This window comes from Helianthus annuus, chromosome 16 (genome assembly GCF_002127325.2).
Source record: "Helianthus annuus cultivar XRQ/B chromosome 16, HanXRQr2.0-SUNRISE, whole genome shotgun sequence".
Classification (NCBI taxonomy): domain Eukaryota; kingdom Viridiplantae; phylum Streptophyta; class Magnoliopsida; order Asterales; family Asteraceae; genus Helianthus; species Helianthus annuus.
Genome location: NC_035448.2, coordinates 53,478,307 through 53,550,395, shown reverse-complemented (window position 1 = coordinate 53,550,395; position 72,089 = coordinate 53,478,307). Strand labels below are relative to the sequence as shown.

Below are 72,089 nucleotides of genomic sequence, written 5' to 3'. Positions count from 1 at the left end.
GTCTTCATAGAGTCTTCGCACATGTCTATCTACAATCTTCATCAGTCGACAAACTGCCTCTGAAATATCTGTCGCTTCAAGAATCCTCATTCTCTATCTTCATCATCAATAAACTCTTCTCTCTTGAATGTTGACACGGTGTCTTCAGACTCCCCCTTTCAAACAGCTGGGATCGTAGTCTGGAATTCAAACTTTCACTGGTTCTAAGATCGTTAACAGGCTCCCATCAGGTTCCAAATCGATACCTGACTCCATTCTCTCTCAGAATCGATATCTGGCTCAAGTCCTGCACAAACTCTACCGAACCATAAGTTTCTACAAAGATTAAAACTTTTCGATAATTTAGAAACTATGTTGAACCAAAACAGTAATGATTTTGCATTCAAGAATTTATTACTGGTTATTCTCAAAACAACTTTACCATCTACACACAAACACTCCCCAAACCAGTTCTTCAAGTTTAGCACTTTGAATTTCGAAAATCAGCATCTCAACACCAGTTGACGAAAATCTTTTTGTAGTTTTCAAAATTTATGCTAAAACACACCAAAAATCTTTTTGGATTTTCTGAATGAAAGTAAATGCAGAAATTGAAATATTTACAGACAATATTTTTGTGAGTTTGTGCAAGAGGATCATATCAGTTATGAAACATATCACTAACACCGTTAAGCTTGATTACATATTAAGTTCTAAACAATTTACCTAGATTGTCAGTATGTTTGTCCACTTAAATTTTCACACAAATTTCAACTGATTCGAGATACGATATTAATGTTTTAAAGACTTAAACTTAATTGTGTATCACTCCACTTGAATATACTCCCGTATCCAGATCCCAAATATTCAGTCTTACAGGTGAGTATACCACAGATGATATCTGTAAAGGGGTAAATGCGAAACCGTGAGAGCTCAGGTCAGAACTTCCGTTCAGCAGAGAGATGACGGCTCGACTTTTGGTGGGTCCCCTTTAGAGGATCTTTTATTACAACAGCAAAGATTACCAATTTTATTGTTTAATCAGTTTGCTGAGGGCGAGCTTATGTTTCAAAGCTTTTAGCAGAAAGTATTATTCGGGGACTAGGTCAGTATTTCCATACAGCAGAAGTCCCGGAATAATACCCCAGATATCACTGAGCATAAAGACCTAGTATCTCAGAATACGGGACCTTTCAAACAAGATTTCAGGGGTTACCCATATATTCAAGAATAGTTACCCACGAATTAAGTAAGTTTGATTTAGGTTTATATCTCGTTTCACTTTACTAAATGTGCGAAAATCTACTCACACATCCGCAGTAAGATTGTTTATCACATTTTGGCTTTCCAATTCTTTAGCGTGCTGTGATAGTCCACTGATGTACTATCATTTCCTCTATTATGCAACAAAACTCATTTTTTGTTTTATCATGTTTTTGGCTTTTACAAATTTTCTGATGTTTTTGGATTTTCTTAAAAATTCTTACTCCCCCTAAAATTCAAATACATCTAATGAAAATTAAAAACAAACTATACAGAACATGACAACTGATATCGAAACACTTCAATTCTCCATCCGTTTGGCTTAAACAATTAGAACTCCCCCTCACAACAAACTATTTTCCCATAATGATTTCAAAACACTTAAGTTTGTTTTAATCAGTATGGTTTTTCCGGAAAATAAGTTTAGTTGCTTTTACCTTTTGTAAAAATGGGGCAAAATCATCACATTGTTTACCAATTTCATGAATGATAATTAAATCAAGTTCAATTGAATGACCTTGATTTGACCACTTATAACATCCACAAACATACAACCACTTGTAGATTTAGCAATAAAACATTTCAAACCTGTTTTTCAACCAATTACCATCTTTTGGTTGGATTTTCAAGATGCCGATTCCTACTCCTTGCTTACAAACCTGGGAGTTCCGGCAAGTCCTGCAAAACCTCAAACACAGATTAAGAAGGATGCCGATTCATGATCCACGATACCAACCTGGGATCTCCGGCAAGTCAGGTTTTTATTCTTGAAAAAATATATCCACCCAAACCTGACCTTCCTTGGGTGTAACCTCATTGTTTTCATCTTTCCTTTCAACCGACTTGTAAACCCATCCTTTGGAAGCATAAAAATCCTTAATGCTTTGGGCCTTACCACTGACCATTTTTCCAAAGATGCGTTTTACATTTCCGTTGAAAGTTTTTTCAACATCAATTTTCTTTTTGTCAGAATAAAATTGATTTGAAATTTCAACTTTTCCAATTTTAGATTTGTAATTTTTAGCATTCAGTGGCGGAAAATTCACATCGTCCACTTTCAGAACTTTCTTTTCAACCTTTTTCTCAACACTTGGCTCCTCTGATTTTATGGAATCAGATTCATCACCAGAACAATTACCTGAACCTTTTACAACCCATTTCTGATTTGGCACATTTTCTTTCCTTTTTGAAGCACTCTTTGAACATTCTCCTTTTTCAAAAATTGAATTTTCAAAGCCTGTGAACTTTCGGGTTGACAGTTCAGTCTTCTCAACAATTTTTTCTTTCATTTTTCTTGAGACTTCTTGTTTTGGTCGAAATGTCTTTGGACAATCTTTCGCAACATGACCCACAGCTTTACACTGAAAACCAGATCTCTTTTCAATCTTCTTTGGAACTTCCTTCTTCTTCATGTCCTCTTGCTTCTTAGCAAGGAATTCCTGATTTGTCTGATTTCTGAATGATTTTTTCTTTTTCAGCTTCTGTAGTTTTTCCTGCAACAAACATTGTTTTTGGTTTATACACTTTTTCATTTTTATAGTTTTTCGGTGGAACAAAACCAAGACCTTTCTTTTTGTAATTACGATTATGGTTTGGTTTCTGTTGAAAACTGTAACCACAATTGTAACCCATTTTCTTGTTGATTCTCTGTTGATCTCTTGAAGTGTATTGTTTAGGTTTTCCATTAAGATTAAAATCTTTTATTTCAGAAATATTAATTTCTGTTATTTTGAAAACCTTTTGAATCATTTCAAGTCTGACACTTCTTATTGGAAAACTCTCGTCAGAATATAATTTGTCAGAACCTTTCAAAGTATATGCCACTTTGAATGGTTCATCATTCAAATTAGACTTTGAAAGTAAAAATTCTTTATTATAAATCCGTTTGTCCTTTTTGACTGTTGGCTTTGACGCACTGGACCCAGACTTTGACTCGGGTTTTGACTTCAGTTTTGACTCCTCATTGTCATCGCTGTCTAACACCTGATCGACCATACTTTTTATCAACTTTGACTCATGATCAGTGTCTGATGACGTATATGTGACATCAATACTTTCTGGTAAATTATCTGACGACCCAGACTCCCATTTCAAATTGATCGCTTTATTGACTCTTTCTGAATTTGGTTTTCGAGGTGAATATCCATTTTCGACCGGGGGCGGACATCTATTGTAGGATACACTCGGTTTCTTACCAGAAGCTTTCAACTTTTCTTCAACATTTGTCACACACTTTTCTTCACCCGATGTCTGCTCTTCTTTGAATGTCTTCAAATCTTTCACCACCGGATAAATCCTGTCAACCACAAAAGTAGAACATGAGTAACTATCTAATAATTTCTTAATTTTCTCAGTTTCTATCTTTTGTGTTGCCAATTCCAGTTCGATATCTGCACATTTCTTTATGTTATAGTTCGCCGTATCAAGCTGTCTCAGATAAGCTATCTTCAAAGTATTCATAGCTTCAACTTGTTCACCATCAGAATCTGTATATTTGTTGATTTCTCTGTTCATAGTATCATACGATTCTTTCAACTTATGAATATTGTGCAGCAGCTCATTGTTCTGCTTAATCAGTGGATCACAGTTTAAGCACTTTTCAGAAACTTCAACTCGTTCTGCATCAATCTTCACTTCATATTCTGGAATTTCTTTGACATTTCTGCTCGGTTGTAAAAACTCAGCTCTTCTTCTTTCTCAGCTTTTGCTTCTTCCTTCAATCTCTCTTCCTCTTCTGTCTCTTCTTTGTTCCTTCTTCGTTTTTCTTCAGCAGCTTCCATGACTTTTCTGCACCTTTCTGCACATTTCAAATCATAAGCATTAGCAAAGAAAGCATGAGAAGTATTTTTAGACATCTCTTTGGCCATAAGATTTTGATCTGGACAAAAATCATCCCAAGTAAAGCCTTCTGCCAGCTTCTCATCATCTTGTTCAGCTAAGCACACTTTGCTGTCTTTCGGAAGATACTTTTCCCAGGTAAAATTATCATATTTTCCCTGACTAACAACACATGCTCTTTTCGAATTATCCATCACATCTCTCCCATGAGCTGTTTGTGCCTGCTGCTGTGCTGGTGGTGTGATTTGATGGTAAATGGCCTTCTTGTGATAATCATTGTTTCCGAAAGGATTCTGGGCACCGGTAGCTTCACGGTTTTTGCACTCCCTCTTGAAATGCCCCTTCTCTCTACAACGAAAACACGTAACTTTAGATTTATCAAAACCTAAAGTTGAAACATTTGCATCACGAAAATCATCACGGCCAGTAATTTGTTTAAACTTTTCAGCACGTCTCATCACACTCGCCATACACCATTTAATATCCATCAATTCATTTCCTCAGCATCGATTTGATCGTAATCCTCTTTTGTGAGCATTGGATTACCGATCTTTCCTGCAACAAAACAACTATAAGACTCTAAAATCATCCCTAACAAAGACATTTGATTTTTAGCAATCTCTTCAGTGTAGTCTTGATCATTTTCAAGGCTTAATACAATGTTACACTGAAGTTTTCTACCATTCTTTGTTACAGAGTTGTTAGGATCGAAAGATGAAAATCTTGTGCTGTTGCTTGATCCTTGAGATGCCGTCTTCTCAGGAGAATCTTTAACACTGTAAGCAGTTTCGATCTTAGGAGAAAACTTTGTTGAATCAGTAGCACCATGCTTGTAGTACCGACTGATATCCTGTTCTCCATCATAGTTCTTCATCCTAGGGATCTTTCTCTGCTCCATCTCTTGAGCTTCCAGATGCTTTATGAAGTCTCCTAGCTTCATCTTTTTATATTCTGCTTTGTTGGACTTCAGCATTATCAAAAATGTTCCCCATGTTTCATATGGAAGCGCATCTGCAAGTTTTTCAATTAATTCATCAGTATCTTTCTTAATACCAAGTTTCGTCATATTCCTAACCAAGTTACAATATCTATCAATAATTTGCTTGGTGTTTTCATTTTTCAATCCTCGAAACAAATCAAATTCTTTCTTCATGAGAGACATTTTGTTCTTTAACATATCATCACTTCCCGTAAACTTTGCTTCCAATTCTGTCCACATTGAATATGCAGTTCCGTCATGTTGAAGCAGTATCAAAATATCTTCTTTTATCGCTTGCTGAAGTAAACTCACCATCAATTTCTCATCTCGATATTTCTTTTTATCAGCTGTACTCATCTCTCTAAGTGTTAGCGGAATACCATTCACAACATCGTTCTTTGTGGGTTTAACATATGGTTCTTCGGTGTGTTCCCACGCATCAAGATGATAAGCTTCGACCCAATTGCCAAAACGTTCAGACCACACGTTATAATCGTCAATATCCATGAGTTTCGGTGGTTTCTGAGACGTTCCGGTTTCATTCTCAATCAAAGCACTCTGAGTAATCGAGGTCGGGGTAGCAAAAGCGTTATAAAATTCAGTATCCATCGTTTACAAATTGTTCACAAATTCACAACAATTTCCTAACTTTAACAAACTTGTTCAAATAAGTGAACTGTTCCAAAAGTGAACCAAACAGTGTCTTAAAAAGCGGACCAGAGGAAATGTCCAGATAAGCGACCAAACAAATAACCCTTCGAGCGAACTGCCTTTCGAGGGAACCGATGAACTGACTAAAGAGCGGACCAGTCAGATTGTACAAATGAGCGAACCAGAAACTGTCACTAAAAGCGGTCCAAGCTGAAATTTCGAGCGAACCTAACCCAAAAATGTTCCTTGGAGCGAACCAGACAGGTAATTTGGAGCGGTCCTGATTGATGACGTCACTTTTGTGCGAGTACGTAAAAGCGAACCTCCTAAAAAACAGCTTTCTAAGTCGATTTTTGATCTGAAAACTTCAAGGGTTTGTTAGTTCATGATTCTGAGCGTACTGTGCGATTTTGAGCCGGTTTTTCCGTGAAAAAATTTGAAAACGTGAAGAAAGTGTAGAAAATCAGAAGAAATGCAGCTAAAATGGCAAGAACTCCTCCTCCTGAGCTCTGATACCAATTGTAGGATCGTTCTCAGACCTGTTTGAGTCGTTCAGAGAAGTTCGTATCCGAATTAAGAGGCGGAAACTAATAATTCGGTGCTATTGAAGCTGTATTCACTTTAAACTTGCTGTATTATTGATCTTCAATTCGATTACAAGATTTGACAGCACTTCGGCAGCATACCGGAACACACACCTTCAACTATGTGTTTTAGGATCGCTCCTACGGACCTATTTATAGACATGCTGGTCCGCTTATACGTACATGTACGTATAAGCGGTCCTACAACGTGACACATAAGCGGTTCCAACATCATGACACATGAGCGAACCTGATCTAGAATGACACAAAAGCGAACCTAGCCTAGAGACAAATAAGCGGACCTATACAAATCACTATTTCTAAGTATCCGTGCCATGTCTGATCTGTTCGACTTCAAGACTCGATGTAAGACGTAGTCAGCAGACGTAAGTGCACCAACAGTGGTCTCTATAGATTAGAACTGGAAGATAACTTTTCCAAATCATTGTTGTCATATAACATTAATGAATCACTCACAAAGATGGAAGAGAAACGAGACTTAGAGACTTCATCCATGTTGTGGCATCAGCGTTTAGGCCACATTTCAAGAGAACGATTAAATCGTCTCGTAAAGGATGAAGTCTTACCTCCTCTCGATTTCTCTGATTTTAGAACATGTGTCAAATGTCTTAAAGGTAAAATGACATTAACGAATAAGAAAGGTGCCACTAGGAGTTCTAATTTATTAGAACTCATTCACACTGATATTAGTGGTCCCTACCAAATCGCTGGCATAACAGGACATACTTCATTTATCACTTTCATTGACGATTATTCTCGTTACATGTACTTGTATCTTATTAAGGAGAAATCTGAATCTCTTGCAACTTTTAAAGATTATAAGGCTAAAGTTGAAAAGCAATTAGATAGTCAGATTAAAGTTGTGAGATCAGATAGAGGCGGTGAGTATTATGGAAGACATACTGATGTGGGTCAAGCTCCTGGTCCATTTTATGAGTTTTGTAAGGGCCAGGGGATTGTGAACCAATACACCATGCCTGGTACACCTCAGCAGAACGGAGTCGCTGAAAGAAGAAACCGTACCCTTATGAACATGGTGCGCAGTATGTTAGCCAACACTAATTTACCATTATTCCTCTAGACTGAAGCGTTAAAAGCAGCTGTTCATATACTTAATAGAGTTCCTTCTAAGTCTGTCCCTAAAACTCTTTATGAACTTTGGACAGGAAGGAAACCGAGTCTTAAATATATGAAAGTATGGGGCTGCATTGCTGAAGCAAAACTTTACAATCCTTTCCTAAGGAAACTTGACCCTAAAACAGTTACCTGTTTCTTTATCGGGTATCCTGAGAACTCAAAGGGTTATCGTTGCTATTGTCCTTCCCATGTCACCCGTATTGTTGAAACCAAGCGTGCCGCGTTCCTGGAGGATTTCAAGGTCAGTGGGAGCAGTACCAACCCTTACGAAGAATTACAAGAAGTACAAGACGCGGGGGGGAGAGATTCGTCGCTTACCATTACTTCGATTACTACTCTTGTACCCAGTGCAACTACTACACCTGAAGCTACTGCACCAACTCCAAATTCACCTCTACAATCAGAACCCATTATACCTCATGACGAAGGCACATCAAACGCTCATAACCAAGACAACGCTGTACCCGATAATCCACTCAGGAGGTCATCTAGGCAAAGAAGGCCTACTAATTGGGATGATTATGTTACCTACCTGACTGAAATGGATCCCGGAAAGCTCAATGATCCTATCTCTTACAATGAAGCCATTAGCAATGATCAGTCTTCTGAATGGAATAAAGCAATGATTGATGAGCTTGAATCCATGAAGAAAAATGACGTTTGGGATTTGGTAGAATTACCCAACAGAGTCAAACCCGTAGGATGAAAATGGGTGTTCAAAACAAAACTGGATCTGAATGGGAACGTTGAACACTACAAAGCGATATTGGTTGCAAAGGGCTACACTCAGAAAGAGGGAATTGATTATCAAGAGACGTTTTCACCTGTCTCTCGTAAAGATTCATTAAGGATTGTCATGGCCCTAGTAGCTCATTTCGATTTAGAGCTGCATCAGATGGACGTTAAAACCGCTTTCCTTAACGGAGATTTGGACGAAGATGTTTACATGAAACAACCTGAAGGCTTTAAACCTGAGGGTCAGGAGCATCTAGTCTGTAAGTTGAAGAAATCCATTTACAGGTTAAAACAAGCATCACGTCAGTGGTACCTCAAGTTTGATGAAGTCATGAAGAAGCAAGGTTTTATGAAGAATCAAGTGGATCAATGCACCTACCTCAAGATGAGTGGGAGTAACTTTACTATACTTGTCCTTTACGTAGATGATATTCTATTGGCAAGTAATAGTTTAGACATGTTGCATGAGTCGAAGCGGTTACTTTCGCATAACTTCGACATGAAGGATCTCGGAGATGCTTTTTACGTCATTGGCATCGAAATTCAGCGAGATAGACACAAAGGGATCTTAGGATTGTCCCAAAAGGCTTACATAGATCGTGTCCTTACACGTTACAACATGCAACAGTGCAAACCCTTCGTCGCTCCAGTAGTTAAAGGAGATGTTTTCGGTTCATTCCAGTGTCCGACAACAGAGGTTGAGAAGGAGCAAATGAGCCAGATACCTTACGCGTCAGTAGTCGGGAGCTTGATGTATGCTCAAGTCTGTACTCGCCCAGATATCGCTTATATTGCTGGAATGCTAGGCCGTTATCAGACTAATCCTGGCTTAGATCACTGGAAAGCAGCTAAGAAGGTACTTCGATATCTGCAAGGGACGAAAGACTATAAACTGACTTATAGAAGAAGTCATCATTTAGAAGTGGTGGGCTATTCTGATTCTGACTTTGCCAAATGCAAAGATGACAAGAAATCCACTTCGGGCTATATCTTTATGTTAGCAGGCGGCCCTGTCTCATGGAAGAGTCATAAACAACAGTTGACCACAACTTCCACAATGATGGCAGAGTACATTGCTGTTTATAACGCAACCTGTCATAGAATGTTGCTTAGAAATCTGGTCACTGGACTCAAAATCGTTAATTCCATTTCTAAACCATTGAAGCTTTACTGTGATAATTCAGTTGTCGTTAGTTTCTCGAACAGTAACAGTTCGACTGGAGCTGGTTTATATCTCGATACAAAATATCTATTTGTACGTGAACGAGTTGAGGAAAATAATCTTTGTATCGAGTATATTAGTACTAAGGATATGCTTGCGGATCCGATGACTAAAGGTCTCCCTCCTAAGGTTTATGAAGAACATGTTCGGAATATGGGATTTAGTAAAGACCTTATTTAAGCATATTGTACTAGCTTATGTTTTATGATTAATGAAATTTCCTCAGTTTGATTTTGTATGTCTGTTAGAATATGTTCAACCGGTATAATGGCATATAGACAAATAAAGTTACAAATCAAACAAAGGGCTTACGCGTATTTTGATCACGACGATTAGGTTTTAAATTAAGGCTATAGTATGATTAATGGGGGTCCTGAGTCGCATAATGATTCAACGGCTGTATTTTTCTGCTATAGTACTTGTTTAAGGCTAAAATGAGTGTTAACTCCTGATCAGGCTTATCTAATACTCATAGTAAATGATTACTCGGCTAAGTTGGAGAATGTAAGATTAAATATATTATGTATTAATATTTAATCTTTAGCCATTATAATCATTTACATTATAGAGATCAAAATATATTACAACCTATTAAATAATTAGTTGGTAATTATTGATGGGCCATATTACCCTTATTAACTAATTAGGTTTCCTCCTGGGTGCTTATATAAGGAGAATTATGTGGAGGTTAAGAGGTTACTCAGTTACACAATTACACACACCCTATTAGCCATAACATCATAATCTCGACCTCCTCTCCTAGCCGATATCCCTTTTCGGTTTTCTAAGTCCCCATCATTAGTCAGCACCCTAAGGAGGAACCAGATCACAATGACAAGCATGTCGAACTCCATTACTGGATTCTCCAACGCACTGTCTGCTATAACATGTATATTTTAATGTTTTCCTTCATGTATAAACAGAACTGAACCAACATAGGAATGTAATAGAGAAGATAAATGAAAGCAGTGGGGGTGAAGGATTGTTAGTGGCAATGTTGTCCAATGAAGTAGAAAAGAAGGTGAAACTGAGTGAACCTCAAATAGCTGATAATGTAATTAATTCTTCAATGACGGTAGAGCACACAAATCACACTTGGCAACTTCTCAAATTAATTTTTCGAAATTCTTTTTTACTCAGTTTTTATTGTAACCAGTAATGGTATTGCATATAGAAATTGAGTTACTACATTATTCATCATTTCGTAGGTTTTATTTCTTCTTTCCAGGTTGAAATGTATTATTAAGCGTCCTTTTACTAGCAGCAGGGGCGGACCCACATGGTCCGGGTCGGGGTCCACGGACCCCAATCTTTTTTTAGAAAATAGTAGAACCGGTATGTTAAATTTTTGAAGGACCCTATAAAATAAATTAATTGGACCCTATAGTATTAAAAACAAAGATGGTGTGTTGGTAAATCTCCTTGTGTTCCAACAAATAGATCCCAAGTTCAAATCTTATATGTCTTGATTTTTAGTTTATTTTTTTCCATCAAAATTAAATTAGTGTTTTAAAATAGCACAACCAACCAATGACCCTCTGATTTGGTTCTTTAAAATGATAAATTGAATGTCGATTTTATTTAACACTTAATTACCAAATAAAACTTCCAACATATAATGTAGTGGTTTCATGTTCACTAAATGCTTCTACATTATTTCCTAGCGCCGACCCGACTACAATTACCGACCCGAAAATTTTAAAGTTTGGTTGTGAAAATCTTTACACAAAAAATGGACCCCAATAAAAAAAATTGGGGTCCGCCACTGACTAGCAGCGATCTCAATGACCTCTTATGTAGCAGTGATCGGCGGAATGATCCTGTACAAGCAACAGTATTCGTAAGTTGATGAAGTTTGAACAGATGAACCTTCTTTTATTCATCATCCTTGCTTGTATTTTAAAACGAAGTTGAATTTTGATTTTGTATATGAAGTATGTGTTTTTCGTATGCAGGTTCCGTATGGTTTATGCTGCAATCTAATAACAATAAACTACTTGTAGTAATTATTGATAAGTTCAGTGATTTATGTGTCTTTTCTTTCTCAAAATTACTTAAAGTTAATTGGGTTGGGGGTAGTCCTCTAACGGACCTTTTTCCTGATTTATTATGTTTGGAGAAACTGAAAAGTGTGTTTGCAGTTGTTCGGCTAATAGGTTGGGATTGGAAAAGAGCCCTGGTCATTAACGTGGCGTTTGGAAATGGTACGTGTCTGGTTTGTGGGGTAGGAGTGTGAATTTCTGACACAACCCGAAAACACGACACGAACCTAACACAAAATTTGCGGGTTTGGGTTTAGTCTAAACGGGTTCGCGGGTTGACGGGTTGACCCGTTTAACCATTCTATTATATTCTATTTCTTTACAATGTGTTTTATGTCATAAATTAAATTAGGTGTGTATTTTATGATATAGTTGTAACTTAAAAAGGAGAATTGACATAAGATTTTATGATTTTAATGCAACTTTATTATATAAATTTGTGTTTTTTAGTAGATGTTAATTTTCATATATTAATTTGCTGGAAAAAATAAAATTTCGGGTTGAACGGGTCGGGTTCGGGTCAGCCTGCGAATTTGGGGGTCGGGTTTGGGTTAATATGTATAACACGATTTTCGGGTTCGTCTAAAATTTTCGGGTTCGGGTCTAGTTGAACCCGTTAACCCGCAAACACGACCCATTTAACATCGTGCAAAACAAATCAGCTGGCCACCTTCTTGCTACCTGCATATTCGCAAAATCGGTTTGGTGGTTCATCTGTGTTTGGGTTAGAGTGTAGGTCCCACCGACGTTTATCTCGGTATTGCATATGCTATCTTATTGCTTGTCGTTGGACGTGGAATGGAAAAAGCGGATGGTTTACACGATACTCCTGCTTACCTGCTGGAAGATCTGGACCAAACTTAGCTTGTCTAATGTGGTTCTGCCTTCTAATCGCAATTTGGATAAGACGTTATCGTGATCTTCAACGTACACAATAAAAAAAATGATTACCGGTTCAGTATAACAACCAAAAAAGATACGCCCAAGATGATATCAACATGTGTTTTACACTATACGAAGCATGGATGTTAAATTGCGCCAACTAAATTACAAAATTTGAGTTAACATCGTGTTTTTTGTTTTGATTATTGTGTTTTTCAATTGCGTTCTGGTCATTGTGTTTAGTCTGTCATCCATTGTCTTTTAGTTTGTTGTCCACTGTATTTTTGTTCCGTTGTCCATTATGCTTTAATCTGTTGTTCATTGTGTTTTTTATTGTTGTTCGTTGTGTTTTTAAAAACTATTGTCCATTGTATATTAGTATGTTATTCATTGTGTTTTTAGTTAATTGTCCATTGTGTTTTAGTCTGTTGTTCATTGTGTCATTTATATATTGTCATCAATTTTGTGTTTACTGTACTTTCCATTGCATTTTAATTTTAAGGTTATTGGATTTTATCACCCCCTAACTATTGGCTATTGGCCGCGGTCACCCCCAACTATCACTTTGACGCCCGTGATCCCCAACTTAACACTTAGTATGCTCTGTCATAACGTCGTTAACTGATCACTAACTTTTGATCCTGGTACGATACTTTTGGGGGTGTCACAGGGATCTTAGGAAGGTTTTAGGGATCTTAGGACACCCCAAAAGTATAGTAACAATATCAAAAGTTAGTGATTAGTTAACAATGTGGTTATAGAAAACACACTAAGTGTTAAGTTGGGGGTGACGAGCGTCAAAGTGATAGTTGAGGGTGGCAGCGGCCAATAGCCAATAGTTGGGGGTGATAAAATCCAATAACCCTTAAGTTTAATACTCAATGTCTTTTATGTTATGTCCATTATGTTTTAGCCTACGGTCCATTGTGTCTTTTAACTGTTCTCATTGATTGTGTTTTTAGTTTTTTTACATTGTGTTTTTAGTTGGATACTTATTGTGTTTTACGTTACGTCTATTGTGTTTTTGCCTGCTCTTCATGGTGTCTTTTATCTACTGTTATCGATTGTGTTTTTAGTTTACTTTCTATTGTGTTTCTAAGTTTGATATTCATTGTATTTTACGTAATGTCTATTGCGTTTTACGCAATTGAGTTTTTGATTTTTTTTTTAAAGTATAACAATATGGTACATGTATTAAAGATCATAAGACGCTTGATTTTATGGTATATTTAAAAAAACAAATGACATATAGAAAAAGTTACAAGCATTTAAAAAATGGCCGGGAAAGAAATAACATGTGAGTTACATATGCATGATTCTTAGCATGTGAGAAGCATATGCATGTACACAGATCCGGTTCAAGAGGAAAAAGTCCATTCAGGTGGAGAGTTAACTCAAAGTAGTACTGCAGCTTGTGCTAAGCAATATGGGAAAACAATTTTTACCACGTACATGTTCATAAGCATTGGGTATAACTCACGTACCCAGAACTTAATGGTCAGATTGGGAGCAGGTAGAAGTTCACAAACGCCGAGTATCTTTCATATTGCAGCAAACTTAATTGGAAGCAAAAAAGGGTACACATTGCACACTCTTTTTTCATGCATTTGTAATTATAATTTGTTATTACACCTTTGAAGCTATTTCGTTATTGTTTGCTTTCTTTAACGGATATTTACAGCGAAGCAAAGATGATAAAATGCTCCAGCTAAAAAACATTATTTAAGTTTGCTATACGGGAATTAACCACCTTCCGTGTCTACTAATCGTAGCTTGGATAAGACGTTATCGTGATTTTTAATGTACACATAGTTTGAATGTTATAAATTTTATGAACCCGTCCCAGCGGACAGGTATACTGTTAGTTATATATATTAAAAACATACAAAAATGATAGTTAAGTATATTGCCCACACAATGATTATTAAACATATATCAAAATGATAGTTAATTATATTGCTCATACAATGATCAATCGAATATATTTGTATAGATTTTGTTGAAATATTATATTGCCCATACAATGATCAATCGGATATATTTGTATAGATTTTGTTGAAATGTCTTTTATATATAGCGACAGTAGATATGACAATTGTCATCGGGCCATAATCAATCATATATAGGTATTTCCAAATTTGAATGATGTGGATGTTATGGGTCATGTACAAACAATGGCAGAAAAATATCTTTTCTACGTGGAAGAAAACGTCGCTCATTCTATGCTTAAATGATTGCCAGAATTATAATGTTCTGTGCTTAAACTTGAAGTACATATTATCGATACTCACTAGAGCATCGGAAAATGTCTTCTGTGTTCGGGTTGGGAGAGATAACAACGTCCGATGAATATCTTCATGAAATCGCTGGTTTTATAAGAGTACACAAAGATGGCCGCTGTGAAAGATTCCTGGGAAATGAGAAGTTACCAGCCGGAATCGATTCGTCAACCGGAGTTCTATCCAACGACGTCATCATCTCATCCGAAACAAACCTGTCTGCAAGAATTTACATTCCCAAAACCGCCACCTCAGATCGGAAACTTCCTGTTCTGATCTACTTTCACGGCGGTGGTTTCGTAGTCGAGTCCCCCACGAGTCCTAACTACCACCCTACACTCAACCATCTTACAGCGGAGTCAAACGTGATCGCGGTTTCCGTTGACTACCGGCTGGCGCCAGAGTATCCGCTTCCAGTCGGGTACAATGACTGTTGGGAAGCGGCCCAGTGGGTTGCTTCCCATGGGTCAGGACATGGTCCTGACCCATGGTTAAATAAATTTGCGGATTTTAGTAAGGTGTTTTTCGCGGGGGATAGCGCTGGGGCGAATATCGCCCACAACTTGGCAATCCGGTTCGGGTCAGACCGGATTGCTGGAATAAACCTAGAGGGTATTATTCTTATCCACCCGTATTTCGGAGGAAGTGACCCGATTGGATCGGAACTTGGGAAAAATAAGCAGTTGAAAGCGTTTACGGATCAGTTCTGGAAAGTGGCGAATCCGTCAGGGAGTGGGCTGGATGACCCAATGTTTAACCCGGAAAAGGACCCGAATCTTTCGGGTTTGGGGTGCTCCAAGATCCTTGTAGCTGTTGCGGAGAAAGATTGTTTGAGAGACAGGGGTTTGCATTACATAGAATTGATGGAGAAAAGTGGATGGGCTGGAAAAGTGGAGATGTTGGAGTCGAAAGATAAGGATCATGTCTTCTTTTGGTTCGATCATGTTTCCGAAAATGCTTGTACCTTTTTCGATACAATCTCTACCTTTATCAACCACAATAGTTGATTATGGATGACCAGCCTCATGTTTGATCCAAGTCTTTGTATTCAACATACATGTGTGTAAGTGTATATTAGTTAATGCATTTGTAATATAATTAAGGACTGTTTTAAAAAGACAACAATTGATACAAGATCAAACTCTGTTTATGCCATTCTTTCTTTTGAATTCGCATCCATATTTCAACCTATCCAATTATGTTATAAGTTTACAACAACATCAAGATTTTGATGTTTTAAGTATTTGTGTGACAACTGTTGGATTATACAAACATAAATCTCCCAAGGACGACTCATTAATATTCACTTTCCTGTCCTTGAAATAGTGGGACTATTGTGACAATAATAAACCGATTTTTCTTTTCAATCATATCTATTAAAAGATTACAGTTTGATAATTGTTCATATGCAATTTTTAAAATTGTCCACAAATGATCAATAACCTATGTTATGAATTGACCCACAACTAACACCTCAAATGGGCTAAATCAGGAAATGGATAATGGGCCAGGGAATATTCGTAGAAGCTGCGGACCCCAACGTTACCACACCGTTTGAGAGACAAAAGAATGCCAGGTCAGCAAGGGAAATAACAAAGACCCCCCCCCCCCCCCTCACCCCCAATGGATGGGATTAGGGTACATATTGATTGGTGTTCAAATAATTATGCATTTCATAAGGCCTGCCATGTTAGTTAGACCCAATGGGTTATACCCCACCGAGGTTAGTGGGTTTAGTGTCATATCTCTTCAATAAGTATTTGTATATGTTTATTCAAATGTCATTATTGTAGTGAGTTAGTGACAAAGTCATCAGAACATAATCATCTATAGATATTAACAAAAGTAAAGTGTGAGGTTTATCACTTTTGACACTTTAGTCTAAAATTCAAACTTTTTAAATATGGGTTCCTGTGTTTTCAATTTTGTTGCCATTTTCATCCAAAACCAAAATCTAGTCGGATTTTTCAGTTAACATCCATTTTTTTTTGTCTTTTTCCTCCCTTTTAATGAAGGGCAAAATGGTCAGATTTTTTTAATTTGTTATAATAAAATGTTATTCATTAAAAGGGAGGAAAAAGGCAAAAAGGTTGGATATTAACTGAAAAATGACAACAAAATTGAAACCACAAAGACTCAGATTCAAAAAATTTGAGTTTTGGACTAAAGTGTAAAAAGTGACCAAAACTCAGATACTATTTTGACAGTTTACTCTATTAACAAAATTATATATTGTATATGAATTCAATTCAATATGAATGTTTAGTGGGTTACATACAAACGACAAAAAAGAAACAAATTTTGGGGTTTTACTATTTTAGTAAACAAAAGGGTGCGGCAATAGTGCCTTCTTTTATATTTTGACTTGATAAGAAAAACACGTTCGTTATATAGTCAAATATCAGCAAGCTAATATCATATTAACTACCAACATCTAAGAAAAATGTCTTCTGTGTTCGGGTCGGGAGAGATATCAACATCCGATGAATATCTTCACGAAATCATTGGTTTCATAAGAGTGCACAAAGATGGCCGCTGCGAAAGATTAATTGGAAACAACAAGTTGCCTGCTGGAATCGATTCTTCAACCGGAGTCGAGTCAAAAGACGTCGTCATCTCACCCGAAACCAACCTGTCCGCAAGAATTTACATTCCCAAAACCGCCACCCCAAACCAGAAACTCCCGGTTCTGATTTACTTCCACGGAGGTGGTTTTGTAGTCGAATCCACCACGAGTCCTAACTACCACCCTACACTCAACCATCTGACGGCGAAGTCAAACGTGATTGCCGTTTCCGTTGACTACAGGCTGGCACCGGAGTATCCTCTTCCAGTCGGGTACAACGACTGTTGGAAAGCGGTCCAGTGGGTCGCTTCCCATGGGTCAGGACATGGTCCTGACTCGTGGTTGAATAAATTTGCTGATTTTAGCAAGGTGTTTTTTGCGGGAGATAGTGCTGGGGCGAATATCGCCCATAACTTGGCAATCCGGTTCGGGTTAGACCCGATTGGTGGAATAAACCTAGAGGGTATTATTCTACTCCACCCGCATTTCGGAGGAAGTGACCCGATTGGATCGGAACTTGGGAAAAATAAGAAGTTGAAAGCGTTTACGGATCAATTCTGGAAAGTGGCGACGTCAGGGAGTGGGCTGGATGACCCGAGGTTTAACCCGGAAAAGGACCCGAATCTTTCGGGTTTGGGGTGTTCCAAGATCCTTGTTGTTGTTGCGGAGAAAGATTGTTTGAGGGACAGGGGTTTGCATTACAAAGAGTTGATGGAGAAAAGTGGATGGGCTGGAAAAGTGGAGATGTTGGAATCAAAAGATGAGGACCATGTTTTCTTTTGGTTCGATCATGTTTCTGAAAATGCTTGTACCTTTTTCAATACAATCTCTACCTTCATCAACCACGGTAATTGATTACGGGTGATCTGCCTACATTCAGCATTTCAGCCTCGTGGTTGATCCATGTCTTTTGTATTCAACATATGTGATTTGTAGTTTTATTTGTCAGTGACATCTAAAATAAAACCGAGTTTAAGATACTTAATCTAATCTACATGATTGCTGGGGTTTGTAGATGTTGTGTTAATATTATTTATAAAGGAAACATGAAATATACATTGAGTTAATAGTATTTTAAATCAATCACTAATGATTTAAATGCATTGAACTTAAGAAACTAAAGAATACAAAGACTATACCATTGAAGAAGGGAGTTTTCCTTAAGTGAAAGACGAAAGAACCAATATAGCTTCTTTTTACTGGTATTTATAGAGTTGAGCGGAGAGTTGAGAGTACTCGGCCTAGGCGGAGCGTACTCGGACATGCTAAATTACAAAGAACTTAGTTTTTGAAAATTAAATATATGTCAAATAAAATAAATTTACAAATAATTATAACAAAATACGTGAAAATGATACTTATTCTCTAATATGATAGGCATAGAAATTATGTTCTATTTTTTTTTAACTCAAACTTGGCCTGAGTTGACCTATTAGATCCGATTCTGGCCAAGGTTGACCTCGTTTCATCGATTTCGAGTAATTAGCCGGAGTTGAAGAAAGTCGCCTCGACAACCTGCCTTGGAGCGATTACTCGGAGAGTACTCGGATTTGGAAACCTTGTTTTACAACCATGAATAAAAGGGTACCTTAAATCATTTTTTTTAACTGAGGACACATGTCATTAAACTGTTTGATTCTTACAGTTTGTATAAAGATACATTTTTGTATATCATCCTATACCATTTTAACAATACCATTCTTTCTTCCGATAGTTAAACTCCGAAAAATCTAGTAACCTGATGGAACAAAGTCTCTAATTCAACTTTAACTATACGTTTAAACCCAATTTATGTGGACACAAACAGCATCACTCCGTTGAAAAAATGAGTGGACAACATGCAATTAGGGGGTGTTTGGCCTAGTTTTTATTTTTTGGCTTATGCTTATATTTTAAAGTAGCTTATAGCTTATTTTCTATCATTTGATAAGCTCTTTTTAATGTGTTTGGATTAGCTTATAGCTTATTTATATCATTTGCCCTTACACAAAGAAGGCTTCTACAAATAAGCTAAAAAACCATCATCAAATAAGCTTATTCAAATTAGCTTATATAAGCTAAGGGTGAAGGGAGTGGAAGTGGTAAACTCACTTTACCACTTGGCAAACCAATGCCATCAATTTTGCCGAACACCATTTGCCGAAAATGAGGCCAAAATCGGTGTAGGTATACCGATTCGGGAAGAGGGAGGAGAGGGGAGAGAGTGGGGTTTTGTGGTGGGGTCCTCTCAACCAATCACACATTTTTCCTTTTTTTTAAAAAAATAGTTTACCACTTCACCAAGTGTCTAAACCATTGCCAACATTTTGAGCATAGTTTACCACTTTGACATGGCACACTCTCATTGGTTGATTTTTTAGTTTGCCACTCAAAGTGTTTAACCACTCCCTTCACCCTAATAAACATAAGCTTAAAAAGCTAAACCAAACATCAAATTAAGCTTATTTTGTAAAAAAAACTAAAAAAAGCTATAAGCTTTGTTAAAAAAGCTAGGCCAAACAGCCCCTTAGTGTCAAACTCAATACTTAATTTTTGTTTGATCCAAAATATTCCTTCTCTAATATTGATAACCACCAAAGTCCAAGTACAACTCCAAAAAGTCCACATGTCTTAAATATGACAAGTTGGAAAAATTGAAGTTTGCATAAGGAAAATATCAGTTTTGTGAAAAATAAATTATATCATAAAATCAAGTATTTTTTTTCTATCTTTTAAAAGAAAAGTATTTTTTATCTTTAATATGATTCTATATTGCTATACTTTTTCTTATTAATAAAAATCAAGTATTTTTTTATCTTTAAAAAAATTAAAAAAATGTGTTTTATAATTGTGCTAGTTATGTAGTTATAATGTGCTAATATGAAAAATGTATTGTGTTGATTTTAAATCTATACGTAAGTTCTTATTTTGTTGTGTAGTTCTTATGTGTTGCTATTTTTTACTTTTTGTATTGTTATTGAGAGTCTATTTGAAATAAACTTGTTTTCTACTAGTTATGTAGTAGTATGTGTTATTTACAAAATTAAAACAAAACATGAAATTGTGCTAGTATGTAACAATATGTGTTGTTTATAAAAAAAAATTAAAATTGTGCTACTTATGTAATAGTATCTGTTGTTTACCAAATTAAAAAAAAAACATGAAATTGTGCTGATTACGGTGTTGATTACAGTGTTATGCTGATTACGGGATGTGCTGACAGTGGTGGTGTGGGATGTTACCGTCGGATGTGCTTACGGTGGTGTTACCGTGCTGATTGATGTGCTGATGTTAACGAGCAAATTGAGTGATCTCAGGCTAAGGGGGAGTTTGTATTCATGCATACGTGAATCATTGTAATTTCAATCATTCAATTTAAAGTATTCATGATGAAAGCAAATCTCTCATTGTTTGTGATTTAAAGTTTATCTTCATTCCACTGCAATTATTTCCATCTTTGTTATCATCTTACATCTTTCATCTTAAACATTCATAAACAATTCAAACTCAGATCCTAACACACCCTAAAGTATCCTATTGCTTTATTCCTGACCATTCTTCTTCAGTGACTTTATTTTTTTAAAACAAAAGTGGCGCGTCAGCTCAAAACATGGCATGTCCACACAACAACTTCAGACTAGAATCACTTGGGCATGGATTTTTCTTTCAAAAGACATCTAACCATATTCAATAATGTTTCATTTCTTCGTTTTGCCACCCCATTCTGTTGGGGAGTGAACGCAGTGGTTAATTGTCTTTTGATACCATGTGTTCTACAAAATTCCATGAACTCATTTGAAGTAAATTCACCACCCCCTATCACTTCTTAATCCCTTAATCAACACCCCATATTCCTTTTCAACTAATGCTTTGAATTTTTTAAATGTTTCAAACCTTTCATTTTTATTTGATAAAGGATATACCCAGCCTTTTCGAGATAAATCATCAATTAGTACCATGATGTACCGTTTACCACTCGGAGACATGGGTGAAATAGGACTACACAAGTCCATATAAACTGAAGTTTCTCTGTAGCATGCCACAAACTCTTCTTGGGAATAACTTCCCTTTACTGCTTTCCCACATTACAAACTTTGCATACTTTAGTTTGCTCAGCCACCCGTGGTAACCCTAACACTAATCCCATGTATTGCATTGTTCGAATAAATTTGTGATGAGTCTATCCAAGTCTTTTGTGCCACAATTGTGAATTTTGTTCACATCCATCTTCATTCAATGACTTAAGAAGGAACATCCGATTTCAAGTCATACTAGAAACCATAATAAGCCCACATTGTGGGTGATATATCTTGCACATACCTTGTTTGATGACTACAGTAAGTCCCTTCTCTTGGAGTTGTCCTAAGCTCAATAGATTTGAAGTAAGTTCGAGCACATAATACACTTTAGTAACAACCTGTGTCATTCCTCCTACTTCAAATTGTATGTTACCTATTCCCTTCACCAGCAACCTTAAGATCGTTGCCCAACTTGAATGTGTGTGTAAAGTTTTCATCTAAATTAACAAACTACTCTCGCATACCGGTCATATGTTTTGAGAAAGCCGAGTCTAAGAACCAGATCCCTTTTACTTCTTCTTTCTTTTCTTCTGTATATACCATTAATAGTATATCTTTATCCTCATTAAACTCAGCATAGTTCACTGATTTTTCTATCTTAGGACATTCATATTGAAAGTGTCCCATTTGGTGACACTTGTAGCATTCAACAGTTGATTTACCACAGTCTAAACGAGTTCTTCCTCTGCCTCATCCATGTCCTCGACCCATAGGAACTCGTCCCCTTCCTCTACCTCGTCCACTTGCGACATCATACTCTAACTTCAATACTTGATCATAATTGACCTTTTTCTTCGGTTTTTGTTCATGAACAAGAAGGGGACTTTGTAGTTCGTCCACTGTTAAGGAATCTATGTCGTTTGATTCCTCAGTAGTACAAACCACAAAGTTAAAATTTTCAGTGAGAGAACGAAGTATCTTTTCAACAATCTTGACATTAGTCATGTCATCTCCATACGTCCTCATGTCATTTGTCATGTTCATAACTCGGCCAAAGTACTCATTCATTCCTTCTCCTTCCTTCATCTCTAACAACTCAAAATCTCTTCTTAAACGCTGGAGTTGTACTCGTTTCACCCGAAGATTACCTTGGTACTTGATCTTCGTTGCCTCCCATATCTTCTTAGCAGTTTCTTTTTGCGTGATTGTCTTCAAAATATGTTAATCAATTGATTAAAACAGATAGTTTTAGTTGGAGTTAATTGCTTTCCTGGTTTGGGTTTTGTGAACCCTGGATCAATCACCACCCAATAATCTTTTGACCGCAACGGCGTCTCCAAAACCATACGCCAATGTTCAAAATCACCATCAAACTTTGGTACGCTTGGGACTTGGTAACCTGATCCTTCTTCTGCCATCGATTTCTTTCGAACTTTGTAAGTGAACTCCCAAGAATTATGCTCTGATACCACTTGAAAGAGCTCTAGTATTATCAAGAACACAAAGAAAAATTGATCACTCGTTAACTTTTATTCATCTCATCAACTGATTAAATACAAAAGAGACCAACGGCTAAAAACATAAAAATAGAAAGACTCAACTCACATACGACTAGCTAACAACCTTTTTACCAATAATAGTGAAAACCCTAGACTTAGTAAATAAACAAATAACGTAAACATTGAGCATGGGTTGGAAGCCAAACATGCAGACACAAATACTTGGGCTGAAAATCTATTATTGAGCAGGTGACCCATTTACGAACCCAACAGGATTGTTGTTACTAATAATATAAGTTGGTTTTTCTTTTCATCATATCTTTTAAATGATTGTTGTATGACAATTATTTAATACAATTTTTTTGGATCCCCACACAATGATCACTAACTTTTTGTTTATGTGTCGGTATGTACACTAGATATACATGACTATATTTGTACAAATTTTATTCAAATGTCCTTATTATATAGTCACAATATATGGGCATGAAAATAGTCATCCGGCCATGATCAATTATCTTTAGATATTGATAAATTCAGATATTGTATATAAAAATTGATAGGGATGTTAAGTGGGTCACATATAAATAACGGTTTTATTAATTCATCCTATGGGCCATGGGGTGTGGGGGGGGGGTTGTGAGGGGCATGGGTTGAAACATTATTTTCACATGAAATATAAAGAATTGGATTATGAGAGTCATGACTACATCCTCCCTACGTAGTATATGCAATATAGGATTTTGCCTAAGTAGCCTAAGAAGAATTGTGATGATGACATGTGACACTCCTAAAAAGTAGGAATGGGGGGCATTTTAGTCCTTATAAATAGGAGTAAAAATGACATGTTGCACCCCTTTTGTTTTTAAAAAATACAACAAAAAAATCTAGTACAAAAAAATCTAGCACAAAAAATCTAATACAAAAAAAGTTATAGCACAAAAAATGTAATACAAAAAAATATAGCATAAAAAATCTAATATAAAAAAATATAGCACGAAAAAGTTCAGCAAAGAAATGTAGTACAAAAAAATCCAACACAAAAAATTGAGGAAAAAAAATTAAGACAAAAACATTCAGCACAAAAAATTTAGCACAAAAATATAGTACAAAATCCAGCACAAAAAATGTTATACAACATAGAAATACAACATATTTTAGGGGTTTTTTTAGTCTTTATATTTTATATAGCAATATGGTACTCAAATTAAAGATAAAAAGACGCTCGATTTTTAGGTGAAATTTTTATGAAAAAATAATATCTTATGAACGTTTAAAAAAATGGAGGTGAAATACTGAAATATGCATGTGCCTTACATGTGGAGAGAGAAAGTCCATAAATGGGATTTTCCCAAGATACCCTTGCACTCCTCATTTCTCTTACACTTTCATCTTAACCATTGATTTGAAAAATGAATGATTAAGATTCTTTCTCATCCTACTTCGGTAAAATAAACTTTTTATTTCATTTTACCCCTGCAATATAGAGAGTTGGATCTTATACAAGAGAATAATTTCATACATGTACGTGAGAATTAAAAAAGGACATGAGAATTAAAAAAGGACAAGTGTCCTTAGGTTGAAGGGTAATTTAGTTTTTATTCACTTAAACAACTTTCTCTTGATTTTTAAGCGGCTATAATTATATTGTACGTTAATTTTTTTTTAATTACACCGTATTAACGATCATTTCATTCTCTTTAATTCGAGTAGCATATTGTTATAGTTTTCTTTAAAAAAAATTACATGATTTTAAATACCCATTATTTCATTACATAATTACGTGATTTTGAACATCCAACATATGATTACATCATACAATAAATATCTCTTGTACATGATCTCTTTATGATAGTTTTCAATGTGTATATGTGTGTACACGTAACAAATAAATTTATATATGTCACCAGCATACATACAGATATAGTGACAACAATATGACAAGAGTCACCCGACCATAAATTAATTATAATCAATTAATTGATAGATATTGATAAATTTTAATATTGAGTATGAAATTGTTATGGATGCTAACTTGTTAAGTGGGTCACAAATAAATAAAAATACTATTAATTTTTGGTTTTTTAAGGCAAAAGTGCATTGTGAAAAAAAGGCCTTTCTTTAATATTTTAAAAACAAATCATTTTCACGTAATAGGAAAAAAACAATATAAAAAAATACTCGTCCGTCAATACTGTGTTTGAGTCGGGAGAAATATCAACGGCTTTCACGAAGTCATTGGTTTCACAAGAGTACACAAAGATGGTTGTTGCTGGAAACGAATTTGTCTCCACGACTTCACATTCTCAAAACCGTCATCAAGATTGGAAACTGCATGTTTTCGGTGGTGGTTTTGTAATTGAATCTACCACGAGTCCTATCTACCACCCTAATGTTTTTTAGTTGTTGATTTTTAAAATCTTCTACGCTCGGATAAAATATGTTTGCAATATGTTATAACATCATTGATATTTTAAATCATTAAAATCTTCAACGTATCCAAATATGTATATGTTATATTCATATACATGTCTCTTTATCTGTTTGTATGTGTTTTATTCAAATGTCATTATTATATAGTGACATTAGTCATAATTAATCATCTATAGACATTAACAAATTTAAATAGTGTATATGAAATTGATATGGATGTTTAGTGGGTCACATACAAACGAAAGAAATTACAAATTTTGGATGTTTAGTAAAAACATATTTTGAAAATGAATCATTTAAACCTCGGGAAAAACAAGTAAATAAGGCTAATCTTATTTTCACACTCTTAAATCTTATTCTCACATCCTTTTCAATATATCTCTCTCACTATATATATATATATATATATATATATATAGGATCCTGTAAAAAGTGCTCAAAGTGTGAGAAGTGTATTATAACACTATATATAATACTATATAACACCATATAAACACCGTATAACAATATGTAACACCATATAATACCATATAACACTATGTAACACTATATAATATTATATAACAAATATAACACTATACTTTGTTTGATAGCATGTCTATGATAGATGTATAGTGTTATATTTGTTATATAATGTTAGATAGTGTTACATAGTGTTATATGGTATTATATATGGTATTACATATTGTTATATGGTATTATATTGTAAGGCCTCGTATTTCCGTAATTCCTTGTTTTTATAAAATTCGGGTTCGTTTCCTATTTGTAGAATCACAGTCGAAATCAGATCGCAAAACGGAACTAAAACGACGCATTTTTCGCGCTTTAACGAAACAACGAACGAACACAACTAATATCGATTTACGTAATTTACGTAATTTTTCAACTTTACATAATATACTATAATATTTCATGTCGATCGGTTGTGAAAACGAGCTCTAGAAACGCAATTGGGCCACTCAAAAACACTAGAAAGCAGTTAACGGGCCCTGGGCCCAACACAAAAAAAAACCCTAGCTATAAAAGCTCACCACTCACACTCACCACACATACACACACACGCCGCACACACACACACACACATACCCTCTCGGTCCTCTCTCTCCCTCTTCGATTCCGGCTAAAGTCCGGCGAGACCACGACGGCCGGCCACCACCTACGGTGGTCCGGCGACGACGACTCACGGCGGCGGAAGGGTTTCCGGCGAGTTTTCACGGCGGACTTGGGGTGTACCCCCCTTAAATCGACCCTTCTGAGTACGTTTCCGGTGACGGTTTTCTCATCGGAACAACGGAAGTGTTGTTTTCATCTTTGGCAGCCACGTTGTTCGAGCCTCCTTCTCCGGTAAGCTCCTAACCTGGTCCTTCTCTTTCTTTTAGACCCCATTCTTCTCCGATTCGTGCTTTTGCAGGTACGACAGTGGAGATGGTCGGGTCTGGTTTAATCTTCGCTGGGAATCGGGGTGGTCGGCTCTGCCGACGGCACGGGGTACGGCCGACAACAGCAACCACACCAGCGACGACGGCGGTGAAGGTGGTGGTTAGTTCCGATGTTTGGTTCTCGGGTCCGTTCGAGTCTCGGTTCAGTTTCTGACAAGCGATTCTGGTGCAGGTCAGTCTTGATTCAGGTTTTAGTTATGAGTTTGTTCGGTTCAGTCTCCGCTCAGTTTCTTTTAGTCAGATTTTGTTCGATTGTTGCAGGCTCGTTACAATGGTGGTGACTCCGACTCGAGTGGTGGTTTGGTTCAGTTTAGGTCTTGGTGTAACTCGGTTCGGTTCCGACTCGAGTTGACCGGTCGAAGCTGGCCAACAGTTGTGTCGAGTCATGTTCCGGTCCAGTTTTGATGTTCGGTTCAGTGTTATGGTTCAGTTTTGGTGTCTCGGGTCAAACTCGGTCGATTCTGGTCAACTATCGAGACGACACAAGCTTTGGTATAAAATAATGACTCGAATATTAATTTTAGTGTTCTTCATAATTATTTATTTATTTATTTTTATCGCGACACCAAACTTATTATAAATTGCATTTTTTACATAGAAATCTTATATTTGTAAATTGCGTTATCGAATTGTTTATTGAATTTTGAAAATAGATCGACAACTTGTGTTGTTGGGATCGTCCAAAAACAGAGGAAACTCTGCCTGTTTTTTTTTTTTTTTTGTAAAATCCCGTAAAACGAAACGTTTATTTTATTAGACGAAGCCCATCGGATTCAATTAAATTTTACAACAATAATTATAATTATAAACATAAACTTATTTATTTAGTCATTTATTTATTTTCATTCCTTTGATAATACTTCTATAATTATCTTAATGAGTTAATTTGGAAGTAGCACATAAACTATGTATACTCTATGCGAAAATATATAGATATCAACAAGTCATACTTTAGATTTCGCTCCTATCCTCCGTCATGATTCCTTTTACTCATGCACCATCGTTTGCCCATATAGGGTGACCTCGGTGTTCCATCCTCCTAAACTCGTCAACTCGTCGTACTTGGATAATCGGAAGACTTAGCAATATTGTGAGTATACTCGTATTCCCCCTTTTACTTTTATCACTTTTGGGGTGTAACATGTTTTATCTTATCAACAAACTTACACATGAACATTTTGCTTAAACACATGAACATCCCTATAACATGCTTGTATACGTGATGGCTTGATGCTTTAAACTTGGATTAATCTTATGTGTTGAATTTATCATTAACTTCGTACGAGCCAAACTGTGACATATGTAGCGCTATAGGATTAACGACCCGCCTCTTTATCTTCGGTAATGTCATGAGCATATTGCGTTTCCTTGGTTTGATATGTTAGACACATACCATATTTAAATGTTTATCTTGAATCACATGCTTGCTATGAGGAATTGTTTAAAACATATCTTTTGCTATGTATGTATCAAACTTGTATACTCGCCTTTGCTTTTGCATTGAATTATTTTAAACATGTTACAGGTTGATGAGGATGATGCTAAGAAAAGAAGTAGCGTTGATGCCTAGATACACATATAGACGTTAGGGTTTAATATGTTGTATCAATTTTGTTATGTTGTCCTGTTATTTTTGTTAAACTTGTTTTCTTTGAATTTCTTGTAATGTTGACAATTTATCTTATGAAATGAAATCGGATTATTTAAATACTTGTCACAATTATTAGCGGTATGATGTCTCGAGCAATCTTCACACTTCGTCTCATCCCGTTGTTTCCGCCATTGGTTGGGGTGTGACAGATTGGTATCAGAGCCATAACTATATTGAATTAGGAAAAGTAGGAATGCTTTAACCTAGTCTATAGTTTTAGAGCTTTATTCTTGTGTACTGCTTGAAACTACTTGCATGCTACTTTACTCGCTTCTCATTTATTCGCTTTGACTTTTTAAACATATATGTCGCTTGTGTGTTAATACTTGACGTGCTATTCTTATGTGTCAATACTTGTCTGATTATGTGTCGATACTTGATCTATTGATCTATTCTTTGTGTGTTATCCTCGACATGCCTTTTATGTGCTTATACTTGTTCATTATTCCCTTTAACATACGCCTTTTCCAAGGCATTTTACTCGATTTTTCTTAAACTCAAAAACACTCGTATTACACAAACGAGACGAGTTTACCAAAATAGGCGTGAAACCCACAGTTTGGTAAACGACTCTCATCCCGCCTGATTCTATTTTCGTACGAATTTCACCGTTAAGTTAGGAGTGAAATCCACATCTTAATGGAGAAATTCAAATTTCAAATTCTAGTGGACCCTCGTCAAAGTGTTGAAATTAAATTTTGACCCGACGAGTACCAACCACACTTAGGATACGAAATCGCCAAGTTAGGGGTGAAACCCGCACCTTGTCGACTAGTTCCACTCCTTGATTTTCATTAATCCCGCCAAGTCTCGAATTTTGATGGATTGGGAACATGTAGTAACTGGAAGGGTGAATACCGTTAGTCGAGATATCGGCGAGAGTATTCCACCTATTAGGCCAAAATATGTTTCTCAATTTCAAAAGATCTTTCGACCACTTTGGTTAGTCAATGTTCCGTTTGGAACCGTCCAAGTTTTATTCGAGCTTACGCTTTATTATTTTCGATCTTTTGTCACTTTTGAACAATTTTTCGAGATTTCATTTTTGCGCAACATCATACACTTATTTTTCATACGATTATACATTATTAGCATGCATGATTTCACGTAATTTTATTTACGCTTTTATAACAACGAGCAGAGACATATCATCGAGATATGAGTGATTTCCTTAACTTGATGATTAACTCCGCTTCTTTTCTTATCTTACAACGACATCATCAACGGATTTGGGGTGATTCCCTTACTTAGGTGATCGTTACCAACGCTTTCTTTTAATAGACTATATTATGTAAACGCGATCATGTTTATACCTAAATCGTTTATCATGTATTTCAAATGCTTCATTTATTTAAACGTACCTCTTATTCTATAATCTAATTTCACCTCACTCGCATACACAAAATTTTAATGTTACCAATAAACGCGTGTTCCTCGATTTTCAAAATTTCACGAAAGACTACTTGTCAGCCCGGTCGGTTTAATAAATCCATTGCCCACAAATTCACCAACCAACGTAAACATTGAAAACACGCTCCTCTCACACCATTAAACTAGAGATTGTTATTCTCAATTGAGAATCAAATCAACTTTTTCGCACACACCTATAAAATATTACCAATATTATTCAATCATTTACAAAAAAAAAAAAATTCCTTTTCAAAACCAATGAAACATTTTTTTTTCAACAATCACTAAGTTCACGTACTAAATTCCTTTTTCTAAGGATCAACTTTTTCACAAGAAGCTGTAAGTTCAAAATTTTCTAACACAAAGTTGCTTAAAATGATGCAAATTTATTAATCTCTAGAACTTTTTCAAAACCTCATTCAATATGTCAATTAAATTCAAAACACGTGGACAAGGGAACTTCATAAGAACCGACAAATTTTCAACTTATGTAAACCCTTTTAAAACCGCAGTAGCATTCCCACTCCTTTACAAAGTAACTTTTCACATAACCAACAGACGTATTATACTCTCTTTACATTCAGAAACTAAAGCCTATATTTCGTGACAACTCAATTTATTTTAACTTCACGCTTTGCGCAAACAACTATATATGCATATCATTGTACACGTTTTAGTCAATATCTCACAACAATCTCACGCGTGTCACTCGTCCCCTTTTTCTTTCATACTCAAAACTTTTAATCTTTTACGCGCATAGACTCGTGCATTTCGATTTATACTGTAAGTAAAATCATTATTTCCCACATCCATACTTATACATTCTATGCCTTTGCTTATGTTCTCACTTACACATTTACGTTATGCTCATGATTCAAAATTCATACGTTTTACGTTTATACACACACTCACAATTATACATTTACGTTGTCCTTACATTCATGTCTATACTACATTCGTATCCATACTCATACGAGTTATGTTTTCATTTGCACTTTTACAACTTTGTTTACACTTATATTCATACACATATTTTATTCATACTTAAACTTATGTTTATGCTTTTATACTTTCATTCATACTCATGATTCATAAATTCGTACCGTACGCGAGCGTAATCCGAGTGATTTGCTTACGTGGGTCCCATACATACTTAAGCATGGACTTGCTTATATACTATATTCTTATACGTACACATTCTTAATTTTAAATTATGTATACCCTGACTCGTACACGACTAGTACAAGCTATGCGGATCATGCGGCGATCAATATAATCGCGGGTGCACACGAGATTACAGTGATCGGCGTATGAGAACCATAGAGTGTACTACTGTGTATGGTAAAACACGGAACGTAACATGACACCGAATACGAAACGGACGTCACATGGTAAAAACATGGTGGATACGCCGCTGGTACTTCCTATATATAAGTGTTTTCATCATGTTACCAAACTTTCGTAAAACGTGCCATGAGAAAGTCGGTGTTTTACAGAACTTGTAGACCTAATACGAACTTTAAACAACTCACAAACGCATTTTATCCGATTATCCACGACGAGACCTCATCTTTAAAGCTACTTTTGTCTATCCGATATTTATGTTATTCTTTTCTCATAATCGTTATTAGATCAATCGTTCACCCTTATACCTCAATTATTCTCTGTTGTCTCAAACTCCAAAGCCTAAATTCTAAGCAATCCTCTCCTGTTTGCCATAACCCTTTCAAGTCTTCTTTCTAAATAAATTTCGGGACGAAATTTCCTAAAGGAGGGGAGACTGTAACGCCTCGTATTTCCGTAATTCCTTGTTTTTATAAAATTCGGGTTCGTTTCCTATTTGTAGAATCACAGTCGAAATCAGATCGCAAAACGGAACTAAAACGACGCATTTTTCGCGCTTTAACGAAACAACGAACGAACACAACTAATATCGATTTACGTAATTTACGTAATTTTTCAACTTTACATAATATACTATAATATTTCATGTCGATCGGTTGTGAAAACGAGCTCTAGAAACGCAATTGGGCCACTCAAAAACACTAGAAAGCAGTTAACGGGCCCTGGGCCCAACACAAAAAAAAACCCTAGCTATAAAAGCTCACCACTCACACTCACCACACATACACACACACGCCGCACACACACACACACATACCCTCTCGGTCCTCTCTCTCCCTCTTCGATTCCGGCTAAAGTCCGGCGAGACCACGACGGCCGGCCACCACCTACGGTGGTCCGGCGACGACGACTCACGGCGGGGGAAAGGTTTCCGGCGAGTTTTCACGGCGGACTTGGGGTGTACCCCCCCTAAATCGACCCTTCTGAGTACGTTTCCGGTGACGGTTTTCTCATCGGAACAACGGAAGTGTTGTTTTCATCTTTGGCAGCCACGTTGTTCGAGCCTCCTTCTCCGGTAAGCTCCTAACCTGGTCCTTCTCTTTCTTTTAGACCCCATTCTTCTCCGATTCGTGCTTTTGCAGGTACGACAGTGGAGATGGTCGGGTCTGGTTTAATCTTCGCTGGGAATCGGGGTGGTCGGCTCTGCCGACGGCACGGGGTACGGCCGACAACAGCAACCGCACCAGCGACGACGGCGGTGAAGGCGGTGGTTAGTTCCTATGTTTGGTTCTCGGGTCCGTTCGAGTCTCGGTTCAGTTTTTGACAAGCGATTCTGGTGCAGGTCAGTCTTGATTCAGGTTTTAGTTATGAGTTTGTTCGGTTCAGTCTCCGCTCAGTTTCTTTTAGTCAGATTTTGTTCGATTGTTGCAGGCTCGTTACAATGGTGGTGACTCCGACTCGAGTGGTGGTTTGGTTCAGTTTAGGTCTTGGTGTAACTCGGTTCGGTTCCGACTCGAGTTGACCGGTCGAAGCTGGCCAACAGTTGTGTCGAGTCATGTTCCGGTCCAGTTTTGATGTTCGGTTCAGTGTTATGGTTCAGTTTTGGTGTCTCGGGTCAAACTCGGTCGATTCTGGTCAACTATCGAGACGACACAAGCTTTGGTATAAAATAATGACTCGAATATTAATTTTAGTGTTCTTCATAATTATTTATTTATTTATTTTTATCGCGACACCAAACTTATTATAAATTGCATTTTTTACATAGAAATCTTATATTTGTAAATTGCGTTATCGAATTGTTTATTGAATTTTGAAAATAGATCGACAACTTGTGTTGTTGGGATCGTCCAAAAACAAAGGAAACTCTGCCTGTTTTTTTTTTTTTTTTTTGTAAAATCCCGTAAAACGAAACGTTTATTTTATTAGACGAAGCCCATCGGATTCAATTAAATTTTACAACAATAATTATAATTATAAACATAAACTTATTTATTTAGTCATTTATTTATTTTCATTCCTTTGATAATACTTCTATAATTATCTTAATGAGTTAATTTGGAAGTAGCACATAAACTATGTATACTCTATGCGAAAATATATAGATATCAACAAGTCATACTTTAGATTTCGCTCCTATCCTCCGTCATGATTCCTTTTACTCATGCACCATCGTTTGCCCATATAGGGTGACCTCGGTGTTCCATCCTCCTAAACTCGTCAACTCGTCGTACTTGGATAATCGGAAGAGACTTAGCAATATTGTGAGTATACTCGTATTCCCCCTTTTACTTTTATCACTTTTGGGGTGTAACATGTTTTATCTTATCAACAAACTTACACATGAACATTTTGCTTAAACACATGAACATCCCTATAACATGCTTGTATACGTGATGGCTTGATGCTTTAAACTTGGATTAATCTTATGTGTTGAATTTATCATTAACTTCGTACGAGCCAAACCGTGACATATGTAGCGCTATAGGATTAACGACCCGCCTCTTTATCTTCGGTAATGTCATGAGCATATTGCGTTTCCTTGGTTTGATATGTTAGACACATACCATATTTAAATGTTTATCTTGAATCACATGCTTGCTATGAGGAATTGTTTAAAACATATCTTTTGCTATGTATGTATCAAACTTGTATACTCGCCTTTGCTTTTGCATTGAATTATTTTAAACATGTTACAGGTTGATGAGGATGATGCTAAGAAAAGAAGTAGCGTTGATGCCTAGATACACATATAGACGTTAGGGTTTAATATGTTGTATCAATTTTGTTATGTTGTCCTGTTATTTTTGTTAAACTTGTTTTCTTTGAATTTCTTGTAATGTTGACAATTTATCTTATGAAATGAAATCGGATTATTTAAATACTTGTCACAATTATTAGCATTATGATGTCTCGAGCAATCTTCACACTTCGTCTCATCCCGATGTTTCCGCCATTGGTTGGGGTGTGACATATATGGTGTTACATATTGTTATACGAACCAACTGGGGTAGCCCAGTTGGCCAGTCCCACCCTTTCTCTCCCCAGAGACCCAGGTTCGACTCCAGGGATGGTCACCAGCCACCCACCTCTTCCACGGGGAAACGGATCGGCTCGGTATAGGGTATCAACCACCAGGTGGCTATGGGACTAGGCTAACCTGCGGAGTGTCACACTCCGGCGGTTGGGAGGACCGTGGAATATCCCCCCCCCCTACATATTGTTATACGGTGTTTATATGGTGTTATATAGTATTATATATAGTGTTATAATACACTTCGCACACTTTAGGCACTTTTTACACTATCCTTACCCTATATATGTATATATATATATATATATATATATATATATATATATATATATATATATATATATATATATATATATATATATATATATATATATATATATATATATATATAGGATTAGGATCAAGAGTGAACAACTTCTTGAGAGTGAACTGAGTGAACCAATCTTGACCCTTGATCATTTTTTAGATTAAAAGGGTAAGATTGACATTAGACAAATACTTTTAATTAAAATTCCTTAATTTTCTCCTCTCTTAACTCTCTCTCTCTCTCTCATCTTTAATTATTTCTCCATTACTTTAATTATAAAATATTGAAGGGCTAATGTTTTTTTTAATAAACTCTTATGTTCCATTTAAAATTAAATATTAAAACTAATTAAATTATGATTTTTAAACATATGTGTATACAGATCAGTATATACAAGACTTATACACTTGTGTATTATTACATCTTGTTTCCACATGTCGGTATAAACCAAATTTATACACTTGTGTATTATTTAAGTACATATGTGTATATAGGTCAGTATATACCAGACTTATACACCTGTGTATTATTCAAGTACATAGTGTATACAGGTTGATATATACGAGACTTATACACTTGTGTATTGTTATATATTGTTTTCACTACGCATCTTTTCATCAAACATTGATCTAATACATATACGTATAGAGAATGTAATTAAATATTATTAATCGTGTTCTAGATGGAACAATATTTGATAATGTTTGTATTTTTTTAATTATCAAATATTAAGTTAGGTAATTTGTGAGAGAAAAAAAGTGTAGAGAAAGTAATTAAATATTCTTTTAATTGGAAAGAGAAATCAGGAGAGATAAAAAAAATCAATTAATTAAATGAAGAGAGAAAAATACAATTATACCCTTATGTCTATTAAAATACATATAAGTTACAAAAGATAACTACAATCTTGCCATTAAAGAAAAAATCTAGATCTACAAAATCAATGGTCAGGATAAGTTCGTTTTGTTCACAAATACATTATTGTTCACTCATGAACCCTACCACACACACACACACACATATATATATATATATATATATATATATATATATATATATATATATATATATATATGACACAACCACTTTCTATACTCTTTATATTTTAAAAACACCACACACAGAATTTGGTTCCATGGATGTGAATGCTCTTATGCAAGGGCGTAGCTTTCAAGGGGCCGGGAGGGGTGCCCGACCTCCCGAACTTTTTGCCCAGTAGTGCGTTGATACGAAGGAGGATTAATATTCAAGATGATTTGTGTCCGTTGTGTGATACAGGTGGGGAATCTGTGATGCACTTGTTCACCGGATGTTTTTTTTGCGAGCGGTCTGTGGATGGCTGTGGGGCAGTGGTGTGGAGTTGGGCCGGTCTTGGCTTTTGATTTTAAGGATATTCTGGAAATTCAAGATTATGTGCAAGGTGGTAAATGGGCTAAAAAGATCATTAGAGGTATAGTGTATGTCTCCTGTTGGGTGATATGGAAATTAAGGAATGGGAAAGTGTTTCAAATTTCTAACCCAAAGATGATTGAAGCGGTTGCGTTGGTTAAGTCCTGGTCTTTCTTATGGTTAAAATATAGGTCGAAGTTTGGTAGTATTGAGTGGAAAGAATGGTCTCGTAATCCGTTGTATATGTTGTAAGTGGTTTTTGTGGCGGTCCTTGCTTTGAGGGCTGGCCCGTGCTTTTTTAATGAAATTTTCTGTTCAAAAAAAAATATAAATATATATATATATATTTACTACCAACATCTAAGAAAAATGTCTTCTATGTTCGGGTCGGGAGAGATATCAACATCCGATGAATATCTTCACGAAATCATTGGTTTCATAAGAGTGCACAAAGACGGCCACTGTGAAAGATTAGTTGGAAACACGAAGTTGCCAGCCGGAATCGATTCTTCAACCGGAGTCCAATCAAACGACGTCGTTATCTCACACGAAACCAACGTGTCCGCAAGAATTTACATTCCCAAAACCGCCACCCCAAACCGGAAACTGCCGGTTCTGATTTGCTTTCACGGCGGTGGTTTCGTAGTCGAATCCACCACCACTCCACTCTACCACCCTATGTAAGATTAAATATATTATGATTTAATATTTAATCTAGTAGCCATTATAATCATTTATATTATATGGATCAAAATATATAACAATCCTATTAAATAATTAGTTGGTAATTGTTGATGGGCCCAATTACCCTTATTAACTAATTGGGGTTTCCTCCTGGTGCTTATATAAGGAGAATTATGTGGAGGTTAAGGGGTTAGACAGTTTCACAATCAGACACCCTATTAGCCATAACATCATAATGTTCGACCTCCCTCTCCTACAGCCGATACCCTTTTCGGTTTTCTTAACCACCATCATTAGATTGCACCCTAAGGAGGAACCTGACCAAACTGACAACTATGTCAAACACTATTGCTGCATCTACATCTGGATTCTCTGCTGGCCTGTGCTGATGCAATCAAAGGTATGTTTTCATGTTTTCCTTCATGTATAAACAAAACTGAACCAACATGTGGTATCAGAGCATATGTTGATTAGTCAGTTCTGTTTTCGTATCCATAATTCTGGGATTGAAACTTGGAAAACGAATTTTTTGTAACTTTAAAACGGTGACAGCCGGTTTCGAGTCATGAAGATCGACTCGAGATCTCTGTTTTCGGGAAAAAGGATTAATTATATGTTCACTCGATTTCAACTGGGTTATGCTTTAACCGAAATCTGTTTAGAAAAGCTATTAAAATTCAGGTTTCGGGTTCCAGAATTTATGTTTTATGTTTTTTTAGGGTTCATCATGTTCTTAGGAAAATTCGAAAATTCTATTATGTTTTGGAATGTTTTAGGATTAATGAGTGTTTTTTCCATGTTTGATCCAATTTTATCTTTTAAGTTTATTCGAAAACTGTTATTAGATAAACAGTTATAAATTTTGAAATATGCTGATAAAATTAGATCATCTTAAAACAGGAAATAATATCTCATAATCCCTTAGAATTCGAATTTTCAGTTATGCTTTCACATTCACAGTTGTTAACAGGAAGCTTCGAGATCATCAGATTATGACTCGAGACCATAAGGTCTCGACTCGAAATCATCAGGTCCTTAAACCTTCACAACTCGAGACCAACAGATCTCGACTCGAGACTATAAGGTCTCAACTCGAAATCATAAGGGCTCAAAAGTCTATAACTCGAGACATAAGGTCTCGACTCGAGACCATAACGTCATTACTCGAGACAATAAGGTTGCGACTCGAGACCGTGGTTGCGACTCGAGACCTCATCATGACTAGAGATCTCATAAGATATAGTAGTCGAGACCATGGTTCCGACTCGAGACAACAAGGTTGCGACTCGAGACCTCATAACTAACTCGAGATCTCATAACTCAGTCGAAACCTGACTCGAAACCTCATTATTTTAGGCTGTTTAATGTGAACTAAGATTTAGTTCGGGGCTCCGCCCCGAACCCCGTGCGGGGGCACGCTGTTCCCCGCAAACCCCAGCGAACTCACCGCGGAGTTCGATCCGCGCTAACGGGTGGTTTGCTATTAAACAATTGGTTTTTGTAATTATTTAATTAATTAATGAGGATCAAATAATGTTTTACAAAACCAAAATGGCTTAACTTGAATGAGCTTCTGATGTATCACTTCTGGCCAAAGCTGATTTGATGCATCTACTTATCGTTCAAGTATTACGAAAGCTATGTTAAGTGTGCATCATAAGCATGAATGTTTTAATATCTGGCCAAAGCTGATTTAATTCCTTCATAGATGGCATACTTAACAAGTGCATAACTAAAGTGATTGTCTCAATTTCTGGCCAAAGCTGATTTGTTACAACCACTTTGCACACATGCTTAAATGATTACACTTCTGGCCAAAGCTGTTTTGTCTTCGTTTAAGTAGAACTTTAAGTAGTCTATTATTTTGATGTTAGTAATAGACATATCACAACCTCTTCACATAATGATCCTTATATTAATGATCCTCAATTAATTTTTGTGATCATTTTGTCTGTCTTATTCTTAGTACCCATAATTTTACTCACTATAATTTTCTTCTATAAATCTATATCTCATCCACTCTAATTCCTAAATCTAATATGTTTTGCTTAAAGTTTCTATAAGAATTAGCTCTTAAATTAAATCCTTGATTATCTCTTAAGACACGATAATCCTATTGCTCTCTTCTGATAAAGCACTACAGAAGAAAAGTAGAGCATGATGATTAGGATAAATCGAACATGATGTCTCTTATGATAATCAAGAACTCTGTAACATAAGTGCTGTCACTAAAAAGTTATTCCAGATTAAGTCTTTCCTAAGACTAATCTATTATTGTGGAATAATCACTAGAACTCCTAAGATGCATGCCTTGATTTAAAATTATATATTATAAAGCTAAGTGGTATATGTGAATACATAACAATGTACAATACCATGACCCATAAAGTTAAGGGCTTACGCATGGAAATAAGTACATTTTTCTAGTACATTACATACTAAGATTTTCACTTGTACAATTTGATGTCTTATATAAATCAACTATAACACTCAAAAATACCAAAGTATAATGAGTGTGTTGATAAGCAACATATGTACATATAAATAAATGTTTGAAACTGGAAAATAAGATGTTATTCACCTTACAACCACTAAAACTTTAAGAGAGGATTGTTCTAAGGTCCATAGACAAATTAAAAGTGCTAATCCCAACGTTAAGGTTCTTCAAGGGAAAAATCTCACTGCATAATTATGTCATTAGACTAGGCATAAGCAACGAGACTATCCATTATTCTAAAAGAACAGTTGGATAAATTAATTAGATAGTAACTTCCTAATGATATTTAAGTCTGATAATTTTTAATATTCCAATTAACACATGATTAGTTGACTCTAGTTCCATACGTTTCCTTACCAGAACTCGACAAATAACTAACACGAGAGTTAGTGACAAAATTAAATGTTAAGGCTATAAGAGCCATAATAAGCAGTCTTCAAACAACGCTTTTCGATACCTTATATATTCTGATTAATCAGAATATAGTATCATAATTAAGCAAAGATATGAAGATTGTGAGGTTTGCATAGTCAACATAAAGTCACACTTACCATAAACTCTCATTTTATTTGTTCTAAATATCTGGATAGAAACATTACTAAGATGAAACTAGATGATACCTTACTTTTCACAACTTTTGTCATCATGCAAATGAGAATTTGACAAAAGGAAAATGAGACTTATAAATTTCATCCATTAGAACCAAAATTCATGAGAAATCATAAGATGGTTAATGAGGATGATTTTTTCATCTAATCTCATTTTAAGTGATTTTAAATCATGACGTTAAAGCCCTAAAATATGACTTGGCTTAAGGAATAAGCATGGGTTCATCATAAGTCATTCATTGACATTCGTGGAACTTATTCCAAATGGAATATTCAGACATAATTCATTTATCATTTGAAAGACTATCAACTTGTATCTAAATTTTGTCGCATATGGCCCACGGTCTTAGAAGAACTCTATTCATATATGTAGTTAATCAGATTTCTATTAAATATGTCCCTAAAGTTTCTTCTGATATCTGGACATTAAAGAAATCAAATAAAGTCTAACGTATATGTGACAGGTTCCTACGTCACGTAGCTCATTGAAACTTCTCTTGTAGCATTCTAGAGATATCAAAGATCAGTGGGAGCTGATGACTGTCGTAAGGGTCATGCAAAAACCTAATTAAACTAAGTAGATAGCGTAAGTAGGGTATCGTATCCACGGGGAATATGTGGTTAGTGTTTAGCTAAATTATTTAATTAACTACTACTAATCTAGAATTGGGGGTTTTGATTTATTTGAAAGAAACTAAAAAAAAAAACTAAATACAAGAAAAGATATCAAATTTGTAAAACGTAACTTCCTCCAAACTTCAGGTTCTAGGTTTCACAAAACTCAGTTTACTCAGTTAATTGGCCATCACATAGACATGATGTTGGAAAGTTGGTTAATTTAACATGGTAATCAAAAATAGGTCTTTGTCATCAGATCTTTTATAATTTAATTAACCCTATTTACTAGCGTGAGTCAACCTACTCTATGTCACTCAACAAGTTACTAGGTTTTGTCATCAACCGAACAAGTTGTAAAGCAAGAACTCAAAACACATGCAAATAGTTCAAATAAACCAACACATCAATGTATTCATACAACTTTGTCAAGGTCAAAAATACATCCAAACCTGAGTATAAACTGCATAAAGTAAAAACCTAACTGAACCGTCCGCCTGGAGGAAGTCACAAAAAGCCTAGCTGCTCATGATTGTCTTCACAACTTCGGTTGTCATCCCGACTTGATCAAACGTGCACAAGTGGTTTGAGAGATGTGTAGAAAATAATGTTCAATTCGTCCCTCGATGTATAACAGCTGTTTGCGGCCGCTCCGAATAGAATCCCCCCTCCACCTTCTCAATTGTCGTTTTCTTCATTTGTTTCTCGATGAACAAGCCCAAAATTCAGCCCAAGTAAAATATCATGTGTCTGTGTCCAACCCTTCTGTTAACTTGACTATTTTTTTCTCACAAGCCCACATTTTTTAATTTTATAATATCCATTTAATTCCTCAATTTTGACTTTCGACATATACCTGCAACATATCAAAAGAATACATGAATCACATGTGATTTAATTTAGTTATTACATATAATAAAAAGAAAATATATCTTAAACTATAATTATACGGCTTTTAATCTTGGTCGTTGATTTTTAATATTTTTTTATCTCTAATTTAATCGTTTTAGCTCGTTTTCTTTTCAACCCGCATGACATTAAAACTACATCAACAACCATATTATATACCATTATCAATGCATTTTAACCATAACTAATATTAAATAAAGTGTTCCTAAAATGCACCGATCAAATCCCCACACTTATCTTTTTTCGTCCCGAAAAAAATAATTTGCAATGGAATCACAATCAGAAACATTGGCACTTAATAAATTCAATTAATTTATTAACAAATCAAATCACACGTTAACCAAGATTGCGGGTATACGGTCCACTTAAACCCAACCGCCAGCTTCCAAGCCCTTATTCACGATTCATTTAAGTTCAAATAATTATAGTTATCTATGGATCTCACACTCAAAAGACTACAACTCCACCTAATCCCGTTTCAAGCTTATGAGATTAAAAGATATATATAATCTACCATCTTATATAAAAAACCCTTATATTATTCCGATTAAATTTATGATGGATAGATGGATGATATTGCGAGCTTTACATGCTTTTGTATACGATCAGTTTAGCGGACATACACCACACGAGTCACCATCCCCATGGTTAATGCCATAAACTTCACATATTTTTTTATAACTCCACCTAGAGGGTATGTACCGCATGAGTCGCTATCCCCGCGGCAATAACATAGGCTTCGTTTTTCCTTTTTTTTCTACATGTGCTCAAATGAATGGATGGAATATTTTTTTCGAGCGCCACACTGTTTCAGATTTGTTTTCACAAAAAGAAACAGGTGTGCAATTTAATCGGAAAAACTTATAAGTTTTTTACTTATGACGTACCTCTTATACTCTCCACAGTTTCAGTTTTGTCACAGCTCCTAAGGCGAGAACCCACAAGACTCCTAATTTAAGTTATTTTCTATCGATCCTAAGGAACCTTTCAACCGGCTGGGCCTACCCACATATCCTAAGTTAGACGTGTGACCGACCGTTCGTTATCTCATATATATAGTAATCGAAAAGCCAATGATTCGATTATAACTATCATTTTCCATTTTGTGCAAAAACTTTCTCGAGACATTTTCTATTTTTTCAATTTTTTTTATATTTGATTTTTTCAAGTTTTTTTTTCTTTTTTTTTTACGACACTACTAGACACTAGTCTCCCCTCCCCACACTTAATTCCTACATTGTCCTCACTGGAGCGAGAAACTACTGACCAAACAAACTGAAAATAAAAATACAACAACAAATGGAACAGACTCCCCTGATTTGACGCGGTTGAATCCTTTGAGCCTCGTTCCACCGCAACCGTATAGCATTTCGTTCGCGGCTGCTTCAACTCGGGACGCTTGTCTTGACATAACTCGAATCACTTTCGTCCAAATGGAGATTGAGTATGGACAAAAGCGATCGACACCTGCAAAACAAATCACACAAGCTCCCAAAAACAAGTTAAACGGTTAATAACAAAGAGAAACGAGTGAAAACAGGTTCAACGAGCGACCAAACCTCCTCCGACTTCCCCACACTTGTCCGGTTCGAACACAAAAACACAAAAAAAAAAAAGATGAAATAAAAACAAAACCTGGGTTGCCTCCCGGTCAGCGCTAAGTTTTTGTTAAGGTCTTCAGCCGGACCATACCCGGGTTGTCGGTTATGGTGGTCTCGTAGGATGCTTCCTTCCTTCAGCTCCTGAGTTTGTTCTATTCTCACCATCAGTTTCTTCCCATACCTGATCATACCATTTACAGGCTTCTCTGTAACAATCGAACTCAAGAACTTCCTTAGCATTTTTCCTTTTCCTTTTCTTTGACTTCTTCTTTGTTCTATCTTCAAGTACCCTGTCAGTCATAAAACATTCTTTCTTCTCTGTTTGATTCTCCTTTTCAGGAGATCCACAATTATCAGTTTTGTGATTAGGTGAACTAGAAAACAACTTTAAACTCATTTTCGTATCCCCAAACCTCATTCTGACCGTTCCCTCAGCACAATTGATAATAGCCTTTGTTGTAGCTAAGAACGGTCTGCCTAGAATAATAGTTGGTTGTGCATTCTTAGCATAATCGAGCACTAGGAAATCCACGGGATAATAGAATTCACCAACTTTTACAATCACATTCTTTATAATCCCCCTAAGACCTATAGGAGTTTGATCAGCCAACACCACTGTGGTTTTAACTTTTTGTAGTGACCCAAAATCATACTGATCATATAAACTCCCTGGTAAAATACTCACACAAGACCCAAGATCTAACAAAGCCATGTCTAATTTAACGTCACCAATTTGTATTGAAATAACAGGAGTTCCTGGATCTTGAGTTTTCGGGGGAGAGGTACCCATCAAAACAGCGTTCACACTAGCAGTTAGATTAAGTTGTTTAGGAAATTTGTGACGTCGTTTATGGTTACTTAATTCTTCTAAACACTCAACATGATCAGGGCTCTCTTTAATTTGTTTAAGAAACGGTTTATTTATTTTTATTTTTTCAAGACTTTCCCACCTTTCACCCCTAGGTGGTGCCCGTTTACTTAAATTTTCGTTTGCGACTAAAGCTTCTGGAAATGGAACTTTTACTTTAAAATTACCAATTTCAGAAAACTTGCCATTTGAACCATTTATAGATTTTGTAAAACTTTTAATTTCCTGATCATGTTCATTCTTACACTCAGACCCATTTATCTCATCTGCCACACCCTTAACACCCTGGGGTGAATGAGTTTCAACAATAGAAATTTCAGAAAAAGAAGGAGTACTTACCTCATCTATGTGGGCACTCGTGTGGGAAGAATTGTGAGATGTATTTTCATGGAAATCAGTAAGAAGCTGATCTTGATTTCTTCTGATGATAGCCACTTCTTCAACTAAATGTCCAACCTGCTGTGACAACGCCTTGACCTCCCTATCTCTGACCTCATTGCTTTTCTGAATATCTTTCAAAAACTCCATGATGGTGTCAAACTTTTCATTAATGGAGTTATCATCCGACTCATGTTGACCCGCTTGCTCATTCTCTTGAGTCTGCCAGTTGCTTTCATAGTTATCTTGATCTCTTGAGTCTGCCACTTCCTTCACCTCAATCACCAACTGAGCAACTTGCTTGTCTAATGCTTGATATGCCTTAGCTCGTAACTCTAGATCCTTCTTCATTTGTTTCAACATTTCCATTATCTCATCATTCGGACCTTCAGCTGGAACACTCGATCTTCCATAACTATTCTGTTGAGCATTATTAAACCTTTGCTCACCCAAACTGACTCTATTCTGACCTCTTTGAATAAACTGTTGCGGTGGAGGCGCAAAATCATTATACCCATCACATCCAAACTGATCATAATACCCATCCACTTCACCTACATCATATCTAGCATATCGGTTTTGAGTCGGTGATTGTCTGTTTTGAAAATTCATTTGTTGATGCATTGGTCGGTTATGTTGCGAGAAATCAACACCCTCAAATTCATTAAACTCGGGCTGATAAGTTCGATCCATGCTTCAAAGACCTGCACAAGCACAAACAAAACACCCGAGCGTAATATCGAACTAACAAAAATAATAAGAAAAAAAAATATTTTTGGGTTTTTGAGAATTTTTTTTAAAGCAAGAACAACTAACTACTAACTAATTAACTAAAAAAAACACTAAGCGCACTAATTCCCCGGCAACGGCGCCATTTTGATGACTGTCGTAAGGGTCATGCAAAAACCTAATTAAACTAAGTAGATAGCGTAAGTAGGGTATCGTATCCACGGGGAATATGTGGTTAGTGTTTAGCTAAATTATTTAATTAACTACTACTAATCTAGAATTGGGGGTTTTGATTTATTTGAAAGAAACTAAAAAAAAAAACTAAATACAAGAAAAGATATCAGATTTGTAAAACGTAACTTCCTCCAAACTTCAGGTTCTAGGTTTCACAAAACTCAGTTTACTCAGTTAATTGGCCATCACATAGACATGATGTTGGAAAGTTGGTTAATTTAACATGGTAATCAAAAATAGGTCTTTGTCATCAGATCTTTTATAATTTAATTAACCCTATTTACTAGCGTGAGTCAACCTACTCTATGTCACTCAACAAGTTACTAGGTTTTGTCATCAACCGAACAAGTTGTAAAGCAAGAACTCAAAACACATGCAAATAGTTCAAATAAACCAACACATCAATGTATTCATACAACTTTGTCAAGGTCAAAAATACATCCAAACCTGAGTATAAACTGCATAAAGTAAAAACCTAACTGAACCGTCCGCCTGGAGGAAGTCACAAAAAGCCTAGCTGCTCATGATTGTCTTCACAACTTCGGTTGTCATCCCGACTTGATCAAACGTGCACAAGTGGTTTGAGAGATGTGTAGAAAATAATGTTCAATTCGTCCCTCGATGTATAACAGCTGTTTGCGGCCGCTCCGAATAGAATCCCCCCTCCACCTTCTCAATTGTCGTTTTCTTCATTTGTTTCTCGATGAACAAGCCCAAAATTCAGCCCAAGTAAAATATCATGTGTCTGTGTCCAACCCTTCTGTTAACTTGACTATTTTTTTCTCACAAGCCCACATTTTTTAATTTTATAATATCCATTTAATTCCTCAATTTTGACTTTCGACATATACCTGCAACATATCAAAAGAATACATGAATCACATGTGATTTAATTTAGTTATTACATATAATAAAAAGAAAATATATCTTAAACTATAATTATACGGCTTTTAATCTTGGTCGTTGATTTTTAATATTTTTTTTATCTCTAATTTAATTGTTTTAGCTCGTTTTCTTTTCAACCCGCATGACATTAAAACTACATCAACAACCATATTATATACCATTATCAATGCATTTTAACCATAACTAATATTAAATAAAGTATTCCTAAAATGCACCGATCAGGAGCATTAAGTGTCTTAATAATAACTTGCAATAGTTGCAAGAGGTGGGGGAGTGAAAATTTTACATTACCTAAATTTGCACCTCTTGTACAAGACACCGCTCCATCATGACACTGTTCCATCAATACTTGTCTCCTTAAAATCTAATGCTACTCTTACAAAAGTTTCATTGTTGCGTAATTGTGGGCACACTTAGATTTCTTACCTAAACTAACATAATCCTCAACAAGAGAAACTACAACGACTAAGGTCATTAATTTGTTTTCTCTATTAGAATTTGTTGGTCGTTAAATATTGACCCTAAGCATGCTGAGTTCCTAAAGATTTCTAAGGTCAGTAGGAGCAGTCAAAGTCCTTATCATGACTTGCAAGGAATACAAGAGGCGGGGGGAAGAGTGTCATTAAATTTCACTCCGAATTTAACTCCGATTACACCTCTTGTACACCATACTGCACCAAATCTTACAAACTTAGAATCCTGAAAATGATAGCAATCTAACCAAGAGCTAATCCATAAAACTGAAACTTCTAATGAACTAAATAATCAACTCAGGAGATCATCTAGGTTTAAAAGCCTACTAACTTTGATGATTACATAACCTCCCTAATGAAGTTGAAATGGATTTTGGAAATGTTTAATGATCCTATCTCTTAAAATCAAGCCATTAGCGTAAATCAATCATCTGAATGGAATAAAACAGTTTTCTAGTAAAACTGATTTTATGTGTTCGTATAACGTTTGGGATTTGATTTAATTACCTAAGAGTGTTCATAAATAAATCAAATCCTAATATAAGCGTTAAGACACAAAGACGCATGATTGGTTGTCAAAGGTTGTATTTAGGAAGAGATAAATTATTAAAGAATCTTTATTACATATCTAACAAAAGATTTCTTTGAGGATCATCACTGTTCTAGTAGCTTATAATAGTTTTAAGCTACATTAGATGAACATTAAAAACGATTTTCCCTAATAAATGGCTGACACATTTACATGTTCATTAGATAACAACCTAAAGTTTCAAACTGAAGGTTAAAGAACACTTTATTTGTAAGCCAATAATATCCATGTATGGGTTAATGCAAACATTATAATGTGATGAAAAGCTAACGTAATTATTTTCATCAAGAATCAACTGGATTAGTGAACCTACCTCAAAATGAGTGGGAGCAACTAAGATAAACTTGTCTATATAGATGATATTCTCTTGACAAGTATATGTTACATAAGTCAAAGCATTGTTAACACAAACTTTGATATAATAGATCTTAGAGATGTCTCTTATGTAATAGATATCATAACGTACCGAGATAGACCCAATGGGACAATAGTTTCGTTCTATAAGTTTAACATTAAATGGGTCCTTACATATGTAACAAACAATACTGCTCTTCTTTAAGAGGATAATAGGATAAATGATATTATTTATTTATGCTTCATTAATTGGAAGCCTTATGTAAGTTTAAGTTTATACTCGTTTAGATATTACTCACATTGCAACACACTAGATATGTCTAGATTAATGTGTAGCATCTAATGGAGTATTACAATATCTTTAAAAGAAACGAGAGACTGCAATTTAAAGAAGAAGTGAGAATTAAAACCGGTTTATTACTCTAACTTTGAGATATTCAAAGATTATAAAATGTAATTTCGGGTATATCCTTATGTCAGCAGACAAAACTATCTCATGGAGGAGTCATAATGCACTGATATCAACAACCTAAGTTATAACGACATAATATAGTCACTAAATGTTGTTGGAAATTTATCAGTGGACTCATAAGTTTATTAACTCTATATAATGTTTTGAAGAATTAGTGTGATAAAGTCAGCTACCATGACTCCTTGAACAGTAACAGTTCAAGAGGTGCTGCATTAAATTTCGATACGCAATTAATTATTCGTTTATGAACGAATTGAGGAAACTAAGTTTTGTATCGAATACATTCATGATATGCTTAAGGATCCTATAACTGAAGGGCTATTACCCATAAGTCTTATTAAGAGAGCTCATAGACGGGTATTAATTAATAGTCGTGCACAATTGCATATCGTACTATGAATGACTAAGTATTAGTTAATTTTCCTCATCAGTTTGATTTTGTATGTCTCTAAGAATAGGTCAAGCTAGCATAATGGCATATAGACAAATATAGTTACAAATCAAACAAAGGGCTTATGCGTATTTTGATCATAACGATTAGGTTTTAAATTAAGGCTATAGTATGATAAATGGGGGTCCTGAGTCGCATAATGATTCAACGGCTGTATTTCTCTGCTATAGTACTTGTTTAAGGCTAAAATGAGTGTTAATTCCTCATCAGGCTTATCTAATACTCATAGTAAATGATTACTCGGCTAAGTGGGAGAATGTAAGATTAAATATATTATGATTTAATATTTAATCTAGTAGCCATTATAATCATTTATATTATATGGATCAAAATATATAACAATCCTATTAAATAATTAGTTGGTAATTGTTGATGGGCCCAATTACCCTTATTAACTAATTGGGGTTTCCTCCTGGGTGCTTATATAAGGAGAATTATGTGGAGGTTAAGGGGTTAGACAGTTTCACAATCAGACACCCTATTAGCCATAACATCATAATGTTCGACCTCCCTCTCCTACAGCCGATACCCTTTTCGGTTTTCTTAACCACCATCATTAGATTGCACCCTAAGGAGGAACCTGACCAAACTGACAACTATGTCAAACACTATTGCTGCATCTACATCTGGATTCTCTGCTGGCCTGTGCTGATGCAATCAAAGGTATGTTTTCATGTTTTCCTTCATGTATAAACAGAACTGAACCAACACCCTACACTCAACCATCTGACGGAGAAGTCAAACGTTATCACGGTTTCTGTTGACTACAGGCTGGGCCCGGAGTATCCACTTCCAATCGGGTACACCGACTCTTGGGAAGCGATCCAGTGGGTCGCTTCCCATGGTACAGGACATGATCCTGACCCGTGGTTGAACAAATTTGCTAATCTCCGTAAGGTGTTTTTCGCAGGAGATAGTGCCGGGGCGAATATCGCCCACAATATGGCAATCCGGTTCGGGTCTTACCCGATAGCTGGATTAAACCTAGAGGTTGTTATTCTGCTTCACCCGTATTTTGGAGGAGTCAACCCGATTGGATCCGAACTTGGGAAACATAAGCAGTTGAAAGCGTATACGGATCAGTTTTGGAATTTGGCGAATCCGTTAGGGAGGGGGTTGGATGACCCGATGTTTAACCCGGAAAAGGACCCGAATCTTTCGGGTTTAGGGTGCTCCAAGATCCTTGTAGCTGTTGCGGAGAAAGATAGTTTTAGAGATAGGGGTTTGTATTACAAAGAATTGATGGAAAAAAGTGGTTGGCTAGGAAAACTAGAGATGATAGAGTCAAAAGAAAAGGATCATGTGTTCTTTCTGTTTGATCATATTTCTCAGAATGCTTGTACTTTGTACAACAGAATCTGTACCTTCATCAACCATCAGTCTCGTGTTTGAATGTTTGGTTGGGCAATGCCTTAATTAATGAACCATCAATATATATGTTTGCTAATATTTATTTGTTTACATATACTAGGCTATCACCCGGGAACATCCCGGGTTAGGAAAATTTAATTTTCAATAATAAAAAGTACATAAACAACATTTTCAAACTCATTAGTATCTTCTTTCCCTTCCCACAATAATTTATTTGTTCTGTTTCATCAGTATCCTAACTTTCTCTCCATGTGTATTAATGGTTTTCGTGTAAAGCTAATAACCTTTTAATTGTTAATGAGATCTCAGTATGAAAATGTTTCGTAAACCCATACAAAATTTTTAAGACGTAAAAAACATAAAAACTAATTTTCAATTCTTAGATATACGAAGCTCAATCTCTTTCTTGCTAACTTTCTCTAAATCCTTGACGTTACTTGTTTAAACACCAATGCTTTAGAATCTCTATTTTTTAAAAGCAAAATTCTTTCCAATCAACTTGTTTAAACACCCATGCTTTAGCACCTCTATTTTTTACAATCAGTTCTCTTGGATCGATCCCCCCTCTTCCCCGATACCCTCGACCTACCTGCCTGGTACACTGATACACACATGCAGACTAATCTTGAAATTAAGACTTCAGGATAGCACATTTATTACTTCCCTTCCAAATCATTGAGAGACTCGAGTTGAACCGATGCTTGGAAGCCAACCACTTTAAACGACATGTATGCTAAAAGGTCAAAACCTTACATCTTTCTTTCTCAATCTGTTCCTTGATCCAGAAGTATTTGTTTCTCAATTCATCTTGCATCCACTCAATTCTTCATCTTATAAATTAATGTGTCAAATCAATATATATGTTCAGTTGGGACATAAGTATGCATACATATAGACTTCGAAAACCCTCATATTTTGCCTTTCTAAAAAAAAGAGAAGAATTAGACTTCGCAAAGTCAAAAGAGTAATATTATAAACAAAGTAATAGTGAAAATTAATATAGAAATGTGGACAAAAAAATTTTCATGTCAACCATGTACCAAAAGGTTACCTGTCATGACCCATATTCTTATTTTATTAAAACTCCCAGCATCAAAACTTAAAAGGATACTTGTTTAAATGGATATATTTGTAATCGTCATATTCAATATCTAGATTTTCATTAACATGAATAGGTTGTTTGATGTATTTGAAATACACTTCAAGCAAATTTCTCCCCTTAAGCTAATTGTTTTTTATTTGCATATTTGACCCGTAAACGATACAACATAACCTGAAATAACCGATTCAATATGCATATGTGAATGGGTCGATATTGAAAACTCTACATAGATAGGATATACCTGACGCTTATAAATCTTTTTCTTCCATGGTGCCATGTGCCATTACACAGTATGCAAAGACAGGTGTTGTTTGTCCAAATCTGCAATTGCGGAAAAAAGAAAACTTTTTTATAAACTCGAAAATTTTCTACTTTGAAAGTAGATTTTGATTCCATTAAACCTCCAAACCCAATAAATAGCATGAAAATCGTACGAATATTGAATGGGTTGTACCAAGGAAGGCTTCAATAATCTTTTTCATCTTAAAAAAGTAACTTCCTACCAACTTGTGTATATATATATATATATATTGTTTTTGTTGTCTTTTTTCCTTTTAAAAAAAACGATAAGTTTAACCTGTAATACCATATCAAAAATGACCCTTTTACTCCTCTGTTAACAATGGCTCACTACCATATTAGAACGCCTTGCTATCTACCCATCTCCATAACTATACAAGAAGTTATAGTTTAGTTATATTGTAAAATATAAATTTTGAACCATATATTTTTAAAATCCCCATGTCAAGTAGATATAACATGTTCCCTCTCCTACACATATAGCTTTCCAAATTAAGGGAATAAAATCATATTACTCAAAACATATGACGATTGATTAGGTTAATTGTATATAACAAATGATCATTTTGAAAGATGTAAATATAAAAGTTGAATTTGTATAAGGAACCTTATTACACGATACCACAAGATGCACTTTGTTCCTAATACTAACGATAATAAAATACTAATATTGTGCATAACATTAAATGACTTGACTTGAGTATCCTTTTCTTTCACTCGTAATCTATTCTTGAAACTTTTCAAATGTTCTCCAAATATTTATCTAGTGATTGTAAGTGATTTAGTTTGTGGGCTGATAAGCTACTTTTCTTAATCTCAATTTCCAGCCCAGATTAGGTAAATTTTATATTCCAGCTGCTACATCAAATGACTTTTCATTTAACTTCAATTGCAAGACAAATCAAGCCTAAACTAAGCTCATATCTTTAAAAAAAAAAGTCATGTATTATATATAATAATAGATGGTAAATATTTTAAATATAATTAACAAAAAGATGGTTTAATGTGTTACCTCAATGATGAATCCAGAAACAATAGGTTGCTTTTGTTAACTCGTACCACACAGCTTATGGTTGTATTAGCTTACGCATTTGTCCAATTTTCCAGTTTCAATTTGTACATTGAAAAAATCACGAGCTGGAATAGAACCAGGTTGCTGGGGTTTGACTCTTCATGGATAAAACATGCTTCCACACAAACCATTCCGGCTCGTCCATTTCCACATGCATTAAAAAGTATTGTTTTAGACCCGAGCATGTGTTGACCCATTACCCAAACCACTCCACCTGTTCACGAAACCAAATGCACACTACAATTCAAACTGATTATTGTGATTTCAAGTCTCAACAATTTGATACGGAGTTTGAGAACCGGAATTCTTCTTGTAAAAAAAAACAGAACTAACCTCACGACCACCATTATCACGCCATATACATCTGATCTTTTTAGTGAATTCGTGTGTAAAATATTTTTTTGGTAGTTCTTCTAATGGGGATATCGCCATCTGGGCAGAATTCATTTGTTTCTACCCATAGTTGAATTCTCACATATATTTCATAACTTGAGTTATGCTCTTGTGTCCTCTCAGATTGTAATTCCTGTTATTTAACAAAAATAAAACTAATAGAAATAAATAAATAAATCCCTTAATGTTCTTGAAATCAATAAAGTTCGCATACCCTCGAAATTGCAATCAATGATACATACAAGCCTAAGAACGACAACGTCTATTAAGAATAAAACTCTAGAAAACAACAATCCAGTAGCGATTGTAAATAATGTATCCAAAATCAATTGAAATAAACTGTCCATCAAAAGATACGCTTATAATTATCATTCTTTCGTGTTGATGATCACAAAATAGTGAAGGTCATAACAAATTGGAAATCGGAATGAAAACCTTAGGCAAAAAAAGATTTGACCTGAAGCTTGTTTCCCTCCACACGACCAAAAGTGAGTTTATAGCATTCTGGCGGTACCGAAACAACGATTAACTGTGAAGAGTGCAACATAAATTAGTAAAATGAAACCAAAACTGGAATGAAGAAAAACGTCAAACTTGCTATTATATGTTTAAAGTATAACAAATTTATGTGTGTACACTTTAAGATCAGCTTCACCGGGCCAGAAGAATACCCGATAGCCGAAGAGTCCTGAGTCGCTAAAGATTCTGAAGAAGCTTTCATCTCCTTCCTTTCTAGTTGTTCCCCAAAACTAAAAGCATTTCATCATTATCTTCCTCAAACTCCCAGTCAACTTATTTTATATCTATCAAACCACTCTTTGATTTTCATCAGCCTCCCTACATCTGTAATCTTTTCAAAAATCAAACACAAATTACCATCAATCTAAATCCAAACACCCCTCTAATGGCAATCCAGATTCTACATTTCTATGTCATATGCAGTCAATGAAGAACCTAATTCTCATTTCAAACAAAAACCCACAAATCTTGAACTCAAATTTAAACCAATTTCACAGGGAAAAAAATCAAAACTTTCTTATCCCAATTTATATATGACAATAATTAAAGCTTATAAAGCAAAAAAAAAGGAGACATATATTTAGGTTATAAAAGTGGAAGAAGAAAGTTGGTAAAAGAATAGTAATTCGAGGGGTATAATATCCATGAAAAAATGAAGGAGCTCGATCCATCCATATCCAGTTCATTGGGTATTTGCTTCTAAGTAGAGCCATAAACATAATCAGTCAATAATACATCTATTAGCGATAAATAAGAAAGAAATTGACGTACCTGCGACTTTAAAGAGGTCTCCATGGAAACCCTCAAGGCTGATTACATTTGAAATTTCTTTCTAAAAGCTTGAGTAACCAATGGGCCACATTACTAAAAGCAAGTGATTAATTCCAGTTTCTGATGTATTACAATCAAAAGAAACAAAATGAATTAGAAGAATATTGATTAAAACACTAATTCAAGAACTCCTAACAAAATTGATTGCATATTTAACTTCAAATTGTCTTTGTAGTACAACCCATCAAATGTGAATACGAATGTCAACAAACATTAATGAAACATATGTAAAAAAAAAGAAAAAAAAGAATTACCTATAAAACTCTTCGACGGTGGTGGCTGAGATTGGTAGTGACACGGTGAATGGAGAAGTGGACTCTAAAACCGAGATCACCATAATGGAACCTCAGAATGGGAAAAGCGTTTATGGTTGTTTGTTGCCTGAGCAGATTGCATTAGAGAGGTCAACAATGGATGAACAACGGTTTCTCCGATAGACGGTTTCTCCGATAGATGATCGGTTAAAACTATCCGCAGACACTACTATCCAGCAAGCAGAAGAAAAACAATCAAATAATATATTTTTTGATAAAAAAAGCTGATTCTAGGGTGAAGATAATGTTCAAGAAAATCGTCTTACAGGTCGATTTCATGTCAAGGAAGGTGGTCATGTGGATTAATACCATATTCGTGAAGATGGTCCTACAAGTCATGACCATATTCAAGAAGATGTTCAGTTAAACCTTCCGAAGAACTTGCTATCCAATAAGAAAAGTACAACCTTGCAGGAACAAAAAAATTAAGCTTACATCACAGCATCCGAGTGGATCACCCCTTGCAGCATCAAATCCAGCTGAAATGATTGTAAAATCATGAGCAAACTCACGAGCTGCAATCAAGTGAATTCCAAAAGTGAGTACATGAATACACATCCCAAAAGCAATAATATATTAGATATATAAACAGAAATAACCTATTGGAAGCACGATATGCTCAAATGCAAAAATATAATCGTTATCTCTGACTCCACCCCGACTCCATGGAATGTTTACATAGTACCCTTCTCCAACCATGGAACCAAACTGCCAAAAAACGTAACACTCGCTGTTATTAGATAACATGAAAATATTCAAGTAAAATTATATCGTTGGAAAAAGCACACAAAAACAAACCTCATGGACTGCACCAGTACCAGGATAAAATTTTCCACCTTCATGTCTATGTAAAGATACATACAAAACCAGTAACAAATCAATATAATTGGAAACAAATATTTTATTAAATATAGCACATCATCAATGAGCTGAGCCGAAGAAAGCAACATCGGTGAATCACCGTTTTGTTCTGCTTGTATATTTCTTGAGTGCCATTTCCATGGTGTACATCCTGCAAATAAATGTGGTAAATCAGTAAACATCATACTTTAATATCACTTTCAACTAATACAGGTTGTTTCATAAACAGTGAATAAACTATCACTAATAAATTACCTAATCAAGAATTAACTTTTTTGTGAAGGCAGAATCCCATCGCATGTTTTACGCCAGCATGATGACCTGGAGGACGCACCTGCCATGTCACACGTAGATAAGTTAAAGTGTACAAAGGTGAGTTGTATTGACCACAGTCGTCAAAATTTCGAATTTTATTTTACCAGAGCAAACCCACTTTTAGCGCGCACGGAATATATGGCAGAAGCAAGATCAACACATAATCCCGCTGCCAGCCTTGTGGCGAGTGCTGGATCTTTGTTTGCATAAGTATCAGGTGTGAAATAACTGCCATACAAGCAATTGTAACCGGCTTAATAATCGTTACTTAGCGTGCCTAACAAACACAATGAGGCAATGCTAAATGTAGAGGTAATTAATTGTCACAGTTTAACATACCTAGCAACGCGTTGGCTTGAAAGTTAGATTTACAAATTGAAACCTTCACCGTCGGGACCCCACCCCAAAGGAGATCATGAGGAGAATCTTCAACCAGTACACAGCCCGCTATTAATAAGGCATTGAATTCAATGTGTGTAAATTGAGAACTTGCATTTCACTACTTTATACATCACCTGTGTCTTAACAGTTTCCCAATCAGCACTTACCTGCATACCAAATATGTTCTATTAACTTATAAGCCACCGCGAATTTTCATTAGAAACTTAAAACTGTTTTGAAATTTCCAAAAAAACAAATATAGAATATCCCATACAATATCAGGGTGCTCACTTTGTATTTTCCTTCCCATCCGTGCTGCTTCCTTAGGACTTTTATGTTTCAACTCGACTGGGTAAAAGAAATGAAAAAACGAACAGTAATACCTTAAGCATCATATGCATCATAAGTAGAAGTTGCAATTTCAACATGTTTATTGAATAAAGAACATTAATAACTTAGAATAATTTGGCTTACTTTCAACCAATTCGACCCATTTGACTTGTGCGTAGTCTGTGATAAAACATATACCTAAGCGACCCATTTGTAAGTAAATGAATAAGTAATTTTGTTTATAAAAAATCGCCAGTGCAAGATCTCTTTTTGCAATTTAGACTATATGATTTTTTTGCTCGTTTAGCTCCATAAGGGGCCTTAATCCGCTCCAATATATAACCTTAAAGTTAAATAAACAATCAACATACTATAATCTCATCAATAACTTACAAAACTGTCAAAATGAAAAATGTCTTTTAAGTGATCACATAATCGCCTCACTAATTTGCACCCTCAAATTAATCACCCACGCAATGGTCCTGGCACAATTCATATGGCTAAAAAAACCCTTAATAGAACGATTTGTAACGATGCAAGAAAAGGTTCATGTTGGAAAATTGATCACCCATGAGTTTTGAAACTTTGTAAACTCTTTAAGTTTGACTTTTGGGTCAAAGGATTGTACTGCCAGTTTTGTAAATGCTCAAAGAACATTTGAAGATTGACATCATCAGTGAAGATAACATCCATTCCAACCACTTGATGGGTTCCAACTTGGCCAATAAGAATCTAGCTCGTTTTATATAAAACAACTATTTAGTCAAACCTATAAAATAAGGATCAAAATGAGTTCTGGTTCAAAGTTCAAACATGTCATTTTTAGTGCAAGACAAAACAGGTTGACCCGTAAACATGTTTGTCGACATGTTTTAAATGTTAAAAAAAGAAACACAAATTAACCAACTCGTAAGTTTTTTTAATGGCAACGCTTACTCTTACTCTATTACACTAATAATTATATATTATTTACTCTAGCCTAGGATTGAACCAAAGACCTCTCCTTTAAGAGGCCTAAGACTCTACCAAGTGAGCTATATTTTTCGAATGGCAACGCTTACTCCTACTCTATTACACCAATAATTCTATATTATTCACCCTTGCCCAGGATTGAACCTAAGACCTCTCCTTTAAGAGGCCTACGCCTCTACCCATAAACATGTTTTTTGACATGTTTTAAATGTTAAAAAAAGAAACACAATTTGACCAACTCGTAAGTTTTTTTAATGGCAACGCTTAATCCTACTCTATTACACCAATAACTCTATATTATTCACCCTTGCCCACATTGAACCTGAGACCAACGATGCACAAACGATGCACATTTTATTTGACAACTTAATATAAAGCTAAAAACAGAATAATAACCTGAGAACTATGTTGATCGCACACCACTAATCTTGGGACAGGAAACGTTCACGTATTATCAGTTCAGCATCATCATGTGGAGCTTGCAATAACTGTGCAAATATTGAGAGAATAAACGGTCAACACATTAAGGGGTTACAATGAGCATAGAAATATTGCACACACCTCTTATGAACGCGTAAAGAAAGGCATATAAGCATTATTTATCTCAGGCCCAGTATAATTTGGGATGTAGAGAGTGATTAATTAAATCATTAAAACTGGTGATTGGCAGTTATTTTACATTTTTTCCAATTCAGTTTTATTAAAACTTGTTACATGCTTCACAAAGGTTGTGTGCAATACAAAACCATTATTAAGTAGAGAAATGCGAGAATCGCATAAGCACTTGTACGTAATGCATGGGAGATAAACACATGTGATGATAAAGAGAAAGCAAGGCGTATAAAAAAACAACTAATGTATCACGTTTAAAGCAATTAATATAAGTACCTATGCGGTTCTCGCAATTCATTACAAAAAATAGGTTACGTATTGAACATACCTCTATTTCTCAAAATCTAATTATTTTGAACCTAAATAACTACTGAATATGTTGTGATACAAACTTAGCACCAAAAGTAATTAGATTATACATATAATTGAATAATGTAGGTCCCTCGGAGGATGAGGTCAAACCTTAACCTTGTTATGTGAAACACACTAGCAAGTGCGGAATCCAAGCTAGAGTGCAAACCGAGATGAAACAAGCACAAACACAAGACACACAATGTTCACCGATTAACACCACTTGTATTAATACGTATGAAAGGTTCGGTTACAAGCTCAATGTTTACAAATCTGTTTTGCAAACTCTCAAAGTGTGTGTGTGTTCTTGACAGAATACTCTCTCTATCTCTCGTATCTTTCTGTCTGTCTTGCTTGTCTAAATGAAATGAACACACTACACGGGTATAAATACCCAACACTGGTCGTCTGGTCGAAGGATCAGAATGTCTGGCCGAAAGATCATCTATCGACCAGAAACCCACCGAAGGATCCACATATCCCTCGAAGGATGGTATATCCTTCGAGGTCCATCTGTATCTATCGAAAGTTATCCTTCGAGCTCATCGAAGGATCTAAACTATCCTTCGATGAGACATCCTTCGACACAGACAAGTGTTACAAACCATGTGTTAACTGTTTGGCCAAGTCAAACCAGGAGGATGGTTGACTTGGTCAAACTTACATCCAAACACATAGTAACAAACCTAAGACGTAACCAGACTAACAAAAGACATCGTTTTGTATCATGACGAAATACAGACAAAGTACAGACATAAGTGCACCAACAAACTCCCCCTTGGCTGTAGCTTTGTCTCGATTTTCGTGTCTTCAAGTCTCTGACGTCCTTTCAAGTCTTCAATGTCGGAGGATCTTCAAAGTCTTCAAGTCTTGAAAGCAGAAAGTGTATCAACAAACTCCCCGTTTCATGTAGGAAGGAAGTGTGTTGACAAACTCCCCCTTAACATAAGCTCCCCCTTGAGTTATGCTCGTGAATGACTTGATCTTTACAGCTTGAGATCCTTGTGGTGTTGATGATGGTCCGCGGCAACTCGATCATCTTCATCATTTGAGTGCCTTCACGTCGTGTCTTCATTCCGAAGCTTGTCGTCGACTATGTTCTCCTTGCCTTTAGAATCTGCACATGCAAGAAATCTAAACGCATAATGAGAACAACTGCTTGGAACATAGTTAGTATAAACAAATGACACACGTATGACCATGTCACAGTCAAACACCGTCCGACAGTTTGAAAGTTTAATAAATTTGTCAGTTTTAAATTCTAACTTTCAAAATCTTGCAAATTTCGACCGTTTATGAAGATTTAGTCAATTCGGTTTTCAGTCAAGTTTCAGGTAACGAAGACTCGAGCTCCAGCATCGTACGATCGAAAATAAAGTAGAAATAAAATCTTTTTGGCTTTTATAAAGTTTATATTAAAACATACCTAAAATTTTTTTGGTATTTTTGAATATTTCAAATGTAAAGACTGAAAGCAGTAAATAAATATATACAAACATTCTTTTTGCGAGTTTCGAGGGTAAGAGAATCATATCAGTGTACGGTCATGCCAAAACACTCTTGTTGTTCAGTTAGTTAACATTAAGATAAGCATCCTATAACAATTATCGGTATTGTTGTCCACTTAAGCTCAACTTATCAGATGTAATCATGTTTAGGAGATACGTTAAGGTATGATTTATACTTACCGACCGGTGTTCATCCACATCACGACACATTCCCGTATCAAGGTATGCACGAGTGTTCATCTTACCGGTGAGTATACCGATTATCATCTGTTTGACCATATATGATGTGAGATTCTCACTTATTTTGATTTGAAAACAAGCCCTATGTGATAGAATCACTTATTTATGAGGAACTTGATTTTCATATGCATGAGGGCACAGGAGCAAGTCCGTGAACAGGTCAGTACTTCCGTACAGCAGAGAGACGAACTTGACTCCCGGATAAATGTGATATTTTATCACTTATTTTGATATGGACATGTGATTGTTTATCACTTATTGAGGTCGAATGCAGTATGTATATGTACACGTATGTATAGTATCATGGAAGATCTAGACTTGCGTCCCCGTTATTTTTCGGTAAAAGATACAACCATGATACCCAGATGATAAGCAGCATAAAGACCGAATATCTCAGAACCTCGGCAATCTATCAAACGAAATTTCGGTACTAAGACCATATGCCAATGAATGGTTCCCACCTGATCTTCAGTCGATTTAAGATTTATATCACCCTGCACACTTTAAAATGATTGTGAGCCTACCGATACATCTTATATAGAGCTGCTTATCGTTTTTCAATTAAGGTTTAAAGAGGTTTGGATAGACCACTGATGTACTATCATTTTTCTCTTTTGCTCGCCAGGAAACTCATTTTTGTTTTTCTATTGTTTTTGTGTTTTTGAAGTTTTTCGATGTTTTTGGATTTTCAGATTTTGGATTTACTCCCCCTAAAATCAACAAACTAAGATAAATATAAAACACAAAGATATATACAAAAATGATTTTCCGATGTTGGTTTTACTCTTGCTTGACCTTAATGCCGTTTACCAATAATAAAAAGTCAAATCTTGATTTGTCAAATGCTTTGGTAAAAAGGTCGGCACGTCGGTCATCGGTGTGGACCATGACAACATTGACGAGTTTCATAGAGAAACAATCACGTGTGAGGTGATATTCGAGATCAACTTGTCAGGTCAAAGAGTGCTGTATGAGATGATAATAATTCATAAAGCAGCTTAAATATCGACAATCATAAGAGAGATTAGAAGTCCAAAACCGTATCCTGCAACTGCTTCGTGCATTGCAAGGATTCTGAGTGCTCTCCCAAACTGGATATCCATCCGGTGTGGATTTCAAGGTCGAATTTGCAGCTACTGAGAAATCTCTTGACAGCAACTAGATCATAAACCTCCGGGTCCGGCTGGTCTTCCATATTCCACCAGCGAAGGTCTTTGTCTTTCTCTTTCAGAAGTAGTGTGCGGATGTTCAATCCACGCCAAGGCACACATTTTCTTCAATCACACCGCGAAGAAATGTACACTTCACGTCCATTTTGTTGATTTTGAACTTCAGACGTTGTGCAGGTGCGTACATTTCATTGGAATCTTTCCTGAGGACCCGATCAAAAACCATAACAACCAAATTTTGGCACGTTCTTCATTTGGTCGAATTTTGCAACTTCATTCATCCACATTCTTTCATCAGACATTTTTGTCTTCTTTTCTTTTTCCCTTTCTCCACCAATGGCAACAACATTCTCCTAGTTTGTAACAATATTTCAGAGCTTTATGTCGCCAATCTTGTGCATGGACGCTCCACTATCAACAATCCTAAGACTATCAATAGTTCCTCCTGGAACATCCTGCACACTCATTCAGAGATTAGTTGGAGAGGGGGACCCAAGCCTTTGTGGACTTGGGTCGTCCTTGATCATCAAGGAAGGTGATCTCAATCACTTGATGATTAGGAAAAAGAACTTGTGGTGCTCCCCCTGATTGAATTACCTGCTTTGGCTTCCAAGCTGTTTGTCGTTTACCAGTATTTGAATTTATTGTTTTAGCATTTACTGGTTTTACAGTTTCAGGTTTTGCTTGTGCAGGTTTTTCTTCTTTGACCTCTGATTTTAAGGCCTTTTCAATTACCTTTTGATTCTTTTGTTTTAACTTCTTTTCCCTTTCTTTCAAGACACGTGGATCTTGTTTCGGGGAAACTGGTTGTTTTTGGTAATTGACTTCTTGGGGAGCACTCGTTTTTGCCTTTAACTTTTGCAGGTATGGGCAGTATCTTACAATGTGCCCAATTGTGCCACATTCAAAGCATGTTCTCCGCTCTACAAACCTCGGAGCAGCATGTTGATGACCAGACGGAGAACCAGACAATGAACTTTGTGATCTAGATGTGCTTGGACCTAAGTCACATCCATTGGTGTGTTGGGTATAATTGTTCTGATCATTTCGTTTTAAAATTCTAACTTGTTTTATAAAATCAATGTTAGATTTATCCTGAAATGTTTCAAGTTTATCTGTACCCTTGGATCCAACAAAGTTCACTTTCGGTTCTCGTTTCTTAACAGGAGCTCTTTTGTTTTGCACCTTTTGCTGTTGAACCTTAGGTTGCTCAACCTTAGATTGTTGAATTTTAGGTTGTGCAGCCTTAGGTTGAGAAGCCTTAGACTGCTCAACTTTAGGCTGTTCAGTCTTAGGCTGCTGAACTTTCGGTGCATGAACATTCTTGTTCTGAGCTTTCTTTCCCTGTACCTGACCCTTACCCTTTCCTGAATTGACTTGTTGTTTTCGCTCAACTGGTAGTTTTTGGTTTCCGTATTGTTTTCTAATTTGTTCACACGGAATTGGATCACATTGAGTGACTGTTACTTTGCCACTTTTGTTCCCCAAAAACTTATCAGTGCATCCTTCAAAAATTTGCTCAATTAAATCTTGATTTACATTTTTAATTGGAAAATCTTTGTTAGAGTAGATTTTGCTATCTCCTTTGAGCGTATACAACAAGTTATTCACTTCAGAGCTAGGTACACTTGACTCCATTGCTTTTGACATTTCAGTCTTACTCGGTTTCACTGGTGGATCACACAGAATGTGATTCTCGATAGGAATATCTGTTGTAACCGAGTTAGACTGTTGTTTCACAATTTCTTCAGATTCATCGTCCGAAGAATCAGCATCCTCAATAATGGGAGGACTCTGTTCCTTAACACACGATGAATCTGTCACATTCTCAGATTCTGATTGACCCGAGGATGATGTACCAGTTGTGAACCCGAGGCCTGCTGCAAAGTCATCTAGACCGAGTGGCACAGTAGGTTCAAAACGGGGCATATCCTCGTCATCAGGCAATTTGGAGTAATTGTGATTCATTGGGGGAGGACATGAGTTGAATCCAATACATTTTGTATCCCCCTTTTTCTTTTGAACATCAATGATGTGATCCAATACATAGCGGGAATTGGAATAGCTTTCCAATTTCTGCTTGACTGTCTCACATTCACATCGAGCTGTTGCTAACTCTACCATTTGCTTCTCAATTGTGTCAATAAGATTATTGTTAGCATGTTGTTTTCGCAAAACAGCCTTTTGTAATTCTGAAACATCATGTCTTAATGACGCAATTATTTCTTTAAATTCCTTTTCATTTCTGGTTAAAAACAAGTTAGCTTCGGTTGTTTTAGAAAGATCTACAATCAATTCTTGATTGTGTTTCTGTGTGATTTCAAACTGACTTTCCTTTTCTGCATATTTTAAACACTTTGCACATTCAACAGGAACAGAAATAGAGTCAGAATTAGTATCACATACCTGAGAAGTTTGACCTTCTACGTGAGCCATAAAGGCTGTATGAAAAGAAAAAGATCCATCTTCAGAGAAAAACTTAGCAAGCTTCTCGGAAGTTCCTGCAGATTTCTGGCAGAGAATAGATCTCCTCTTGCATAACGCTTCAGCTTCAGCCAAAAGCTCCTCAACTTCCAAATCCAAAGCATCACTTGGCAAATCACCAGCATTACGTGATTCCCCATTCATGCTCCCACTATAACCCGAACTATCTTCATCTTCTGAAGATTCACCAGCAGACACGGGTTCTACTACCTTCTCAACCACTTTAGCATAGCATGCTGTTCCACCATTTCCTCCTTCTCCAAGCTGAAGGTTCCAGTTACAGATTTCATCAGCTTGAACAACCAATCCTCTGTGGGAATTAGTGTTTGTGGATCCAGATGCATTTCCTCCAACAGGAACTATTGATCTGACAGTATTGTTGTTCTGTTGCTGTTGTGGCTGTCCTTGATTCCTGAAGGGATTCTGATTTCCTTGCTTAGGTGGCTTTTGACACTCCCGCTTGAAGTGACCCTTTTCACCACAATTGAAGCAAGTGACAGCATTCTTGTCAAAACCATACTTGGTGTTGTTGTTGCTTTCCAAGTTGGTTCTCCCCGTTCTTTCCATAAACTCCTTTGCTCTTCGTATTGCACTAGCAAGAGCCCATTTGATATCCATCATTTCAAACTCTTCTTTATCCACTTGCTGATAATCTTCATTGGTTAGATTGATATTCCCAATCTGACCTGCAACTAATCCACAATAAGCACTAACCAAGGTATTCAACATCTCCATATGCTCCTTGGCTATTTCGACAGTGACTTTGGAAAAGTTGGAAGTGTCTAATCTGACTGTGTTTGGATTGGAAGTGGCTTGAAAGTTTGAAGAACTTCCATAAAACCCTTGCTGTTACGGTTGCACATACTGTTGTTAAGAAGAAGAATCTGGTCTTGAATACATCTTCGTGTATGCTGAAGGATCAAACTGATTTGTTGTGGAAGGTCCGGTGTTTGAGATGAAAGCTGTTTGAAGCTTCGCGTGTTGAGAGGCTGGCTTTTCTCCACTGATACCTCCTGCAATCCCAAAGTACATCTCTGGATTTTGAGGAGTTAGTGTTCTTTTTGCCTTAAGCTTTTCTTCTACATCCTTGTTTTCCAATTTTTGAATTAGCTCATAAACGGTGATTGTGTCTAGAACACCATTTTCTTTGAGAATTTCAAGAAAACTGCTCCACTTTGCTGGTAAGCTATCAGCGAATCTCTGCACCATTTCTCGTGGAGTGGCAGTGACTTTAAAAGCAAACATCTCGCTCAACAAGTGATGGAACCTTGTAGATAACTCTGCCAAAGTCTCATTCTCCATACACGTGAATCCTTCAAACTCTTTCTTCAGTAATTCTTGCTTGATCTTTCTAGATTGAGCATTTCCTTCACATCGTAACGTGAGCATATCCCACAAGCTTTTAGTGGTCGTCCAGTAAACAAACTGGTGGTAAATGTCTCTGTGAAGAGCTTGTGTGAGAATCATGAATGCTTTCTTTTCTAACTCATATTTCTTCTTATCGTCATTAGACATAGTGCTGTAAGTTTCTGGATTCGATCCAGCAACTTCCAACTCATTTTCAAATGGAGTGAAGAAACACATCCATAGATCTTGACCTTGCCCCTGAACATAAGTTCTCAGCCTTTCTTTCCACCATCCCCAATCATTGATGTGATTTAGCTTTGGCGGTTTTGTGCTTGTACCAGTTTCAATGTCGTTCTGCATCATTGCTTGAATGCTGCTGCTTTGATTTGTGACCAATGCCCATTGATTTGCAGTTATCATTGCAGCTTGAGGTGGGGCAATAGCTCGCATCCATGCAGTTTTGTCAAAATCTGACGCAGATTGCGTAGCTGATGATTGTGGAGTCAAAGTTGTTGTAGTCCACGCGGTTGGATCCCACTGACCGTTTGTTCCCATTTTATGAAAATTAATATATTAAGTGAAAATTGATTTAAAATTTGAAAAATTAATTTTCACAAACTATGTCAAAAACTTGAATGATAACAAACAGCCGAAAGATCCTTGATCGAAAGACCTGAAAAACACAGACTGTTAAACTTAAACAGATAAGGGTCGAAAGATAGTACTTGTTCGAAGGATCAACAGTGTTCGAAAGATCACTGTTGAATTCCGAACAACGATTTCGAAAGATTCTCCAATCGAAGGATCCTTATCTTTCGAGAAGCAACTGTAGCTCGAACAATATATCCTTCGAAAAGATTCCTTGGCTCGAAAGATAGATCACAGACTTCGAAAGATGTTCGAAGGATCAATATCTGTCGAACCTCCTTGATCGAAAGATGATCTTTCGACTTCGAAGGATATCTTTCGATGAGATCTGACACAACAGACAAAAAGGTGACAGGTTGGTGAAAAAGGTGATTGGTTGGTAAACAACTTTCGGCAGAAGGTATGTTCAGACCTTACCTTTTCACCAACTCAGATTTGACTTTTTAAAATATTGCCCAAAAAGGAAGCTTCTTATCCAGAAACCGGCACCGGAGTAAGCCGGAATTTTGGCCGGAAATTACCAAACCTTTTAGAACAAGATTTTAAGTTACCCAAACCTTCCCTTAACACACCCGGTTAGTTTAGAACACGTTTTTAAGTTTATAAATGCAAGAAAACACCAAAAACGGGTGCTAAACCAAGTGTCCAAACACTCCAAAGTCTTGTAAAAACTCGGTTTTAACAAGGAAAAGAGCCACGGCTCTGATACCACTTGTAGGTCCCTCGGAGGATGAGGTCAAACCTTAACCTTGTTATGTGAAACACACTAGCAAGTGCGGAATCCAAGCTAGAATGCAAACCGAGATGAAACAAGCACAAACACAAGACACACAATGTTCACCGATTAACACCACTTGTATTAATACGTATGAAAGGTTCGGTTACAAGCTCAATGTTTACAAATCTGTTTTGCAAACTCTCAAAGTGTGTGTGTGTTCTTGACAGAATACTCTCTCTATCTCTCGTATCTTTCTGTCTGTCTTGCTTGTCTAAATGAAATGAACACACTACACGGGTATAAATACCCAACACTGGTCGTCTGGTCGAAGGATCAGAATGTCTGGCCGAAAGATCATCTATCGACCAGAAACCCACCGAAGGATCCACATATCCCTCGAAGGATGGTATATCCTTCGAGGTCCATCTGTATCTATCGAAAGTTATCCTTCGAGCTCATCGAAGGATCTAAACTATCCTTCGATGAGACATCCTTCGACACAGACAAGTGTTACAAACCATGTGTTAACTGTTTGGCCAAGTCAAACCAGGAGGATGGTTGACTTGGTCAAACTTACATCCAAACACATAGTAACAAACCTAAGACGTAACCAGACTAACAAAAGACATCGTTTTGTATCATGACGAAATACAGACAAAGTACAGACATAAGTGCACCAACAAATAATATTAATATTTGATGCAAAAACAAAAATAAAAAAAAATGAAAAAAATAACATACAAGATGAATTTGGCTGTAAGGCACGAGATCCTTTGGTACCAGCATTGCCTCTTGAGCAAATGCAATACCACAATTTATTTTACACACCCAAGACTTGCAATACTTGAGGTGGGCTAGGATAAGCATAAAAAATAGATTTTTTTGGTACATGAGTTCTCAATTTCTTCAACTCTCGATTACAACAAAAAGGAAAAAATGCTTACAGCCATAATGTCAGTAGTTGTGTATGCCTCAGATCTAACCATTTCCATCTTGTCATTAACCAATACATTAAAGGGAAAATGAATAACCATAGGTTTATATGAAAAAATATGCATTATAGATAGCTATCACCAGAAGCATAAAAATATAGTCAATATCTATCATGTGAAACACCTTTCAGCGCCGCCTACAAATCGTTATAGCCGGTGAATCTTTAAATTCAACACGAAAAATATAGTCTTTAAATTCACGGAAAGCCTTCGTAAGAGCATGTGTGAATTCTCTATATTAGCTAGATAGGAGATTTTTCAGTTTTGTTTGTAGTTGTTAGCTTTGCTAGCGAGCTGATTCTATTTTATTTTTTTAATGAAAGTTGCCATTTCAAAAAAAAAAAAAAAAGAGTAAAAACTAAAATAAAAAATAGCCAAACATATGAACATAGTGTTACCTGGAGCAGATAAGTAGAGTAAAAGAACTCCATCAAGAGAGAGCTCATCAAACACAGTGGCCAGAACCTTTCATCGAGAGCACAAAACAAAGTCACATGCCTTACAACTTCACAACCTACATATTGTTATTGATTTTAATGTTTATAGAAAACTAAAAGCAGAAGTTTATAAAAAATAAAACCATCTTTTGATTACTCACCGCCAAAACGTGAGTGATGGGTGAACGATACAAGACAACTTTACGTGGGTTAGGTGGCAATGTAGAATCAGAAATCTCTCCTGAGAATAATTAACACCTTGACCACTGGCAGAAGTGGTTCCACTTAATTTGTTGAATGAACCATTGGGTTCCCATTCCGTACACTGAAGCATTCCGAAGTTGTCAAGAGTGAGCTCAAAGAACTTGACCTGATTAAGAAATTTACAGGGCATGATAAAATTCAAAATGCAGTACAATATACGGAAACCAAACAACGTATTCAAATATACATATTTCTTGTTGCTATTAAAAACAGAATTAACCCAACCTCATAGGATGGTAGCTGCAAAGATTTGCTAATACAGTAACTGTGGCAGCATTGGGCTAAATATTTGCTTGTTTTGGTCGGTGGCAATGGGGTTTCTTCACAATCTGATGATGAATCCTGAAGGATGATTTTATATAAAGATTAAGCAATTTGATGAGCATTATAAGCTAGTGTACACTGATTTACAACTACTCGTAGGCTATAGGCTGTAATTTTTTATTTGCAGAAGAACATATATCAGAATATGAGGTCACATAAAAACATGAATTATGAAATATAAACTTGACAAAGCAAGATAGTAGAGGCAAGACTTCCGGACCAGTTAACATTATGTTTGATACCAAACGGGTCAAACTTTAGAAGCTTACCTGGCAGCAATGTTATCAAACTACGGTATGGGTGAATTGATTGTAATTATTTTGCATTAATGGAGCTCAATTGTCATTGACCTGCAACATTTTTAAGTAAAAGTTATGGCCGTAGTTTCATCTTTTTCTATGGTCACAAACTATGGAACTACGTTTTGAACAGGGTTGGGTGATTTAAGATCCTTGTCTATGGATGGTGGTTGTTTGTTAAACTCGTAATAGATCAAATCTGGTGACCAAGACCAGCAATAGTTCCACAGTTTGTGACCACAGTACTAATAAATTTCCCATCTAAATTCCAATCTGATTTCATCGGCCACAAATAAATATCAGAATTCTTTTAGGCATTTACACAAACACTTAGTGTGCAACTCACATGAAACCTCAATACAGATGATTTTAAACCAGCGTACAGTTAACACAAAACCGTATGGGAACTGTTATATGGTTTTCTAACGTGGTGTGAAGAAGAATCCCGAATCATATCTTCTCTACAAATTAGTAGTTTTGATTTATACCTTATGATTTCCCGTTGCATTCCAACGATTTATTCGTAATCGAATCTGCCTCATGTAAAGACGATGCAAGAAAGCCATGCCTAACGATTCCAGATTCTTTATGCTCTCCACATATCTGCAGATAAAATATTTTGCAAATTATTGACAAGTATCCACAAAGGGATTTGATATGAACATACATGGCAATAGATAGCACCATCAAGGTTCACCGGCGTACAATTAACACAAAACCATGTGGGAACTGTTATATGGTTTTCTAACGTGGTGTGAAGAAGAATCCCGAATCATATCTTCTCTACAAACCCTAATTTTTGTTTTTGAACGGCTCTCTAAACAATATCTTCTTCTCCACGCACAAAAAGAAAAAAAAAAGAAGAGATCAACGAATGAACTATCTTTGACCAGATTACCAACATGATTAACAAATAGCAAAAGAAGATTTGAAACCTGATGATCGTATCCTCTAGATCGTCAATGATTCAAGCACCGGTTGTCGTTAGAAAAGAGTAGTATACACGCTGTGATATCTAGGGTTTCAGAAAGAAAAAAGGAGAGGGATTTGGGTTTTTAGATTGTTTATATAACTGGGTGTAAAATCCGGGTTTGGTAAAGAGACGCGGGATCCGAAAAAAAAATGTTAGTGTTTCCCACATTTTCCCGCCAAAAACAACTTTTGGTTGCACAAGGACACGTGTCCCACACTTTGTTCATATATTATAGATATAGATATAGATATAGATATAGATATAGATATAGATATAGATATAGATATAGATTTTAGCACAGCTAGTCGTATAAAGCGTCAGCGGTGTCAAATATATTTGATAACTAAGGCTATACGACTTGTATGATTAAACTAAACAAATGTATATTATATATTTTTTGAAATGTTAATATCTTTTTTTAACAGAAGTAAACAATTATCAGACTTTGTAATAAAACTGAACAATTTTTTTTATAAAACTAGAACTTTTTAGTAATGTGTTTTTGTAAATAGGATAAGCTATGTGACTCCTATAGTCCAATACGAGTCACAAATGAGGATTTATGTAACTCATATAACCGTATACGACTCATATAGATGTGTCATACTAGTCATATGTCTTCATACGTGTTGTTTAGGTATATGATTTGATCGATTTGATAGAGTTTCGTTGGAAAATGTGGGCCTATAATAGTCATATAGCGCTATATGATTTGTATACATGACACCTCCCATGCAAATAACGGCGGTCTGTGTTAGTGATTTTAGTGTTACCAATAGATTTTCGTGATATTTGATTAACTTGTCGACCAAGTGAATCTTATTAAATATTAAACGAGTTAGGAGATGCGGGAGTGCATGCTTGCTTTAATGTTAATAAGATTTGGCGTATTTGTCGGTTTTGATTTCATAATGAATTTATTAATTAAATATATATAGCATTTTATATATATTTACTTTTTGTCATGTTTTGTGAATTAATTTAAAGTGGACCAAAAGAATGAACGTGATATATAAGTTTTCATATATTGGGTTATGTTGAAAACTTTGAATGGGCCTAAAATGTAGATTGGATCAGATGTTGGATCTGATTGTTTCTTAAAACCAATAAACCGATGGGCATGAAGAATGCATATACGAAGAAAATAATTTTGGTCGACATAGTGAACAATTTTGTTCTTTTTTGTTCCATATATGCGAACGAGCGGTACGGTTTCAAGAATTCTCAAGCATTCAACAGATTCGTTCTTGTGTGTTCTACACATCTTATCCGATTAATCATTGGTAGTACCACCAAATAGGTTAATCTAAAAGTGAACACACGATTTGTGTAGAAATCCAGGTTTTTTCTTCATCTCAGTTTTCTAGCAGTTGGTTCGAAATTGGTTAGTAATCGCTCCAAAATACAACAGTCTGTCATCCGTATCCAAATCAGCAGCCTGACAACTATCATAAGTCATCCCACCGCCACCGGCCCAAGCACTGTCCGCCACCTTGACATTGTTTAGTCGTAAGTGTTAACCCCATAATATTGTTCCCCATCCATAATCATTATCATAGTAAATCCTCAATACTATTTAAATTAAACATCTTAATTCGAACACGACCTTTTAATAAATGGATTAATTTTGTTTCCCACAGTTTGTCACCTGGAAGCATAGAGAGAAGTTTCTTTGAAGCCATAGTCAACAAAACTAGTCCACAAATAACCAAAATGAAATATTCCACATCAAAAGAACTTGTAGTAGGCATTCATTCAGGAATTTTTTCTAGGGATTTTTACATATTTCCCCATTCTAAGCTGGCTTATTACGTATTTCCCCAAATAAAAAAACAATTACATATTTCCCCTCTCTAACCCATATATATTACATATTTCCCCTTTTTATTAAAAACTCTTATTAAATAACTATTTTACCCTTAATGAACTATTAAATGAATATTTACATATTTCTCATTTCTAATTCTAATATCATCAATCAATTACATATCTTTCCAATTCTTCTACTTGCTACTATTCTCAAACAATATCATAATAATTATAATAAAAATATAAACTTTCAAAAATTTAATCCTTACTTCATAATCAAAATTATCATGGAGCCCGAGCTAACCCATTTTGATTTATACTCAAACAATTTGGAATCACAACAGCAATATCTTCAGCTATCACTTGATCTCTAATTTGTTTCTAATTTGTTAAATGAATCTTTTCATTTCCCTTTGTATACGCTGACAGGAATTCGACTATCTCTTATCTGTCGGTGGACAAGCAATTATTCACCGTGGTTGTTGACGATATGGTGCGAAACCCACCCGATTTGGACATAGATTTAATTTTTGATGCGGTTCAAAAGGTATGTGATTACCTAATTTTCAATTGTTGTAATTGTAATGCTTCCTAATCTTACTTTTTAAATTCTTTTTGCATATACGGATATTTTTTCCGTTGTTTCTAATTTGTTATTGCTGTTGTGATTCCAAATTGTTTGAGTATAAATCAAAATGGGTTGGCTCGGGCTCCATGATAATTTTGATTATGAAGTAAGGATTAAATTTTTGAATGTTTGTATTTTTATTATGATTATTATGGTATTGTTTGATAATATTAGCAAGTAGAAGAATTGGAGAGACATGTAATTGATTGATAATATTAGAAATGAGAAATATGTAAATATTCATTTAATAGTTCATTAAGGGTAAAATAGTCATTTAATAATAGTTTTTAATGAAAAGGGGAAATCTATTATTCTATTATATATAATAAATGTGTTAATTTTTGCTGATGTGTCAAGCTAGGAGGCCTCTAAATTTTGCTTTTTGGCGGGAAAACCATGGATCCGTTTTTTTGACAATGAAGCCCCGAATGGAGCTATTTTACCCGTTTTTTTGACCCGTGTATATAAGCCATCT

At 35.8% G+C, this 72,089-nt stretch overlaps 4 protein-coding genes and 4 long non-coding RNA genes across 19 annotated transcripts; 5 read left to right on the top strand and 3 right to left on the bottom strand.

Moving 5' to 3' along the window:
* The first annotated feature begins 14,379 nt into the window (after positions 1-14,379).
* On the top strand, positions 14,380-16,234 carry LOC110920979 (probable carboxylesterase 2). 2 transcript variants are annotated; one of them, XR_002582051.2, is made up of 2 exons: positions 14,380-15,675; positions 16,105-16,234. XR_002582051.2 is itself a non-coding variant. In XM_022165234.2 (1 exon), the coding sequence occupies exon 1, from the start codon at positions 14,639-14,641 to the stop codon at positions 15,617-15,619; it is 981 nt and encodes a 326-aa protein (XP_022020926.1). In that variant the 5' UTR covers positions 14,381-14,638; the 3' UTR covers positions 15,620-15,787. The 2 variants fall into 2 exon arrangements, 1 of the variants encoding a protein (XP_022020926.1); XM_022165234.2 differs by lacking the exon at positions 16,105-16,234 and having other exon boundaries at positions 14,381-15,787.
* Positions 16,235-16,950: 716 nt separating this feature from the next.
* Positions 16,951-18,168, top strand: LOC110920980 (probable carboxylesterase 2). Its single transcript, XM_022165236.2, has one exon. It carries the CDS (start codon positions 17,056-17,058, stop codon positions 18,031-18,033), a length of 978 nt encoding a protein of 325 aa, XP_022020928.1. The 5' UTR covers positions 16,951-17,055; the 3' UTR covers positions 18,034-18,168.
* A 7,976-nt stretch (positions 18,169-26,144) lies between these two features.
* Positions 26,145-28,089, top strand: LOC110922609. The gene is made up of 4 exons (XR_002583294.2): positions 26,145-26,719; positions 26,809-27,039; positions 27,564-27,637; positions 28,073-28,089. It is a non-coding gene; the product is annotated as an uncharacterized LOC110922609 (long non-coding RNA).
* A 3,637-nt stretch (positions 28,090-31,726) lies between these two features.
* On the top strand, positions 31,727-36,008 carry LOC110922853. Of its 2 annotated transcripts, none has more exons than XR_002583531.2 (4): positions 31,727-32,294; positions 32,384-32,614; positions 33,141-33,216; positions 35,572-36,008. It is a non-coding gene; the product is annotated as an uncharacterized LOC110922853 (long non-coding RNA). The 2 variants fall into 2 exon arrangements; XR_002583532.2 differs by lacking the exon at positions 35,572-36,008 and adding an exon at positions 33,652-33,837.
* A 24-nt stretch (positions 36,009-36,032) lies between these two features.
* LOC110924573 (probable carboxylesterase 2) lies at positions 36,033-49,471 on the top strand. Its single transcript, XM_022168569.2, has 2 exons — positions 36,033-36,357; positions 48,762-49,471. The coding sequence occupies exons 1-2, from the start codon at positions 36,052-36,054 to the stop codon at positions 49,440-49,442; spliced, it is 987 nt and encodes a 328-aa protein (XP_022024261.1). The 5' UTR covers positions 36,033-36,051; the 3' UTR covers positions 49,443-49,471.
* Positions 49,472-50,560: 1,089 nt separating this feature from the next.
* Positions 50,561-54,133, bottom strand: LOC110925865. Of its 2 annotated transcripts, XR_002584819.2 has the most exons (7): positions 53,893-54,133; positions 53,579-53,698; positions 52,960-53,138; positions 52,746-52,817; positions 52,229-52,421; positions 51,836-52,109; positions 50,561-50,844 (listed from the first exon to the last, which is right to left on the bottom strand). It is a non-coding gene; the product is annotated as an uncharacterized LOC110925865 (long non-coding RNA). The 2 variants fall into 2 exon arrangements; XR_002584818.2 differs by lacking the exons at positions 50,561-50,844; positions 51,836-52,109; positions 52,229-52,421; positions 52,746-52,817; positions 52,960-53,138 and adding an exon at positions 53,387-53,506 and having other exon boundaries at positions 53,893-54,129.
* Positions 54,134-54,400: 267 nt separating this feature from the next.
* LOC118488295 lies at positions 54,401-54,820 on the bottom strand. Its single transcript, XR_004884170.1, has 3 exons — positions 54,751-54,820; positions 54,552-54,660; positions 54,401-54,467 (listed from the first exon to the last, which is right to left on the bottom strand). It is a non-coding gene; the product is annotated as an uncharacterized LOC118488295 (long non-coding RNA).
* Positions 54,821-54,910: 90 nt separating this feature from the next.
* Positions 54,911-69,234, bottom strand: LOC110923336. 9 transcript variants are annotated; one of them, XR_004884167.1, is made up of 14 exons: positions 69,140-69,232; positions 68,693-68,807; positions 68,175-68,255; positions 67,807-67,923; positions 67,479-67,687; positions 67,279-67,394; positions 57,208-57,299; positions 55,984-56,037; positions 55,801-55,857; positions 55,644-55,676; positions 55,468-55,554; positions 55,233-55,356; positions 55,069-55,147; positions 54,911-54,964 (listed from the first exon to the last, which is right to left on the bottom strand). XR_004884167.1 is itself a non-coding variant. In XM_035985640.1 (7 exons), exons 2-6 carry the CDS (start codon positions 68,768-68,770, stop codon positions 57,234-57,236), a joined length of 537 nt encoding a protein of 178 aa, XP_035841533.1. In that variant the 5' UTR covers positions 68,771-68,807; positions 69,140-69,230; the 3' UTR covers positions 55,845-55,857; positions 57,208-57,233. The 9 variants fall into 9 exon arrangements, 2 of the variants coding, with proteins under 2 accessions (XP_035841533.1, XP_035841532.1); XR_004884164.1 differs by having other exon boundaries at positions 55,468-55,676; positions 55,784-55,857; XR_004884166.1 differs by having other exon boundaries at positions 55,468-55,676.
* Positions 69,235-72,089: the final 2,855 nt, after the last annotated feature.

Excerpts from the sequence above, each read along its gene's own strand:
- LOC110920979 (XM_022165234.2), top strand. The coding sequence starts at position 14,639 with ATGTCTTCTGTGTTCGGGTTGGGAGAGATAACAACGTCCGATGAATAT.
- LOC110924573 (XM_022168569.2), top strand. The coding sequence starts at position 36,052 with ATGTCTTCTATGTTCGGGTCGGGAGAGATATCAACATCCGATGAATAT. Across the intron at positions 36,358-48,761 it reads CCACCACTCCACTCTACCAC|CCTACACTCAACCATCTGAC; the intron begins CCTATGTAAGAT and ends CTGAACCAACAC.
- LOC110923336 (XM_035985639.1), bottom strand. The coding sequence starts at position 68,770 with ATGGCTTTCTTGCATCGTCTTTACATGAGGCAGATTCGATTACGAATA. Across the intron at positions 67,924-68,692 it reads ATGCAACGGGAAATCATAAG|GATTCATCATCAGATTGTGA; the intron begins GTATAAATCAAA and ends ATCATCCTTCAG. Across the intron at positions 67,688-67,806 it reads TGCAGCTACCATCCTATGAG|GTCAAGTTCTTTGAGCTCAC; the intron begins GTTGGGTTAATT and ends TTTCTTAATCAG.
- LOC110920980 (XM_022165236.2), top strand. The coding sequence starts at position 17,056 with ATGTCTTCTGTGTTCGGGTCGGGAGAGATATCAACATCCGATGAATAT.